Source organism: Rhopalosiphum padi, chromosome 4 (genome assembly GCF_020882245.1).
Source record: "Rhopalosiphum padi isolate XX-2018 chromosome 4, ASM2088224v1, whole genome shotgun sequence".
In the NCBI taxonomy this organism is placed as follows: domain Eukaryota; kingdom Metazoa; phylum Arthropoda; class Insecta; order Hemiptera; family Aphididae; genus Rhopalosiphum; species Rhopalosiphum padi.
The window spans coordinates 40,083,338-40,153,192 of record NC_083600.1 but is presented as its reverse complement, the minus strand read 5'-3'; the positions used below and the strand labels follow the sequence as shown (position 1 = coordinate 40,153,192).

The following is a 69,855-nucleotide window of genomic DNA, read 5'->3' as shown; positions in this document are numbered from 1 at the left end:
ATTTATGTTGTCATTCAAAAAAGTAAAAAACTTAAAAAATATATATATATAACGATTTAAAAATATAGACAATCATTTAGACGGGAAACTATGTAAAAAAATGTTCTCAAAAAAGTTAATAAATTTAGAAATAATGAATCTTCGATAAAAGGATCACCTTGTATGTAATGTTCTACACTTGTTTATCCGTGTTATGTTGACCCGATTATATTTTCCTACGCGTGATTATTTAATTGACACCAGAAAATTATTTATTTTGGAATATACTTATACACTCCAACTTACTTAGAGTAACTTACTTCCAACTAGTATAGTCTTGAATGTATTTAAACGTGAGATGGTCTTAATTCAAATAACATATATGTATATACCTAGGACTAGCTAAAATGAGAATAACAAAAATATAATTTGAAATTTATTTTTTTTCGACATTTTCGCAGTACCCAATCATTGTTTATAATATTATACTAAATTTTGAACTAAAATAATAAAAAATATTACTCTTTTAAAAATTCTTATCTAGGACACAATTTTTGACGGTATAAATAACCTAAATAAAATGAATAAGAAAAAAGTATAAACAGGTACTCACCTTTAGGTCTATGTATTTATCTCAATTCAACGGCTATATCTACATTTATAACATTTATCACAATAACAATAACTAATCGTGTTGTTTTAACAAACTATAATTATGTCCAGGCTTTTACTGCTAATAGTATAAAAATAAAATATATTTTAATACTTTTAAGGTATTATTATTTCTTTCATCAAATGTTATTATTTATTATTATTAATAATAATAACTACTGGTTTTGATATCTAATTTACATACAATTATGTTTAATGTGTATATGCAAACAAATAGGTATTATATGTACCTAATAGTTTGTAGGTACCTATAATACTCGGTTCTGTACACAACGTACAAAAATTCATTTTTTTAATAACAGTTTTAATTAAAATTTGGTTAACATTTTCGTTTAATACGTTCGGATGCACATGAGATGTTCGATGATGGTGGGAAAAGAGAGGGTCGCGAGGTTCCGTGTCAGACCGCAGTATTGTATAGTCCCAATATAATGTACCGCCAAAAGGGTAGGAAACCACGTACACTTAGATGTCACGCTATGAATTCATAATATTATTTTATATTATACAATATATTATACGTAGACCTTTGGCCGAAACGAGGTTGAACGAAAAAAGGAAAAAAAATATACATCTAAATAATACGGTTACGAAATTACAGGTATTCGGTTCGTCCGATTAGCATATATATTGGACGTACACAGTTCTCCAGAGATAAATTTTTCGCGATATCATAACCAATCCCGAACACACGGCTATTTATGCGTCGAACACGCGATCGTTGTTATTTGACCAATCATTAAATAATGTTATAGGTAGGTATAGGTACGTGTTATATTACCGTCAAGTGCGGCTCAGAAAGTTGTACTTTTATAAGAACGAATTACAAGAGCCGCGGGAAACATAATTTACGTGTGTGTTTAAGTGAATTATGGTTAATACGATATGCCTAATTATTATTGTACACACACATACACATAAATATATATATATATATATATATATATTTCTACACATAAATTAATAAGCAAAATCTAGTTTGCTTATGGACAAATTAATACAAAAATAATACGACGGAGCAAATAATGATTAAATCTATTACTTATAGTATAAATAATATATTCTATATGATATGTTATATGAGTGTGTCTTATTCTATCTGCCGTCACGAGTAATACAATACAATTATTAGAACTTGATATTTAAAAGTTGAAAAATATAATTAAATATTTATTATTTATTTACTATTAACTTCTAACTTAATAATTACGTGATGTGTATTTATCTTGATATAATTATTTTCATTAATTTGCAGCTTGCCTTTATATGAGTGTGTGTGTGCAGGAGCGTAATAAAGGAGAGATGAGAGGGATAGATCCCTAGAGCATTATTTTACTAACATTTTGCGATATTTATAATTTAATAGTAATCCAACTATAATATTATAAATAATTGTATTCTTAATAGAATTCAATTTATTTTATTTTATTTTTTTTAATATAAGTTTAAAGTTGTCTATTAAAAAAAAGGTAATCATCCTCCCTCAAGGCAAATTCCTAATTCTGCCACTGCGTGTGTGTATGTTGTCTAAGACATCATTTATTTTGTCAAATTATTTACTAGATTGTCGTTTGGGCTTCCGTTGTTGCTATGCTGAAACTAATATTTTTATGTACATAGATTGCCACCATCGCAAATCCGCATAGTATCCTTGTGCTGAACAAAGGGCAAAACAAATATAGCTTTATTAAACGATGTAAACTTACTTTCAGCTGAAAATCTTTCGAAGTTCCAGTTTCTTCGATGTCTGCAGTAGAATACACTGGGGGAGAGTGTTTAACCCCCCCCCTCTCACCGGTATTTCTCATACTATACGTAATTACCAAAAATTAATAAAAATTAATAAAATTTAAAAAATTATAATATGATATAAATTATATTTTTAAATTAGATATGATCAAAATAAATCTTTATTAAGCAACCCCCCTTCCCTATTGAAAATAGCTGTGTACGCCACTGGGTATCTGTTTATCGTAGGCACTCGATACAATAATGTCGTCGTTTCCTCTGATCGCTCGGAAAACACTGAATAAAAAGATAATCCTATCCATCGTTTTATTAAAGTGTCATTCAACCATCGGTTTATTGTTGCGTCATTACGAAAGATTACAGCCAGGATCGAAAAATAATTATTTTATTATACAGTCGCGGCGTTATTGCACTGGCTTGCGGATGATCAAAATTCTTACATACGTCATAATATTATAATTTTGTCCGCATATCGATGTGACGAATTTAGAACTGCTACTGTAACACGTAAGTCAGTTAAATCCAATTACTCGTATGATCTGGACTAATGTAATTTGCATTTGTATATTAAACCATATAATTTAATACATTTTATAAAAACTATAAGTACTTATTCGTATAAGTGTTTCATATAAAATCAATACTTTCTTTTTTGATGTATTGACTTTATATTTTCCAAATGAAATGATAGAGGATGATTGATATACCATTTAGATATTACTTATTATAATTTAATGATGCGAAAAATCAAATTAAACACCCCTTAATTGTCTTGATGGTGATTTTCCTTTAGTTAAAACATTTTTTTTTGTTTTGTGGATACCTAATTATGATTAATATTAAACTTATGTTTACAACAGAAAATCGTTGAAATCTTTTTTTTTTACTTATTTTGTCTTGTCTCATTTTTTTTTTTAATTACATATTGTAAAGAAATTTAAATCACATCAATTCTGTGATACAGTTAATTTACGATAAAATTCCATTTAATTGTGCATAATTGAAGTCTATTTACCATAATCAACATTTTCTTAACTATTTTATGAACAACAAAACAACTAATATACATTATATTCAATATTGAATATTTAAATTTATACTTAATTTTATATTTTACGTTGCAGTTATTATTTATATTATACATACTTCATGTACATAATACAATTTTAATGTTACTCCCTTTTAACGTACATAAATGATTAATATGTTTTTCTATAACCACTCCTAATTTATTTTAAAAACAATTATCAAAATGGTAAAAAAAAAAAATATTTTAAATTCAATGTCTTCAAACCTAGATAGTTGTCATTAGTGAGAAGCTTCCTTCCAAGGTTGAATAATTATACTTTGAAGTATTTTCCATTAACTTAATTCATTGTATCTAGGTATATTGTGAATAATAAAAACGTTAAAGAAATAAAAAAAATTAATTAATTTTAATTGTTACATATTAATTGATTTTAGAAATTCTACAAAATACAAAATATATATATAATTGATATCGTATTATAGTTGTTATGGTTTTATACTTAGGTACTAACATAAAATAACCGTACTTGTTGCTCCTCATTTATGTAGTATAGGCAAACAATTGTACACGAATATCCGTTATTAATGAACGGTAATAAATCATTGAAATACACAGATCAATAAAAAAATATAATATATAACATTAAATTCAAATGCACAAGAATGAGTAATTGCTTATACTATTGTATACTTGAACAAATATACCATTGTACATGTATACAAGTTTAAGAACGAAAAAAACACCAAGTTCAATATTTTTCTGTTTTCTTTTCGTTTCTATAAATGTCATTAAAAACAAAAACTAACATTATCATGTCACAGGTACTTGTAAAATCACGTTGTTTGCGTATCAAAATCGACAGTAGAATAGTAAGATATATTTTACAAATTATAATGAATGAAAACTATACTTTTTCATTCCTAAAAAGCAAGAACTTAATATAAACGCTAATATAAACATAATATTATTTTGCCATAGAAAACTCAACGTACGACGTTCCGCGAAACCGATAAACATCACTCGAGCGTACTTTTCTTAATCGAAATTATGTATGTCATTACGCTGTTACATAACTATTAATTAAACTACTATAATATTTTCTATTACCATTTTCAACAAAATGATAGCGTCGTTGGTATCCATCCATGATTTGTATTTCTTGTAATAATTGTATTATCCCGTAGACATTGTTTTGCAGATAAATGCAAAGAATATCAGCTGCATTTAATTTGGCATTCCGTGAACGTCTATTTTTGAGAGTAACCTCTTCAAATAGGCAAATCGGCTAATGTGGACAACTATTTCTCTACATCAAAACTATCTTTTTTCCTTGTGAATATGGCGGATAGTGAGCGAAAACCGAGAAATTCTTTTTGACTAGAAGAATAATGCATAAAACACTGTTTTAAAGTTTATTCCGCAGACGTACGATCCATAAAGTAATTTCTTATAACCCGATCTCGTCACTCAATAGTTTTCGAGCACAATACTAACACAATCGAGTAAGCAGTCAATGGCCTTTACGAAAGGGAATTTTCTAGAGACTAGTCATCTTTTCAAAATAGGACTTTCTGTACCAATTAATAATGATAGTAATACGAGTAACTCAACATTTTCAGAGACTGTTAAACAAATAACGTTTTAAATTATATCATGAAAAAAATAATTAAAATAACAATTTTTTACTTACAGGAGACTGGAGAAACATTTCTACAGATCGTCACTTTCATCTACGGATACAAAAAATTGAAAAGGCCTGTGATAAATTTGATCAAATTCGAACAAAATATGTACATAAATATAAGATGGATGGACGGTGTCAACGAAGTATAATTATTGATCTTTGTACATTCGACGGTAATGAACCACTCTTATAATTGTTCGAGTTATAAGTATAAATCTGTCACATCCAAACGGATTCCTGTGTTGAATTTATAAAATAAATTAAGTAATTAAAATAATTTCGAATATTATGCAATGTAACTAGAAGTTAAGTTTATAGGTCATGTACATTTACTTACCTATTTTATTCAAATTTAGGCTTTTGGACGACTGAGAAACATGAGTATAACTATTATATTTATAATTGCAGAATTAAATTATGATAGTTTAATATGGAAAAAAACTAATATTTCAAAGTTTATCATTTTGACCGATATTATTAAATATATTTTAAAAAACGTCAGTCGTATTATGCTCGTTTAATACGACGTAATTGTCGTGACAATTTTTACGAGCATATTATATATTTTATTTTATCGCCCCTTGCGCTCCACTCCTAAATGCTGATCAGACGACAACGTCGTGTAAAATTCAACCGATAACAATATTTTATAAATTATAAATATATATTTTTAATGTTTATACAAACACTGCGTGGTGCATGTCGACTGTACAGTGGAGGAGTTCAAGGACTATCTGATATAATAATACCTATGCACATATTAATATAATACATAACATAATGCCAACGTTGATTTACGGACTCGGCTGGGTTTGTCGTATTTTTTCGTTTCTTTTATGTATGCGCTCATAACAGCCGTTTTTGTTTTATTGTTATGGACGCGTCGAAGGTCCGGCAATGGGCGACTCTGTACTGTAGTCGTGGGATATGCGCGGCTATTATACGAAGCGGCTAACTGTTTTACGGCGAGCGCGATTGTTTCGGCCAACTCCGTCGTCGCGCCGCCCGCCCTTTTAATGGCTGTTTCGCGTGCACAATATAATAGGTGCGCGCAGATCGTGAATCATAAAAATTATTAATCACGAATATGTTTGTTCTACAAGACTTGAAATTTTATTATTTCACCTGTTTGTTTTTGATACCTGTATATACCGCGGCGTGGAATGACTATTGTACCTATACGCGCGAACTAAAAAATAGTACTTTGCAATTATTGTAATTCATAAATGCGAACCGACGCCTAATACGCTGTGTATATCTGTGTACCTGTAAAAACGTTGAGTGTACATTTTGTTTAAATAATCCTTTAAATATCAGGAAAAATAAGGAATGCCGACTGCCGAGATATTGCCAGTTAGATTAGATTTTATAATTTATAGCGAGGAAATATGATGTAGATTTAAACTTTGATTTTAGATAATATAATCTATGTAGAATCTACATTGTAGAAATGTAGATATAGACTTAAAAATAAGTCATAAAACCCTGTTTTTACGAAATCAGTGGAAAAACTACTTTATTGAATTTATCGGTATCAATCGTTTTTAGTAGTAATAGTAGACTAATAACATAACAGAGTTTTGAAATAAAATATGTGAATCAACAAATATTCTTGTATTTTTGTACAAATAGGAAGTACTTTTGTCTTTTTGTAATATTAAATAAAACAAGAATAATTCTGAAAGAAATTTCTCATTAGCAATTTTATCATTTAAAAATTAAACTGGTTTTAAGTAATTTAAGTGATAATTGTTATTAATACACTAATATAATAGAAATTGTCTATCTAGAATCTAGAGTTACTCATACATTATTACAGTATAGTAAGAACCCTAACCAAAAGAAAAAAAAAGTCATACATTCTTATATAAAGCATTACAAATAGTATTCTACGCCATAATATCATACAGAATATTATAATATTATAGTCACATATACGAAAAAAGTATATTATTTTACGGTGTTAATCAATAAAACATGTTTAATAATATACTTAGACTGTCTTGTTTTTGTAACGCGTATAGTTTTACATGGCTCTAAATGTTTATACTTATTTTATGTATTAAATATTAATAATGAGAAAGATAAGGCACGCGTACTAAAATGACAACTAGTATTAGTCAGGCAGACAATAGGAAACGTCACATGAATAATCTTGGTATTTACACAACACAATAATTAGTAATAAAGATTGTTTTTCTATTGCGATAACGATATACTTATTAATAATGATTAAGTTGACACATTCAAATTTAAGTTTTCCAAAATATATAAATAATGTAAATTGTAGGTATTAAATAAAAAACGATATTATGCATTTGTCTGTTGTGGCAGATTTAGCACGGTAAAACTCTTCCTCACCCATTGATATTACCCAACTAACCTACTTTATTTCATATTTAAGTAGTAATTTGCATTTTTGTAATAATTTTTTGAAAAAAGTACATTTTTCACGTTTAGTCAAAATAGTTTCATGGTTAAAGCATCCCACAGTCAAGCATTCTAGTCACGCAACGTCTTTGATAATAATCATTTAAAGTGTATACTATAATATAATATGTGAGTAGAGCAAACGAGGTGGAAATGTGTGGGTATATAAAATAATTTCACCACCGCTACGTTTCTACGAACTAAAAATATATTTTAAATCTTTCTCGCGGGTTATTTTATCATTTTCTAAATATTTAGCATACAAATATAGGGTTGGATACGCACTTTATTTGTTTATTTGGACGGACAAGATGACCAATAAAAAAGTGAATATAAAGGTCAATGTAGCGTACATTTGTATTACATTAGTTTACATTTGTGTACATTAGTATTGTGTTAAAAGAGGTTTGGATAAAAATATGTTGGTTTACACAATACACTAAGAGTAAGTTATAAAAATTATAATTTAAAATAAATCATATATTACTGTGAATTAATTTTTATTAAATTTTACACTAAAAAAAAATGTAAAAAAAAATACATGTATTATAATATGTAAAATTAGAAAAAACCCAGACATTGGGTAAATGTTATTTGTACCATATTTTATGTAATCCATTATCTATACCGGTTATTTTATTCGACGAAAACTCGTCAATGATGTTTATAATAAGCTCCTGTTTAGTACGTGTAATATATAATTAATTTCGGTGTAGAAATTTTGTTAAATGTTTCAGATCGACCTAAGACCTAACCTCAAATCGGTACACCGATATTGTCGTTAGCAGTTTGGGAGGTCACTTGTTTGTAAAACTTTTTCGACGGGAGCCGTTTGGGAATAAGTAAACAATGGACATGAGCCGTTTGGAATGCGCCGCATAATATTATGATTTTACAAGCGTGATAAATATATAATACAAAAACATTTAACATGTTGCTAGTAACATTTGTTCAGTTGGTCATAGAAAAACTCTAAAATAATTATATTATAATGTACATTGTTGTAATAAAAATATATTTTAATCTATAGTCTATAATCTATATTATACTAAGTTAATATATTGTATTTAATATATAAAAATAAAAATATACTAGGTAGGTACTTACTACAATACTACCTATATAAAGATGAATGAAAGATACATTTTTTCACATTTTTTTATGAAATAAGAAAACACAATTTTTCAAAAAGAAATATTACTTTTATATTTCAATATTTTTAAAAATTATATAAAATATTATACATTTTTCTTGAGGATATTAGATGCTGGCCGTTTTTAAGGAGTTCAATGTAGACAATTTCTATGTGTGTGCATATGGGTCATGTAAATGTGTGCGTAGTAAGTGATCATTTTTTAATTTTCAAATTCAATTAATATAATTGATATACTAAAAAATTGTTCTTTTTTACCTTGGGTTTTTTTTCTAGAATTCCAAGAAAACAAACGATGTGCAAATGACATACAGCCAACCAGTTATAAGAACACTCGTACACTTATCACCGTGTACCCAAACAAGATCCGATTTTTCAGGTAAAAAATAAAAAATGTACGCAAACAAGTTGCAGCCAGCAGAACGAGTTCCCCGATTTTTAACAAATACACTTATCTCATATTCGTGTCGACAATTATTGTAAATAGCCGTGCGTGCGATAAGTTTAGTACCTTATATTGTATAATATATTTGTATAGTCAGTACGGCTGTACATTACTAATTATTAACTACTGGCAGACGCATCGTTTCAGGAAAATTCTCGTTACTGAACACAAGCTACGAGATTTTATTAAGTAATTATTTTTTTTTTAAATTATTTAATATTGTTTTATGAATTATAAAAGCCATGCATTATGTACTCAAGGAATCGGAGCCATAATAATAGCATGTTGTTGTTACCAGCTATTTATTTTTTGTTGAGCTTCGACATTTTAAATGCTTCAAACGAAAATGATGTGCAAGTACAAAATGTCACAATTTCACTGCATTCCCACAAAAATAGTAAGTAATACGTATACAGCAATCAAATATAATAAACAATTTTAATTAAATTAAATTAAAGTTTATAACCTTTACTTATGGTTTATTAGATGTGTAGTCTATAAGTTGATTCAATTGTTTTTTTCTAATAAGATTTTAAAATGTAGAATTTATAAAACTTTAGGTTTTGATTTATATAAATATAGTTGTACGTGCTGAACTTAAACACAATACTAAATATTGTTAAATTGAGCAAAACCCGTTTAAATAAATAGTGGAAAATTACATGAACAAATTATTCAAACTTTGAAAAAAGTACCCGTGTTGTTTAATTTTTAATTAATATACATAGGTCGGATATTGACATATTGTGTATAGTTAATCTCATAAATGTTCAGCCATTATGAATAATCATTTAATAATTTTAATAAATGAACTGCATATTTTAATTTTATTCTAGGATATACTACATTTTAATCAAATAAAAAATCACAAGTCTAGTTATAATATAAATGATGACTAATGCCTTTTTAAATCACAAATAAACAAATTTTAATTCAGAAATCAAATTAAATTAGTTACTTAAAGAGAGTAGGAAACATACTCGATGAGTATATTTTATCATTATCTACTCAATTTATAAACTTTAATTATTATATAAATTTGTAATTTTTATAACTCACACTGTATGATGATACCTTCATTATATTAAGATCATTCAAATTTTTCTAACATTTATTCATTTGCTACTTACAAATTCTTAATTTACGTATAATATTCCGAAATTATTATCATACACAAAACAAAATTTGAGAATTAATAGAAAAAATAATTTTTGTCAATATTAAAACAAAAAAGTTTAAATGTAATATTTAAATAGGTAAAATAAAATAATATAACATTGAATGTACATACGACAATACCGTTGCCCGTAGAGTGCTATCAATGATTTTAGCATACAAATAAATTCGTTGTAGTCTCTCTGACAAGTCGATAATCAAAAAGATAAGACACGTAATTACCTATACTATAATGTTACTTTATCAGCAATTTTTTTAATTATGAACATTAGATACCAACAGTTGATGTGACTAGTGATTATCAAATGACAAATACAGATTTCCTTCGTCTTGGTAATATAACCTAACCGATAAAATGATATAATAATTACATTAAATTTTCTTTATGATTTTCTTTGAATGAAAATATAAAAAAAAATATTGATAATAACAAAAAATACATTAGCTTATAAAAATAAAATACATTTGTAATCAAATTAAATTGTATTATTTACTTATAAAATGCCTAAAATACAATTTCGTAATATCCACAGTGTAGATTATTACAAAGTATTAATAAAAATCGGCGTAACTGGCTGTGGTCGCTAAACGATTTTTCATCAAGGGAATAAGAGTTATAATAAGTTATACCAATATCTGCCATTAACCACTATACACATTTACACAGCGGTGCGTCCAATTTTTTATTAAAGGGCGGGGAAGAGCTTATTGATACCAAAATTCACCTTTATGTTGACGATCGAAACATTTTCCCTACTATAGAAATTATTATACCATATTGTTTATTATTTTAGACACAAAAATAAAAATAGACACATCATTGAAAAACCAATACATAATCTAATAAAAATCTTAGATACCTATGTGTAATTCATACCAAATCATTATCGGAAAATGTAGATTTCTATCTAACTTAGGAATGTGCCATTATCGAATGGTTTGTGTTGCCAATTTAAACAACAAACTATAGCATCACTTGACTGAACAATAATCGTTATTTATAACAGGAGTCGACAACAGGTCGATTGTGACACGCGTCTGAGTTAATCGCAACTTCCTTTCCCATATTCTCGACGTTTTGGATTTTTTTTTAAATTTGTACATCTCTGTTTAACCCACGAATATAAAAATTAGATTAAGAAAAAGGTAATAATAATAACTATGAAAAACGAGATTATACACAATATAAATTGATATCGAGTCGCTACGTTGCTACATAAAGGTACATTGGTTAATTAAATAAAAATAATAATAATAAGTTAAAAGTAATAATTTGTAATCAAATAATATATTAAAATACGTGTTGTGTAAAACTGTGAAATTAAACAATACTTATAAGTGTAACACGCATGTTTATTTTTTATTATTTTTTTATTTATAATCATCATAAATTAACAATATATAGGAACAAACAATACAATTTTATGATTATATAAAATATATTTTTGTTTATTAACCTTATTTTTGTCGATCGTAACAACCTGAAGGTCAGTTCACAAGTCTATTAAAGTTGGCTACCCCTGCTTTATAACATTTAATATGATTTATTTGTAAAGATGTATTATGCAATCTATATAATATGCAAATAAATATCTGTGAATCATTCCCAATTGACACTAATACCAAGGATAAATTTAAGTATTAAAAAGGTACACTATAATATAGATAAAACGTCGTACAAGTAGATGATGGTCTAATACAGCGGTTCCCAACCTTTTTTGTTGCGTGGACCACCAATTTTGTAAAAAAATCTTTGAGGCCCAATAGGCAATAATAACTAAAATTACACATATGTATATAGTATATAATATAAATATATAATAATATTATTTTAAATATATACTTTAGTAATGTACTTGTGTGAAAATTATTTAGTCCACAGCTCAGTTCGATGCTGCCCGTGACCCATGGGTTGAGAACCGCTGATCTAATACTTATTATAATATACGATTATACGATTTTTCTAGGAAAAAAATTGTTAATAAATTATAATGATAATATAAAAAATCATTATCATACCAATGCATAAAAAACATAATTTTAAAACTGTCCTTTTCGTTTCGTGATATGGAGCTACGTGTATAAACACACTAGGTAACAATTAAAATATGAAGGCTACACATCCATGAATTTATACATCTCTGTAAACTTTACAGTGATGCTGGTTTGATGTCTGCTAATGTTGCCCTTAGTTTATAGCGATGATCTTTATGTCATGACCTAGTACCATACCCCTTATATTGTATCATTATATCCATCATCATTATATAATATATATCACATGTAATTTACCATCAAACCTTGGACTGATCTGATTACCTACACAAACTTAAACATATGCATAGCCATTGTAGTCTAATCTCTACACGTTGATCTGTTTGTAATAAACTATTTAAAATAAACCTTATATAGATTTTAATTAAAAGATATATATCTAACATCTACAAATTATTTTGAAGTATATAGGAAAAAGATTTTCTATTGAAGAAAACGTTTAGATTAAATTTAAATTTATCTTTCGTAATGCCTAAAATCACTACAGTCAAATAAAATGATTACCGAAATCATTTACTTAAGTTTAGTTAGAAATTATTAAATATAAGTTTCCAACTTCTCAGATATATCTAATTTTAATACATAATAAATTATAATCGATAAAACTCATTGTAGAAAATGCAATATCCTGATTATTCAAACTTCAAAAAAGGACCAGTATTCAATTTTCAATTAATAAAATTGTGATAAAAAACTTTTTAGCCCTTTTATTATATACAAATAAAATAGTATATTCACCAAAACATAAAGAATAACAAAGAAGCACAATAGTTTTTTTTCTATTTCATAATTTGTAAATGTACATTAAGTAATATAACACCTCGAGATGCATTATGAAAATAATATTAACAAAAAATAAACAATAGTAATATGTGATATGTTCAATTACGTATTATAATTTAAAATTATATGAATTCTTTGTTTGTTATTATTTTAGATTCTTCTGAAGATTATGATATCACTACAATTTATAGATTCAGAAATATGCGTTCCTCGACTAAATGTTCAATAACAGAACAAAAAGGTAGTATATTATGTTCTCGAGGTTATCATAATTTTAAACTATATCGTTGTATTCAATATTGGCCGATGTTGTACCTATATATTCTATACATAATAACATATGTAAAATGTTCGAAATTAAGATTTTTCAGTTTATAGTACGATAAAATACCGATTTATTTGACATTATAATCAAGTCTGTACTCAAAACCCATAATAATAACAATTCCGACCAAAGGTGACTAGGAAAACATGTATTTTTAGACCCTACAATAAAAATACAATAAATCAGATATTTATACATACATAACGTCTAAATAGTAACACCTCAAAACTGATACTTGCTAGAGTGCTGGCAAATGATAGTGAAATTTCGCCTATAGTTAATGCGATGTCTACTCATATAAAATATCACAGAAGTACAGAACAAGTTGAACCTCATAAAATGTATTAAACTACGTTTATTTATAAAGTAATATATTTTATAATAATACTAATTATATTAGAATATCCTCTCTGTGTTATGATGTTTTCTTTAGGATGCGACTGAGTTCAACACTTACTTTTCTTTCACACTTAACCTGCACTGGTTCTTGTCAGGTTCTTTGAAACCATAATAAAAATTAAAACGCAGAATATTAAATAATTTATTATATTCTTATATTAGCTGAATTAGAAAATTTAATTTTGCTCATAACCAGACAATTTCTAGTGCATCTAAATTATAAAATATACTATTTTATCTAAAAAATGGAAAAATTAATGATACTGATACAAATATCCAAATTTCTTGGTAGAAATTAGTTATTGCAAGTAAAAGCACAGCAATGTTAAGTGGTGGGTGACCTATGGACTGTGGGCATGGACATAAAATTAATGTTCTATATTTTTGTTATTACTTATTTTTTATTTAGTGTTTATAGGTATTGTAGTTTAGTGGCCAGAATATTATTATTTTGATACTAATTTCAGGAGTTTTAATGACTTTAATTGGTCAAATTTTGGCAAAATTCCGTGACAATTTTTTTATCATATCGTAAATTCGTAATATAATTATTTAGAGAACGAGCATTCCTTTTGCCCTTGGCAACGACAAATGTGGAAGCAGCTTTGTATGATTGAAGTACATTCAAGGACAAATGCCATTGGAATACCGATGTCAATAAACACACAAATCAAAGATAATAATTCAACGTCGGATAATGTCTTGCAAATAAATACTGCTGGGTTGCATAAATACGGAATTATTCAAAATAATAGTCGTATGGGCGTTTATTTTGATTCAATATTCTGGGAACAATCAGCTATTGAATCTACGGGTAATAAATAAAATGTTATTAGATACAATTTATAATTGTTTCAATTAAGAACTATCATTATTAAAAGATGATGACTTTATTACCTAATCATGTATAATTTTAATATAGGGAAAAAATGCGACTTCAACTCTGTTACCCCTAGCACTCCTACATCGAATACAGGTAATATTAATTATAGTAGGTGAGTAATAATTTCATAACCAAAGTATTAATATACTATCAAAAGAAAAATAATAATAATAATAAATGTTTTTCAATAAGATATTAAAATTAAATTCCTAATCCTTAAGTAAATTAAACATAAATAAATCCAGTATTCTTATCGTCTAAGTTCCGGTTATATTTCTTTCGTATATATTAAACATATTTAATAAAAATATTCATATATCAATTTCAAACCATTGAAAAACATGATTATGTTTATTTATTTTAATTTACAGGCGAGCTTGGCCCTTCAAAACAAATATAAAAATTACACATAAAAAAAATAATTTACAACTATAAATAGTAATAATTTAAAATGCATCATTAAATTTAACAAAGTTTTAAAATATATTATTAGATTTTGAGTGGAGACACCTAACCTTAGAAAAAATATAAATGTTTCGATTTTAAACTTTAGCGAATAGTTTCTGATATAAAATTATACCTAGCTAGTTGATACTTTGGATGGTCAAAAATAAATAATTCCCAGTACTTTTCAAAACAAAATTATTTTTTGCTACATCAGAAAACTTAAAAATGTAAAACAAAGTACCTTATTAGGTTACGAGGGTTACGTTGTTATTATAACTATTTCAATATGTTAAAACTATGTTCGGATTACCACGACGTATATTACATTATTTTTACGACATCATAATTTAATCATATTTAAATCATGTTAAATTCAAGAAATAATTCATTTTTCTACAATACCAAATTATGTGTTTTATTATATAATTTCTAATTTCAGAATATAAGTTGAATAAATGTATGGAAACATTAGAATATAAATATGAACAACATCATTATCCATACTATTTTAGTGATAATGTTCATCAGACATTTCTCACGGTTCATTGGAAGCCAATTAAAAAACAAAGTTGCTTATCAATTACGTATTTTCATAATATAAATTCTGATATGAATATCATCCTGACTATATCAAATGAAAACGATATGTTAATAGCATCACCAGTATTAGAAAAACGTGTAAGTAAAATGTTGTCAAACATTATAAATGCAGAAAAAAATTAACATAAGTCTCAGCTCTATTTTTACTAACTTTTTAAAAAAAATGTTATTTATAATGAACACTGATTATATTTTATATCGATGTATGTCTTCATTTAAATAATTATGATTTATTTTTACTTCTTTGAGTATCGAATTGAAAACAAAAACAGATTTTAATAAATTAAAAAAAAAATTTTGATTTTATTGTACTCGTACTTGCAACAAAATTGTTATTCATTGGTAAAAAATAAATATTAAAACCTTTTTAAAATGTTTGGTACTATTATAACTTATAACTTATAAGCAATATAATAAATGATTTTAAATCAGAAATGTAATTATTAGTAGTATTATAAATGTACCAATTTCAATACCTATTAGGATATTTTTATTATATATGGCATGAAGTTAAAAATTTGTTTGGAACACAGGATAGCATAACAACATTAAAAGTTGAAAACATGACTCTTATTCAAGATCAAGAATACAAACTACAATTAAAAAGAAAATATGGTGATATGCGTAATTATTATGGATACAATAGCAATTTTGGAAATTGGTTCGAACTCTTACGTATTGCTCAATGTCCAAATAATGGTAATTATTTGTTGTAATGTTTTATGTGTATATATTAATTAAATAAACAACAAAAATTATTGTAGATGTTTGCTAAATATATTTAAGTGAATTTTTTTAGATACAAATTTGAAATAAAATAACAATAAATATTATGTTCTTTAAAATCAAAAATGAAGTATGTATCTTCGTTTTTTTTAAGTATTATTAATTCTGCGCATTAATATATCATAAATTAGATTATGTAAAATTAATTTTAAATTTTAAAGACTTGTAAATATTACTTTCTGTGAAAAAATAATTTTGTTATTTGTTCTTAGATGAAGAAGAAGTCAGATTTATTTCCATGGAAGATATTGGTGATAATTGGTGTAATAACACCCCAAAACCTTTCATTATACTGGAAAATGGTAAAAATATTAAAAAATTTAAACTTCAAATATTTTCAAAATATGTTTAAAACGTACACAGATGATTAGAAAATCATATGAAAATGTTTTACGTTTTCTAAATGAATTTTTAAAAAAATTTTAAAATGTAACTTTGTTATGTGGGAATACATAAATTTAAAAAAATAAGATTTCAAAATTAAAAAATACTGGAGAAAAACATCAAATAAGTTTTACTAGTAGAAATATAAATATAAAAAGAATAGTACACACTGCCCATCATTGTTAGTGACAATATTGTAAAAAACTACGAAATATACAGAACAAGATATATTTTATGCATATCTTTTATTTATTTTTTATTGACAAAACGCAGTTTAATAATATATTTTACCAATATTAAATTTAATGGACTGAATTAATTTTGGTATTTGTTCACGGACGAAGAAGAAGTTAGACCTTTTTCTATGAATATCATAAATAATTGGAATAGCTGTCCAAGCCTCATCATTGAATTGAAAAAAAAAAGTCCTAAATGACCATAAATTCAAAATAAATGAAACTATAGAGTTACACACTGAGATAGGTATCTTTTTATTTTTTTAATACCTTGGATAAATTATACAATGATTTATTTTCATACAAATCTTTTGGTATTGACAACGGTTATAAAGTTTCAGAAATTATAAATTGAAAATAACCTAATTCAATATGATTATACCCATATTAACTTGGTTATACCCCTACAAAATACATAAAAAAAAAGTTAAATCTTAAGTGGGTCTATATTTTTAAATTAATTATATACCAGTTTTAGTAACTACGTTCTGCTAAAAATCATTTCCGAAATCGACAATTTATCATTTAGTTTTTAAATTTTAATACATTAAACTCAATTATATAAATTCCCAATTGAATTTTTTCATTTTATAAATTGTATTATTATTATTTTTTATTATTGTTTTAGCTGATATATTATAATATTTAAATTACATTAACTTATACAGTTATACACTTATACCCCTATAAATGTATTATCCATATGCTTATTATACCTACTTGTATAGTTGTATGTAGTACCTAATATGCATTATATAATTAAACTTTATAAATATATTTTAACATTACATTGTTCATATTCTATTTTAACATTAGATATGGTTAAAAATACTACCTACAACAACATTTCAACATCATCAACAAAATCTTGTCTAAATGGAGGTCACTTGGAACCAATAAAATCAACATGCGTTTGCCCACCTGGATTTATAGGACAATTCTGTGAAATAGGTAACTAAACTTCTACAGAAAAGAAAATATATACATATATACATATAATAATATATTATAGATAAATATATTATAGTTTATACAGTGGCGTATACCTATAGGTTTTTAGAAGGCCATGCAGCACCAAAAAATAGACACCCGCCCACAAACCAAAGTGTGTCCTAGAGAATTTAATCTTTAGCTTCCTTAAAAATTAAAGTTGTGACTACCTATGCAGTTGCATTATTTGAGACCCTAGATAAAATACACCACTGAGTTAATATCAATTATAAAAAACTGAGTTTTATAAAAATGTACTATTACTTAAAAACGTTAACAGGTACGATAATATAAGAATATTTCAAGAAACAATAAAAAAATGTTAGGTATTTGAAAAATGTCTTACAGAAATTTTACAATTAATATACTTAATACAATATCTATCAAATATGAGAATAATATATCATATTATTATTATATATAATATATTATATTCTTTTTATTATTAATACGAAAATATAAATCAACAAATAAAATACGTTCTAGGATGTGGACCAAATCATTATGGAGCCGACTGTAAAGGTATTTGTTCGATGCATGCCGATGAAATGTGTCGCGGATTGTTGATGTGCACAGAATATTATGGCTGTACGTGTCCAGTAGGTCTAACTGGTGCATTATGTGACGAAGGTTTGAAGAATATTGTTTTTACACAATCTGTTGTATGATTGTATGAAAACAGAGCATAATATTTTTTTATAGATTGTCAACCGGGTAAATATGGCGCCAGTTGTAAACAGAAATGTTCATCAAATTGCCGTAATAATACATGTGATCAATATACCGGCATCTGCAAGCATGGATGTTCACAAGGATATTTACCACCGTATTGTTTACAAAGTAAGATACAATATACGAAAAATAAAAAATATAAATATCATAATTAAAATGTATCTATACCTAATTGTGTACATTATAAACATCTTAAGAATCTAGCAAAATATTGAAATCATAAACGTATAACACTTTATTATAATTATTTAATAAAACAATTTTGTTCATAGGTAAACTATACTCGGAAATTAAACAAAAATAACTCCAATCACTTATTATTCCTTCTATATTTCAACCGTTTAATTTAAAGCTTTCAATATACTATGAAATATTGTACAATTATTTAAATTATTTTTCAAATGTATAGTATTATAATTATTATATGATATTATAAATTATAATTTATTTAATTTTTTAGAGTATCCATACCTCATTAATCCACCAAGACTTCTTTCGGATGAATACGAGGTAATAGAGATGGAATTAAATTTCGAATCGGATAATGTAAAAGGAGGAGATAACACTATAAAGTTAAAATATTATCAAATATTTTATAAAGTAAGTAGGTATACTTTTTTTTTACGGAATTGAAACAGTATTGATAATAGTACAAACTATTTATATTATACAGATATTTATGACAGCGCTAAATAAAAAATAAGTACTGTATTTTAATGGATATTTGATTATTCTTACAATGTTATAATTATATAGCCATATGGTTACATATATTTAAAATAATTTATCATAAAATAACTAAATATGAAAACTTACGAAAATACGAACTATTTATTACTATAAATCATATAAAATCCAAACAAATTAAATTTATACATTTTATATTTGGTTCCTTTCCCACTTTCCCAGATTACCAATAATTAAGCAATTCATTATAGTGTTTTTATTACGACATAAACTGGAATAATAAATTTTTTACTATAATTAAATAACATCTTTATAATAGTTAAACTTATAATTATTATCTAGTGACTACTGACTAGTATAATATACTCACCCATAAAATACATACAAATATGTAAAAAATTTTATTCAATAATTTATTATTTAAGTCATTAGCTAAAAACTTCATATTTCTAATTAATATTTTTAATTTTTTAGTCAATAATTGAAGAGGAATTTACAAAATCTGAAATTAAAATTATAAACGAAAATAATACTAGAACCACCGATATTCTAAATAATTTAGAACCAGATACCACTTATATAATCGGTGTTTTGATTATAACAGACGATGGAAACCTCAATAAAGAAGATATAGTATATGGTCAATATAAAACATCATGTATCCGTAAGTATTTTGGATCAATTATTCAAATTATTGTCATTTATTGAAATAAAAATATTTTTAAAGAAAATTAAGAAAACATAATAATTGCTTACAATAATTATTATATTATTCATAATTGGCATTAATCAAATAAACAAATTGAAGCTTTGACAGTTTTAGGAAGTATTTATAATTACAAACTTAAAACAACAAAACAGTTTTAAATATAATATAACCATTTATGGATATAGACAATTGTCGAAAAGTTATGTATGAATCAATTTAAGAATAAACGTATTTATTTTAATTAACCATATAATCCATTTAAATTTCAACAGTGAATAGATAATACTTATCTCAATCTCAAACAATTATACTGAAATAATATATCTAACCTTAAAAAATACATTCATTGAGTAATGGTTATACTTACATCATATAGTTATAACGTTAAAAATCTCGAAATGTATTGTTTAAAATTTAGAATTATTTTTTCAAATAAGCAGTACAACAAAAAAAAACCTGGATAAGTTATTATAAATTATAAAAACATAATTATTATCTAAATAATAAAAATATATTTTGATTGCGTAATTAAAATTTTAAAATTGTTTTAAATTTATTATTATAATTCAACATTTTTAGAACCTGAAATTACTGATTATAACATTCAAGTAATCAGTGGAATAAAAAGTGTCAACGTAAGATGGGATAGAGTAAGCAGACTTCTTGTTAACTTTAATTTATTTACATATTTTTTTTTATTGAATATGTATTAGTTGGTATGTAATTATAAATCAAAACATTATTGTTTATTAGTTCAAAGTTTTATTGTAATTGACAAATGGCAAAATTATGAATTTACAGATATATCTTAAAAGATTAGAATGCAATATAATTAAATATATATTGACGTTAACGTTTAACCAATCAAAAAATCAAATGTCGGGAATTGAAGAAATAGAATCAAGTTCTAATAATGGCCACTTAATAGAAAATCTTTACCCTGGATACAATTATAGTATATCTCTGACTCCAAAGACTAATAAAGGACCAATGATGTCGTCACATATTTATTCATTTACTCCCTTAATAACAAGTAACATATTGAATTTCATTAACCTATTCAAGCATGCTTACAGGACAGTTTTTTAGTTCAAACCCACTCCTCATTTTTTTTTTTTAATACGGCAGAATAAAAAAATTAATTGAAAAAATGTTTTACCTATAAATTGTCCGGGAATTTTGTTCTGTACACGTGCTTAAAGGCTTAAGCTTATCAAATATTGAAATATCGATTAAATATTATATTGTAAACATAGAAAATGATGTCAGTATTAAAGATATTGTTGCAACTACAACTGATGATAAAATTAAAATATCCTGGAAATTAAAAAATACTTACCAACAGGACATAATAGTGAATGAACCTTTTACGTATATAGTCAAATTTAAAGTAATTGAAATAGTCTAACTTACATTCATACATTAGTTGGCGTTTTTTTTACTATAAAATTAATTTCGAATTGGTTTTAGCTGCAACGAATTCTTAGTTGTTCTTTGGACAATTTAAAAAATAATTGGACATCAGTAATAATTTCCAATCGAACGAGCTACGAAATATTCGATGTGGTTCCTAATGCGCAGTACTGTATACAAGTTAAAGTCGCTAATGATGATATTGATACTCAACAAGAAACACAAATTTTCGCATTAACACAATCATCAAGTAAAGTTTGATAAAGCCTTTTTTGTATTTATATTTTGATAAATTATTTCTGTGTTTCTGCAAAGGACCAAAAACTGAACCTGTTTTTGACCTTGAACACCCAATGTATGTGACAAACAGTTCAGTGTTTATCCAATGGAAAGTCGATCCCATAAATTGTTCAAGATTAAATGGATTCTTATCAACATTCTACATTGAATTAATGGTGCATTTTTTTTGTTAAATATATGTAATAATTTCTTTGTACAGTTAAAACATATTGTTCTTATAGGATAAGGAAAATAACATATTACAAGTAAATGAAACGAAAAAAAACTACATTTACATTAATGATCTCCATTCAAATAATTATTATGAACTGAAAGTTTTTATAAAAACACACATCGGTTATAATCCTGAATATTATATGTTTACGAATTTTACTACTAAAACAAGATGTGAGTTCATTATTATTATGAATTATTTATTATTTATTTATATACCAATAAATATTTTATTTTATTCTCACACAGATTTAGCACCAGTCAATGACTTAGTAGTTTATAAAAAAAGTCTTAAATATCGATTAGCGGGACTTCGTTGGTATTACATAGAAGATGAAAGTTTAGATGGATTTATAGTATCAATTAATGAAGACTCTTTTGAAAATAAAAACAAAGTTTCAGTTATTTCCCCGACGAAATGTCCTGCTTGGCCAGAATATTATTGCTATACTTATCATAATTTGAGCCCAAAAAACAACTTTACTTTCAAAGTACGTATTGTTAATAAGCAATATAAAATAATTTAGAGTATAAAAAAAATTGGTTATAATATTATTTATGAAATTGTATTTTATATTATAGATAAAGCCGAAGTCGATTGATTATCCTGAAGGTGGCCCAGTGTCGTCTATTTCATTTGACATAAACGATGAATGTAAGTAAGATCTAAATAGATACAATAATATAAGAAAGCATTATGTTATTTTATGATCACGGATTAATTAAATGTTCTGTTTAGTACCAGATTCCCCAAATAATTTAAAAATTACTGACATTGGAAATACTTTTATATCTCTCCAGTGGGATATTCCATGGATATTTAATGGTATACTGAAAATGTTCGTTATAAATGTAGAAGAAATATCATACGCCAATATAAATTTATATTCAGGAGTTCAGACAACAGAATATCCAATTTCTGAAGAAGTACCTTCTTTTAATTATACGGTAATTCATTAAAACTATAAATTTAAATAGTTATACTACAATAATATACAATACTATACATATTATCAAGAATTTTAGTTATAAAAATACGTATAATCTCACTTGTTAGCTGCAGTTATCATTCATATATTATACCCACCAAAGTGGCAAAATCATACTAAGATATTTTTCTATAGTTAATTAAAGAGTGAACTTTTATGGCTTGCTCGTATTGCATTATTCAATAGGCATATCCATTATTCAGTAATCCCTATTAATCACATATTCACATGTTTGTTGACTTAGCCCATAAAATAACACCATATTTTAAAAACGACCATTGTACTTTAAAGAAATGAATCCACCCAATAACAATAAACAAGTGTCCGGAAAATAAAAATAAATAAAAATGTTTAGTTAGTTCCTTCTATAACTCAGTATGGCTCCATTTTAAAACTCTTGGGTAATTAAAAACCAGTAAATTACTTATCGTGTTCAGAATTTAAAGTTATACATATTAGTATATTACATTATATTGTGTTATATTGTTTTCTAGAACTAAATATTATTATTACGATAATTGCTGTACCACAGGCTCTTACTGAGATAAGCGCAATGAAATGAGCGTCAAAATTCTAACCCTACCAAATTATCTTCTTTTTTTAAATGTCTACACTCTACAGTTCGAATCAAATTACTTTCGTCGCATTAAATCAATTTCATATTTTACAGCTCGACAATTTAAATCCTGGCTCGACTTATTCAATTGGAATAATATCCGTATCCAAGTCACTATGGTATAGTTTGCCGTCCAGAATTCTCGCTACAACGCTTTTAGATACTTAAGAGTATATTGTTAACGTAATCGATATATTATTTTTATTATTAATAACCGACATTTTATTTAATATAACAAGTGAAATCATAATATTTTACATTATTTTTCTTTGTAATTTATCTAACACAGTTGTACTAATATTTTGTTATATTATTATTATACTATAAAGTATAAAGTGCTTTTTCTATAAACATATTATTATTATTATTAATAATTAAACATTATACGTAAACGTAATACGTTTATACTGATTTATATTGTAATGCGTTAGCCATTATAGTGTTTAAATCAACGGGGAAACATAATTGTACCTTAACATTTTAAGACTTAATAATTAATCAAGATCCGTTCGTTTTTATAGGTCTGTTATTCAGTATAGAGAACTGAATGGCTTAATTTCATCGGTATAAATGTCTAATGAAGTTGTATAAATCGATTTACGCACCTTATTATTTATTGTAAATTTGAAAACAATGAAAATTCAGTTTACTAGAAAAACAACCGTTTTACAAAATAGTGTTGACTATTACAGTGGCCAAGCTTGTATTTTATTTTCAAGTACAAACAATTAAACAACAATACTTGCGAGTCTTAACGTTTGTATTTTATTTGTTCCTATTTAATTAATATAACGTCGGTACAAATTATATAATATTGTATATACTCCGTTATGTGCTATACCCAAGAGGCTTATAAGTAAATTTTAAAGTTTAAGTTTGTCTCTTACTATTGTAATGCCTGATAAATGTAAAATCTGTGTTAATCGGCTTCTTTTTGGAAAATATGAAAAATTGATCATTAACCATAATAATTAATAATTATTAGCATAGTTATTCTTAGTAGGTACATATTTTATATATTTTATAAAAATATAATGCATACCTACTACTATTTATTAACTTAAAACTATAAATGTAAAAAACTAAATTGTAAATTGTAATTTACTGTATTTGTAATAGCACTCATTGTGCTGAAACATTTTAATAATAATAAACGAAAAAAAAAACTATTTATTAGGACACAAAAAGCCAAAAGTCGAGGGATGTTTCAAGTAATGATTGTATTGTTGATTATTGATGTATATTTTTTGTAAGAATCAAACATTTTACTGATATTTTTTGCATCATTGAGTACTTTAATATTTAATATTATATTAACCGATATTTATTAATATTCAATTTAAATATTTAATAACAATTAATAACTTTCTATGAATGCGTTCACCAATGGTTTTATCAATAATATAGACAACTTGTCGTACCCTATAATAAATACTTACCTACGGTTTATAATATTTCAATATTTGTCGCTTACTTATCAACTAATCTGATTTTGAAATATCTATGAATATATCTATGCGGTAATTAAATTCATCATATTGGAATCATTGATTGTAAATACTAGTATTTATAAAATTAAAAATTATTCTCAACATCAAATAACTTTTTTTTATTTATATTATAAGCATGCATATTTGTTAATCAGCCATTAAAAATGTAACCTCGCTATAATTGACAAGTAAGGTGTTACAGCTAGTAGGCACCAGGCAGGTACCTAGGATGTGTTACATGAACAGCGATGGCACCGTGAAAAGAACTGCAGGGGCAATAGTTTGACCGTGGGGACTTTCGATAAAATTACATTTTCATCCCTGAATTGTAAACGTTATAATGCTATTTGGATGATGCGTCGAGTAAGATATTACAACAATGGGTATCATTAGGTAAACGCATTGACGGAACTAGACATTTAAAATGTCACATTTTCATTAGACTGGGCCACTCGTGAGAGTCATTTTGCACCTTTCATACCCAAAGGAAAGGGTAGAGGGAACACCAATGTTTTTTATTACAATACAAATGTATAACATTAGTAATTATTGATGTTATAAATTTATACCTAATTTATTTTATTACATTTAAAATAATATATTCTTAGCAAATATATACATTAATACGGAACCAAATAGCTACTTACCTCGTATTCGATGAACGAGTCTACAGCGCCGTCTAGACCTGTGTTTCTCAACCTTTTTAACTCGGCGACTTCCCAAATGGATGTTCAATTTTTTAATTACTGCCATACATATATTTTATATGCTCATATTTTATAGATGACCCTAAAAAATTAGTCGGAGGAGGTCGTGACCCTCACTCCTCAGGATTGACAACTCAACATTCCACACGACGTTTTCTGCTGCTCGTTTCATCGCCAGAGGCCGCTACCATTTACGATTTTTGTTTGGTTTGTATTTAATATATTTTGTAAATTACAATTACGCGATTTATGATGTTTTATAATATCGGTCAGTATTTGAACGAAAGTCGATGCGAAAATTTTCACGGTCTTCGAATATAGTTAGAATATTTTAAATCAACGAACCGAACAAAGTCAACATTTGAAATATTTAAATATATACCTACGCGCGAAGGCGTGTACACTCACGGCTTAAATAAACAGCAGTTTCAACCATTTTAAGTAGACGCGTATAGTTTTTTTTTTAAATCTCGTAATCCACATTCGGAATAGAAACATTATTATAATTTACATTAAATGATTGAAAATGTATTAAAAAAAATACATGCTACTATTATACTTAAAAATTAAAATGTATTTGAGGTTGAGGCTCAGGGCTCCAGGCAGTCAGGCATATATATTTTGTGAAGAAGTCGTGGTTAGTTAAAAAATACAATACTCACATATAAGTGGCGTAGTTTTGGATTTTTCTAGGAGCGCCGAATACCCCTAAACACATTAAATTACAATACCCGCTGTAAACACGATCACCACAAAAAAGTAACTGAAAAATGAAAATCGATGAATATCAATCAAAAGTTCTTTAGTAATTATTATAGTGATTAAGTTATACCCGCATATGTTGTCTCTGTCTTACTAATGTAGATCATAGCAAATTTTCATTCAGCAGAACACATTTTGTGATGTTAGCTTTAATATTAGTCAATTTACCTATTATCAAACTTAAAGGTAATAATGTTATCTAAGGCATCTCATAGGCTTTTATTGGTATTTTAATTTTTAAGCGAGTTACGAGCATTTTAAAGTTTTAATATTTTACATAACCATAACTCACTTAAAAGTTAAGATATCAATAAAAGCCTATAAGATGCCCTATAGATAATATTCTTACCTTTAAATTTGATAATAGGTAAATTTACTAATATTAAAGCTAACATCACAAAATGTGTTCTGCTGAACGAAAATTTGCTATGATCTACATTAGTAAGACAGTGACAATACATGTGGGTATAACGTCCTCTCAACGAAAATATAATATACTAATATAGTAATATATAATTTGCGTATAGTTAGGTAGTTTGTGAGCCTACTTTGCAGTTTGCGCAACTGCACACCTCCGAGTCACCTCGTCCGCCAAAGTTTTCGTACCCGGCCCCCGGTGTTAGGTAATTACCAAAGATGCATAATATTATATTTTACTATAATATTTATGCACTTCTAAATTCGCCTTTGCCATAGAATAAATGATATTTATTTCAGTTTATTTATTTACTCTGCGCATTTGCCGTGGTGTTTGAGAATTCGCCATCAATTTGATAACAGCAACCGAAATGAAACAGTTTCTGTCTTATCAGTTTCTGAATTTAAATGTTGACCCAATGCCAGTGTCAAAACACTCAAAACCCACAGGTAGCTGAGATAGGAAAATCGCGAGTGGTTGGGTCACAATTAGTGCCTAGTGGCTAGTGCTCTCTGCAATTACCTGTATGCCGTATGCAATCAACAGTTTAAAATATAAATAGTTTTCGTTTTCGACCAATGGCATTTTTATCCCGTCCTTTGGCATAATATTTTTATACTTCGGAGTTCAGTGTTAATTTCTAAGTTATCAAGTTCATTGAATACGTTTTAATTTTTACACCCATTTGTGATTCACAATGCGTTTGTTCAACACGTTTTTACGACCATCGACAGGTAAAGGTTATTATTTTATAATAAATAATTAACTTTAGAGATTCATTTTAAATATTCAGGCGTCCGAAACATATCCAGTTTGGTATTGCCCGAAACCCATTCAAAATTGAAAAATGTTTGTCGTGAATTTTCTGAAGCTGAATTGCGTCCAATCGCTGCAACACTAGATAAGGAACAGATGTACCCTTCTGATCAAGTAAATAAATACAGGTGGTTTCATAGAGGTATTTACCGACTTAAAATCATTAAACTGTGTAATAACCATAACGGCTGGCGATATGTGAGGTGTTCCGTTGGAATACATTAGTTGAAAAATATTTACAGTATTAATTATGTAGACTTTCTCTACATAATATATATACTTATAAATATAAATAAGCATCATAAAAATGTACAACTTTCAAGTTTATATTGGTGTTAATATCTTTGTTACAGATCAAAAAATTAGCGGATTTAGGAATTTTAGGGGTTGTAGTTGACAAAAAATATGGCGGTTCAGGAGCTGACTCTCTTGCATTATCACTAGCAGTCGAGGAAATATCCAGGTAGTATGCTGTTGCGTTATTCTTCATAAAATCCTTGATCAATATTTACTAACATAAATATAATATTATGTACATTAATTAGATGCTGTGGTGGAACTGGTTCAATTGTAAGCATTCATAATGCTTTATATGCAGGAATATTAAACAAAGTCGGCACTCCTGAACAAAAATTGCAATTTCTACCAGATTTCATTAGTAGAGGTATTGTGGGATGTTTTGCTCTTAGCGAACCAGGTAATTATTTTAAAACATATCAATCATATTTTAAATAAACCATTTTTTTTTTATTAATGTAAGGTTAGGAAGTGGCAGTGATGCTGCTAATATGCACACAATAGCAAAACGTGAAGGAAATCAATGGGTATTGAATGGTACAAAGGCTTGGGTGACTAATGGTATTGAAGGAGGTGCGATTATTGTGATGGCTCGATCCGATGTTTTTAAAGGTCATAAAGGTGTATCAGCATTTATTGTACCAACAAATTCACCAGGTATTTTTATAATTATATTATCATAAGCATTGAGTTTACAATTTTAAATGAGCACATTATTTATTTTATTATTATATTTTTAATCTATAACTTTTAAGTTTAAAACTTAAATAACTCGTTTACCTTTTTTAAGGAATCGAATACTTGTACAGTTATCTGTTGTATCATGTACATTGTAAAAATATTATTTACTGCTTATTCACACTAGTTTTAATTCATAAATAAAATTAAAAATGTATATTTTAGAAACCCCTTATTTCAACTTTTTTAAAGTGGTATAACAACTTAAAAAATAGCCATACAAATTGTTATATATAGTTTTTAATATGTATATTAATAATCTATTACAAAATAAGTTCATAACAAAAAAAAAATTTATTCAGCAGATAGTCATACTAAAAAATAATAATTTAACACAGAAATTGTTTATCCTATAAAGATTTCAGTATCTATGAAGATGTTTTTTTTTTTTTTTTAATTGTGTTAACTGTTAAGTTTTTATAATTAGTAGTCCGTCTCAAGTCCCGTCTTTGTTTTGTGATTCCTAATTGGTGTTTTTATTTGAAAATTAAACATTTAAAAAGCAAAGTAAATTAAAGTCAATACTTAATGCAATATGTAGGTAAAGCCTATTTATTAAACAAATGCTCCATTTTTTAATTTTATTAATAGCTTTACTTCTATGAAATTTAATTGATTAAATATTATTTTCATTTGATTTTATAGTTGTCTATTATGTATCATATTCAATAGTCTACCTATACTGGCTATACTCTATAGTGTATTAAATCTATGTTTTTCATAAATAATCTTTTTATATTTAAGTAAATTGTTTTTAATGTATGATAATTATTTTGTCTTGTGTTCTAGGTTTAACAAGAGGTAAAAGAGATGATAAATTAGGTATTAGAGCAGCGTCTTCTTGTAATATTATTCTGGATAATGTTGTTGTACCAGCTGAAAATATGTTAGGAAATGAAGGTGATGGTTTCAAAATAGCCATGTCAGGAATTGGTTAGTAAATTCTATTACTAGATACATGCAATTATTAACTAATTTATAACTAATAAATAAATGTAAGTTTGAACTATTTTTTTTTTTTTTTTTGTATAGATTTGGCTAGAATAGGTATTGCATCTCAAGCATTAGGAATATCACAAGCAGCAATGGACTGTGCAATGGACTATGCTGGAAATAGAACCGCTTTTGGTAACGCTATTATTAAACTTTCAGCTGTGCAGGTATGAATAATGTTCTCACTTCTCACATATACTATAGTATCTATTGTAAATATATTCATTATAATATTAGCACTTGGATTTATATTTATTTATATGTAAATACATATTTTCACGGTGACTTGAAAATTAAATTATGCAAGCAATAAATTTGTTTCATGCAATTATTAATTGTTATTACTTATATCTTATAGCTGAATAGTTAACGTGTGTTAAGCCATAGTGCATATTTTTGTTGATTTTTTGAGGAATATTTTATTTATTTTTAATAATTGTACTAATGATGCTAAAAGTACAATTGTCTAAGACTGGAAAAGCTGCAAAATATGTTTCCAAATGACCATTTATTAAGTGGTGGTTAAATTTGTTTTATTTGTGAACAATTTATAACAATTAAGAAATATATTCAGATAATACAACATTTACAAAATAATAAGCACAAAAAGAACAAATTTAGAAAATAAAAATTCAAATCAATATTCTTAGTTTCTAATACACATAACAATTTGTGCGAGCTTTTTTTGACTTACAAGACATCAATATTTTAAGCTTTAAAATCATTTTTAGAAAAATATATATAGTAATTCAATTATATATAGCTGACTTTTAAAATAAAGTTTTATTTCCATTAGAAATTAAATTGGTAATGAGAATGACTTATGTGGGTATCAATTATATAGAGGGTAGATTTATCACAAATTTTATTATTGGAAGTATATTACATAGTTTAATAATACAAAATATAAATACATATAAATTCAAGCTCCAGTAATAGCAATGAATTTATTAATGTTTTATTTTAGCAAAGGCTTGCTAAAATGGCAACACGGTTAGAGGCTTCTCGACTCTTAACATGGAAAGCCGCTTGGTTGAGGGACAATGATCTACCTTTCACTAAGGTACCTTTGATTATAGAATGGACTATTTTATAACTAATGTTTATACTAAATAATTATATTTTAGATACCTATATTAATTTAATTATTAATTTATTTTTTAAGGCAGCATCCATGGCCAAGTTAGATGCGTCGCAAACAGCGACATATATTACACACAATTGTATACAGATTCTTGGTGGGATGGGATATATTTCCGATATGCCAGCCGAACGGCATTACAGAGATGCAAGGATAACAGAAATATATGCAGGTCCAACAGATATTCAATATTTGGTTATAGCTGAAAAACTAGCAAAAGAATATGGGTATAAAACTAGATAAGACTTCAATATTATATTTCCGTTATTGACTTGGTTATGGACATTTTGTTTTTATTTATTATTATTTATGTTACATGTTATATTATTATGTGATTATAATATAACTATGAGGTATTTTTTTGTCAATTATATACATATTTTTTAAATGCTAATGAATAATTAGCATATTTTATTCTTTGAACAAATACAAATTAGCAGTATACCAAAATCATTTTAAATAATTGTACAAATAAATACACACATCAGATATCTGATAATATTTTCACGTCTTCTTTCTGAATTTTCTACTATATTATGCAATTTACCAATTGGCTATTGAATTTTTAATTAAAGTAATGTGTATTACTGGTATCAGCGTGTATAAAAAGGAAGACAGGATTTAAAAATAAAAATTTACTCTATATTAGTTATGATTAAAAATAAAAAGTAAATACCCAAACTTACAATTTTATTGTACTATTAATTTATATTAAAAATTGCTTACAATCTTAAAATTGATCTGGCTTATAAGAAGCCATAAATTTTTTTCTTCGTTCTAGAGCTTCGATTTTGGCTTGTTTTTTAGCTTGAGCTTTAGCAATCAAATCTTTTATAACAAATTCAGGTAATCGTTTTCCTCTCCATCTGTTTGGCAATATTGTCATATTAACAATATTCAATTTTTCTTGCACATAATTGGCAGCACTAAACTTTTCAGCTTCTTTTACCTGTAAAATTGTGAATAATAGTTACTATTAAACATTATGAGTATATATTTCTATTTTGAAATAAATCACAAATAAATTGTTTAAAGCTATCATGGGTACAAATATTTATCCTTTTTTTAGACATTTATTGGAATCTTTAGTTTTTTACAACCCCTAAAGATATAACCAGTAATGTGTCCTTATTATTATCAACATAAAACTAAAGATTAAATATAACTAAAAAAAAACAACAAATAATTATTAACAGAGTAATTAATTTTTTTGTGTAATTAACATTTTACTTATACTAATACTAAGTAATGAGTAATAATATTTTGTACAATTTAAAATTAAGATCAATGTTTTTTAAATGAACACTATTTTTCTTACTATATGAAATGTTAAAATTGTTAAATAATCAGCAATGTATTCTATAACATAGACTTCTAAGAATTTATGAGTTGTACTCAACAAAATAATCCAATATCTTGAAGTAAATAATATTCTACTTTTATAACATGAAATTATTAAGATGTGCATTTTAAAATTAACTATCAAAAGCTATTTGATTATGTGAATAGCTTTACTGTTATAATGTAAAATCAATACATTTTACATTTGTTTTAAAATTATTAATTTTATGTATTTTATAGAGTATGTAAAATATAAATAACTATTATCAAACTATATTGTTTGTTAACACATTTTACTCATTTAAAACAATATTAACTAGGATAATCTAATAAAATCATCGAATTATAAATGAACATAGATTACCTGTCCCATTAGTTCAGCTTGAAAAGCCTTCTCTTTTCTCATTTCTCTCTTTTGTCGAACTTTGGCCCATACATACTTCATGCGCTTTCTTAACTTTCTCAATTTATGTTTTTTCATTTTCTTACGGCGAATTACTATCAGCCGAGCTGCTTGAATTTCGTTATCATTATTAACCAAAGGATCAGCCAATGGAATGGATATTGTTGGTCGAGGGATTCTTGAAGGAACACAAGGATTTGGCTTATCTATAATTTTTTTTGTTGGTATAGTTGGCAGTTTAATAGAAATAGGTAACGTTGGTGAACCCAAAGGAGACTGATTTAAAGAACAAATAGAACGTATAGTTGGATGTAAATGTCTTTCAGCAGCAATAGTAACTAAAAATAAATAAATTATAATAAAATTAATAAGCTATTGGTTTTAACATTTTAATCTGTACACGTTCCTGCAGTGCATTTGTGTGTACCTATCCAAAGAATTTAAATAGCTCACACATTATGAATCATGATTATTATGTTAAATCTAAAGATTCATACCAAATATTCTCAGAAATGTACAATTTTAACTGTTACTTAAAAACCTTAACCTAAAAACTATTAAGGAATTTAAAAGACCATAAGACACTACAAATTTAAAAATTCTTATATTTGACAATAAATGAGGGCTATTGAAATGTACACCGTACACAAATCATAAATTAATTTAAATTATTAACCAGAATATCAAAATACAAAATCTGCAGTAGACTGGCACACCATTCAAAAAGAAATTTATGTACGCATTAAGTACAAATGAATTATTTGTGGAAACAATTAAATTAAATTATAAATAAAAGGTTTTTTTTTATAAATTAATCAAAATTGTCGGACTAAAATATTTCTCAAAACTTTTAATATAAAAAAACAAATACCAAAAGAAAGTGTTATCATAAATCGAGTAAAATTATTTTATTCTTACTATTTGCAAAGCTCCGGACGACGGATCTCAGATTTCCCAACATTGTAGCGGCAATACTCACGTCTGAAAATCTGTACACGCCATTCAGTTAACTCTGTGGTTACTTACACGTCCGACGTGAAACCGCAGAATAAAATTTGAATGAAATCTAAGTATTTTGCAATCAAACGATTTAAGATTTTGCCTAAAAACAGATTATGTTCATACAATCACATTTATTCACACAGCCGGGGTCTACCGGAGATTCTTATCAAAAAATTGAGAGAAGGTCGTGTTACTAGCGTCATCTAGGTTTGTACTCTGTTCAATTATTATTTAAGTTTATTGGCGCTTTATGTCAACAGAAACCTCGATGATTTATTTTTCGTTATTAAAACGTCATAGGTACTCGTAATGTAATCTGTATTATTGTTTTAAGAATCTCACATAATAATATGTAGACTATGTAGTTGTAATATTTCATAATTGTTCTAGTAATTTCGGGGCAGGATATTTTTTTTGATTCATCTTAAATTACAATTTTAGATCAAAACATATAATATCTTATATTTAATTATTTCATATACGAATAAAATGAATTATTCTGTAAATGATAATCTGTTGTTTTTTAAATTATATATTAAATCTTTAGTTTTATGTTGATATTATGATTACTATGGATCCATTATTGGTATTATATTTAAAGATAGCCTGGGTAGCAATGAACACTAAAAAATAAAGATCCCATTAAATATTAAATAGGTATCCAAAAATGTTATAAATAATATTTGTATCCAACAAAAACTTTTAAGATTCATTTTTATAGGGTTATAGTCTTAGATTATAAAACATTAAACAATTTTGAATTTAAATATTTTTTAAATGTTGCATTAATTATAGTAAAATATTTAAATATTATCATACTCTATGGACTATAATATATGGTGGTCGGCTGGCAGAAGCTATTGAAGGTTATTTTGGTAATGGTGAACTAGGATTATTGATGCATAGGCATCATACCAGGACTAGATACCCTAGTTTAAAAAAATTATATTTAAACAAAGATCAGCAACAGTATTAAAAACAACGTCGAATGATTGAAAAATTGAACTAGTAAATTGAATTGAAAGTATTTTTAAACAGTAAATAATAAACAACTGAATTACCTGTCACTGCCAGGTTTCAGTAAAAACAAAAATAAGATTGTTGAATAATTATAATATACGTACAGTATCGGTATGTCCCAAAAGTCCCGTATCATACTTAATATCTCCTTAGAAAATCACTATACTTAAATGCAGTTTTTTTTCAGTAATAAGTATGAAAATAATTCTGATTGAATGGCATAAAACTCAATTTTTTTTTCAAAAATTCAAAAATTATCACAAAATTAATATATTTTACAATATATTATACAACGGCTACCTACCACGTTAAAGATACGTAGACACCTGTTGATTTACTTGATTTTAAATGCATTTAAAAAAATATTGTATTTCATACTCGAATGCGAAAAATAAAAGAATAAAATGATTAAATAAAAACTAATTAATTTAGTTGAAAGTCTAATAGTCCAAGAATGTATACCTGACGGCTGACATGTACGTATCTGCCGTGCTATGAATTAATACCTTCATCGGCTTTCAGAGCCTTTGCAAGTTCACGATTTCCAATATAGTACTTCAATATGCAAAAATCTTTATTATAGTATAAAAATAATTAAATAAACAAACATAATAATAGTAAAAATAAAAATTCATTTTAAACGCTTAGTAGTAACGCATACACAAAAAACCAGAAAATCGTAAATTTCAGAAAACTGAAATTTGATTAAAACTTAAAAATTAATAATTTCCACGGTCTTTTGAAGCGTGACAACCAAATTGAATTTGTTCCTAAATCACCAACTGGCTATACATTTTAGTAAAAATATGAATTTATTTTCAAGACAAAAGAACAACAGCTTTGTTTTCGATAACTGTGGACAAGGATGCGATGTTCAACAAATTGCAATGACTTATTTGAAATCAAATTATATATCAATAGACGTTGAAGAGATGGTAGAACTCGAAGAAGCATAGACAAATTATTGAAAAAATATATACTTATATTATTGTATTTGTTCAATATATATTGTTATAAATTATAACTATAACTTTATTTTCTTAACGTTGAATAATCTTAATGAGACAACTATGACTCACAAGTTAATTTTCAAACTTCCCCAATTTTGATTTTATTGTGAGCACATTTAACATAAACAACATGACGTATAAAAATAACTCATTAACAAGATACAACCTAACCCGTTCAAACGATTAAGAACAATTAAATTTAATATATTTATACCATGGTACCAATTCATAGTTTGTCTCATCGTGTTATGCTTACTGTATAGACGCAAATAGTGGTAAGAGTATTTTTTTTAAGGGGGGGGGGGTACTTAAATTTGGTGTTTCTGGTTTAGTGTATCGATACGTATAAAAGAAAAATAATATAAATTTAAGTATTAAGTTTTTTACTGTTAAATCGAGTAATTTTTTTCCAATATTATTATTTAAACATTATATAATATTTATATAATATATACCGAGTCTTAGATATCCAACACTGCATAAACATACAATTTTAAGATACACGCCAATGCCATTCAGAAATCTATGATGCATACTGTATAGTATACTCAGTCATATAGATTCATGATAGGTCCAAGCACAAAATAAGAAAAATCAGGAATAAGATCCTAGTGGAATTATTGAACTTTTGATATTACACTCCTGAATTCTCATTCAATGCAACCCAACACACGAGGTTTTTTATCAATATTATACTGAGATATCAGTGGCGGCCGGTGAGCGGTGAGCACAAGTCGTACGAAAAACCGTCACTCACCTTTGAAACTTGAAAAGCTAGAACTTCGTACACGTCTAAATTAAAGTGTTGACTGTCGACTGTGGTCTTTGTAACCGTTTTTCGAGTCACGATCTGATTGGTGAGTATTTTAAAGCGCTTATACTAAAGTTTTATAATTTACTTTTTATATATAATATAGTTGCTTTCTGGTCAACTTGTTAGGCACCACTTTTATAGTTTTATTCATCTAGGTATTTGTGTGTAAAATCATAATATTCAAATTAATTTTATATTAACTACCTCTGTCTGTGATCTTCTACAATATATAATATAAAAATATAAAATAACTAAAGAATAGGTTACTATAAATTTAAAAAACATCTACTTAATTAACAATTCACAGTAAAATAGTTGGTTACCGATTAGAATAAAAATAAGTTTGTATTGTCAGTTTCCATACAACACTTATTGAATTACATAAAAATCAAAATGTTTGAAAACATGGTCTCTAAGTACCTAGATATGTTTACAATTTGCAGAAATGCATGATTAAAATAAGGTCGAGAATGACTGGTGAATCATCCTGTATGAGTATTTATTATGTTTTCCACTGTCAAACATTAAATTATCAATATATTTAATTCTATTTTAATTTTTAATGCTGTTATAGGAAAAATAAATCAAATGGAATCAAACAACGACATTAAAACATATCCAGGATTTTGTTCTAAATGTGGTTCAATACTACCGTCATTGAGTATGGAAGAATTTATTAAGTGTTATTCTTGTAAAACAGTTTTTGGGCCAGAAAGTAAGTAAAATGCAAACAGTTATCATTTTATTTGTAATAATCATAAATTAATTATATTTGTGTCTCATGCATTTAATGTTCTTATTTAAACTTACTGTCATTAAACATGATATATCAATTTAATAAAAACATAATTTTAAGTGTATATAAGTAATTAAATAAAAACTTAATTATTGAGTTAAAAACCACCGTACAAGTGAGAAATCAAAGACTAAAGGTATATTTTGTTTTTAATAAAACTAGGTACTGTAAACCTATGAAAATAAGTTTTCTAATTAATACAACTACCTTTCTCTCAACCTAGCTGTTAGCTACACTCGCCTTGCATAAAAGTGGTATTGCATGGAATGGACCAATCTGTTAATACAGATAATCTTTAATCTATCAAATAATTAATAAACAAATTTATTATTAATGATTATCAAGCATTTACATTAATTTTTATTCATTGTTACAGTTTATGGGAATTCTATTGCTGAATACAGTATTATTTTGAACTCTGTAGAAGATATGGATAATGTAGTAAAAACTGAACATAACAAAAACGATGCGGACGACGGTCCAATTGCCGAGAGAAGATGTAGCCAATGTGGTCACAACCAGATGTCCTATGCTGCTGTGCAATTGAGATCAGCTGATGAAGGACAGACTGTGTTTTACACTTGTCTTAACTGCAAGTAAGAGCTATGATCGCCTCTGTCTTATAAATATTTGTTTTGTGTATATTTATTGGTTTGTAATCTAATATAATGTTGTTTTTTTTGTTTGCAGATTCACTGAATCAGAAAACTCTTAAGACAATCCCAAAGACCTGGAATCCATTTTTGTACATAACAATCAAGTTGAATAAAGTTATTCTTATTTTTAAACATTATTGCCTTATTTAATTTAGTCCAAAATTAAATATAGGTATTGATATAAAAGTTATAGGTACTTAAACATTTCTGGTTAAAAGCATGAGCGGTGTGCGCCTATTAATTTTATTTAAGAATAAAAACAACTTATACTTACTAAATTCATAAAAGTACTGATTTGAAATCGTAAACTAATTTCACAAAGGTAATCAATAAATATTTTTATAATTATTTACAAAAATAAAAGTTAATCATTCTGTGTAACTATAATTTTCATATATTTTAACTGTATTTTGTTTAAAATTAACTTTATTATATGATAAACTTTTTGGATTGGTATTCATTATCTGAAATGATTTTGTATTCTTGGATTTATTTTAAACTATCATTTTGTACTCCGATTTATTGACCTTTTTTATTATTTGATTCATTTCAGTTCAACTAAAAAATACTGATTAGTGGTATCAGGCATTTTAGTACCTGTTAATCTACTATTTACTGATGAAAAAAAAAATTAAGTATTAACCATTAATAGTTAAATGTTAGAATTTTTTATTCTCCCATAAAGTCATAAGTATAAATCAAATATTTTATTTTACAACTATTCTATCTGTAAATTTGACAAATCTATAAAAATATTAGATAGACATACATTTATTCTAAATGTTAACCATAATGTGGTTAATATTGAATTAATTTAAAAAAAGATAATCTAGTATTTTTATACTAACTATTGAACAATTAATATTTATAAATTGTATTGGTATAAATACACATTTTTGTTTAGATATAAATTTTTGTAAGTTATTATTGGAATAATCTTAAATTTACTCTAATAAAATCCTAACTTTATTAATCAGTATGAATCACTGTCATCACAGAATGTAGAAAATACAGCCAACAAAACACCTAATTATACACACACAACAAATAAATAAACTCATAAACAAGTTAGAAACTGAGAACTAAGATTACAAAAATAATCCAAATAATGTAAACATCAATATATTCTAATGACTAAGATGTCACCAGTCTTCACAGCTTAAATTATAATATAAATGTCAGTTTATTAATATTCTAAAACGTAACTAAATATTATTCTTAATAATGACTGAAAATATTTGTATGGTTTTAAGCATACAATGTGTAACACTTGCAATATTTCGTATTTAAACATTTTTCTTGAGTTAGTTGGGAAACGGTATGTAGTCCTTGGACAATGAAACATTTTCCTACCAACTGATTTAATAGTAATTCTCATCTAATAATGTTTTTTTTACCATATTATGAAATCTACATCACTTTTAAAATTCTCAAAGACAATTGCACAACAATTTGTATATCAGTATGGTGTTATTAACAATCAGCATCAATGATAATTATTAAAAGAATAAAAAAATGTAAAACCAATTGATATATTAAAATAATAGCTCATAATAATTGTTTGATAGTTTATACAGCATTGTTAAATCATAATTTAAATTGTTATTTATCCGTACAACTACTGGGCAGAAAAAATAAACATTCTGTATACATCATTTTTTTACTCACATTTGAAGATTTTGTCACTTTTTAATATTTTATAATGTTAAACAAATCATCAACTGCGGTTAAGGGTTTAAATCATTACTTAATAATAATTATATTCACTTTATTGAATATGACCTTTATGAAATACAAGAAGTTGAATTATCTGTATTATATAATCCATAGATCAAAGGTATAGAAATAACACTAAATTATTAAGTTTACCTATCGGTTGTCAGATTTAATTGTTATCCAACCATTTATATTGTGACTATTGAGTTTCAACTACTTTGTAATTACTATTGGCCATTGAATAAATGTAAATCTATTAGAATACTTGTAATAAATGAGACACAAACTTTCAAGAGCTCTTGAGTTGTAAGCATGCATTTATTTTACAGATATTATTTGTGTATAAAATTATCAAATTAAATCTTACTAATTTCATTAATTTGTTCTAAGACTAAATGACCAGGTTTTCAATTTAAAGAAGACCACATAATACATAGTTCATAAAATCAGTTATAGTAGTATGTCTAAGTATGAACTACCATCCAAACACATTTTGCATGTAACAGACCACAAGAAATTGGATACTTTTTTAAATAAATACCAAATTTGTTTCATTTCACAAGTTGCATAATATTTATTTAAAATATCTGTACAGAATGGATGTTTTAACATTCAAGAAGTCTACTCACAATACAGAATAATAAAATGTGGATAATTAGGTAACGCTTAAAAAATTAACATTTGATCAGTTTATGTACAAAAATTATTCCATGTATATTTATTATCTGTAAAACTTGTAAAACACCTTATACAACTAGAATATTATTCCAAGCAAACTTATACATGTGTACATGAAAATTAATTAAATAAATCCAACAGATTTAAATAAATTGCATGTAGTAATAAATTTTGGAACAAATTTGAAATAAAAAGAAAGAAAAAAAAAAAGAATGGACAAATCAGTCTCAAAATAATATATAACAATAAAAAATATAGGAAATGTTCTTTCAAAATAAATTCACTTTGTAATAAATTAATCAACTTCTTCCATACGAGAAGAATCTTCGGCATCAGCTTCGACAATTGGCTCGGCTTCAACTTCAGCAGATTTCTCTTCAGCTACTGGCAGATCCTCGTCAATTCCCAAACCCAATTTGATCATTCTGTGGATTCTGGAAGCGTGAACTTGTGGGTCTTCAAGTCCAAAACCAGATGACAGCAAGCTAGTCTCGAACAAAAGCATGACCAAGTCACGTACAGCCTTGTCGTTAGAGTCAGCTTCGGCTTTTTGTCTGAGTGTCTCGATGATTGGGTGATCAGGGTTGATTTCCAAGTGTTTCTTAGCAGACATATAACCCATGGTAGATGAGTCTCGGAGAGCCTGTGCCTTCATGATACGTTCCATGTTGGCAGTCCAACCGTATTGAGATGTGACGATGCAACAAGGTGACTCGACAAGTCTGTTACTGATGACAACTTTTTCGACTTTCTTGTCCAAAATGTCCTTGACAACTTTGCACAATTTCTCGAATCGGGATTGATCTTCCTCACGCTTCTTCTTTTCTTCATCAGTTTCGGGCAAGTCTAAACCTTCTTTGGTGACAGATACCAAGTTCTTGCCGTCATATTCTTTCATCTGTTGTACGACGTATTCATCAATGGGTTCAGTCATGTAGATAACTTCGAAACCACGCTTCTTGACACGTTCAACGAATGAAGAGTTGGATACTTGTTCACGGCTTTCACCAGTGATGTAGTAGATGTGAGTCTGGTTTTGCTTCATGCGGGCAACGTATTCCTTCAAGGAGCATGGTTCGTCACCACTGGCTGAAGAGTGGAATCTCAACAAGTCTGAGAGTTTCTTCCTGTTCTGGCTGTCTTCGTGGATTCCAAGTTTCAAGTTTTTGCTGAACTGTTCGTACAATTTCTTGTAGTTGTCCTTGTCTTCAGCCAATTCTTCGAACAATTCCAAACATTTCTTGACCAAGTTCTTCCTGATGACCTTCAAGATCTTGTTTTGTTGGAGCATTTCACGAGAGATGTTCAATGGCAAATCTTCACTGTCAACAACTCCCTTGATGAAGTTCAAGTATTCTGGCATGAGATCTTCACAGTTGTCCATGATGAAGACACGACGCACGTACAATTTAATGTTGTTCTTCTTCTTCTTGTTTTCAAACATATCATAAGGCGCGCGCTTGGGAATGAACAAAAGTGCTCTGAATTCGAGTTGTCCTTCCACCGAGAAGTGTTTGACGGCTAAATGATCTTCCCAATCGTTGGTCAACGATTTGTAGAATTCACCGTATTCATCTTGGCTGATATCATCAGGGTTGCGTGTCCAGATTGGTTTTGTCTTGTTCAACACTTCTTCATCCAAGTACTTCTCTTTGATGGTCTTCTTCTTTTTCTTGTCTTTTTCTTCGTCTTTCTTGTCTTCATCTTCATCTTCACCAACATCCTCAATCTTGGGTTTCTTGTCTTCTTCTGTTTCACCTTCAGTTTCATCTTTCTTCTCATCTTCGGCTTCATCGTCACTGACTTCCTTGGTACGTTCGTTTTCAACGATTAATTTGATTGGGTAGCCAATGAATTGAGAGTGTTTCTTGATGATGCCGGTGATCTTTTCTTGTTGAAGGAATTCAGCTTGGTCTTCCTTGATTTGAAGGACGATCTTGGTACCACGGCCCAATGGCTCACCAGGGTCGGAACGGATGGTGAATGAACCTCCCGCAGCAGATTCCCACAAGTATTGTTCATCATCGTTGTGCTTGGAAACAACAGTGACTTTGTCGGCTACCAAATAGGCGGAGTAGAAACCCACACCAAATTGACCAATCATAGAAATGTCAGCACCAGCTTGTAAAGCTTCCATGAAAGCCTTGGTACCAGATTTGGCGATTGTTCCCAAGTTGTTGACTAAATCAGCTTTGGTCATACCGATACCACTATAAGAAAAAAACGTTACAGTTAAGAAAGTGTCGTTTCAACGCGAAAAACTATCTATATGTAGACAAATAATAAAAATACTTACGTGTCAATAATGGTCAAAGTCTTTTCTTCGGCATTGGGGATGATCTTAATGTGTAAATCTTTGCCAGATTCCAATTTGGATGGATCGGTCAACGATTCGTAACGGATTTTGTCCAAGGCATCAGAAGAGTTGGATACCAATTCTCGCAAAAAGATTTCTTTGTTGGAGTAAAAGGTGTTGATGATAAGAGACATGAGCTGGGCAATCTCAGCTTGGAAAGCGAAGGTCTCAACATCTTCGGATGCAGTCATGGTTACGTCTTCAGGCATCTAAATTAATAAAAATATAAAATTATTAATCACTTAGAATATTAGAAAACAGAAATTATAAAAAAAAACGCGATATTAAATGATGAATTCATCACGAAGTTTTGTTTTATAAATAAAAAAATACTAAATTAAAAAAAAAAATAATATTATAAATTACGATCGAGTAATGAAATGCCTACGCTAAATATTTAGAACCCCAGTTTTAATTGAATAAATAAATTAATAAAAATTAAATTAATTAATCAAAAATGAAGATCGAACGATTTAAATATTGGTATAGATCGTAGGTTAAAAACACGTTATTAATTTAAATGCAAAAATAAATCGAATAAAAATTAATGTAAATTGTATTACTAATACGAAGTTATTAATGGATCTTCGATAATAATTAATAATCATTGACAGCAAACGATCGGTACTTACGATTTATTGTGTATTGATGATTGTTGTTAATTGAATGATAATAAAACACTGCAAGCAGCAAAACTCCGCAAATAGTGTTGATCACTTGATCGCAAGTAGTGGCGCAGGCTTTAAGGCGTGCGTGTGGAAGGTTCGACAACGAGCTCCAAAATGACGACCGGACGACGGCGGCACCCGGTATTTATAATCTCCGCCGGCCGCCGGGTCGAAGATTCGCGAACGTTCTACCGGCAATACGGTATCGCGTTGGTCAAAGCCGGCGTGACGGACGGTGCGGTAGAGCACGTGGTTAGGCGAACGACGAACGGTGCCGGGTCGTATACGGTGCCCCGGCCGGCTGGTGCGCAGCGACCAAACGATGCGCAGCGGATCGGGACGCGCGAACGGCGGTGTGGTGGTCGCCCGGACGCGGGCGCTTCGACCAACGTCATGTCAACTTGCGTTTTCCGTCGGCCGGGTGAACGTCGAGAATCTTCTAGAACATTCTATGAGTTGCCTGCCGTATACAGGATGTTGCAGTGACGATCGTTTTTCCTTGCCGGCAGACGATATTTTCGTATTAAATTTTTGAAACTTTTCCCTTTCCTCTCCCATTTCCGATGAATTTTTCAGAAAAAATTTCACCGACTATTAGTGAACGATCGTGACAAACAACTATAGAACCTGTGAACTAACATACTCGTTATTTATCATCGTATGCGATTTTCCTGTTCACGCGAACTTAACCAAATCATCTGCACATGTCGTCTTTTCCGAATGAAATTTTTCCGCGCATTTTTTTTCATAATTTAACAAAACTTTCAAGTTTAATGACTGACTGCACAACGATTTCGCGCGTTCCCGGCTTGCTGATAAATTTCAAACAACAAATTGTCGTTATATTACGCCGGGACGCCGAGACGCTCACATGGCGTATCGCGCGAAATGTTTACTATTTCGAATCAAATTAATGTACATAGATTGTTTTTTATGATCAATTTTAAAAATTCAAAGTCAACATGTCGATTTTCGACGTTATAAACGTACGAAGGATACGGATTTCGTATACACAACGTCCGCCACCGCGGTTTTCCCGGACATCCTATTCATTTAGCTAGGATTTAATAATTTATTAAAATTCGGCACCCGTTAGTAGGTATTATATGCATTTTCTCTCGATATTTGATGGGATCGTCAAAATTTTATCAGAAATTAAAAAAGATTTTTCCGTCTCATACATTTATGTCAATTATATTATTTCGATAAAAACATACGATTTTAGATTTGAAACTTTAGAAGAACCGTATAAATGTATTACCATAAATAGTATATTATATTATTATTATATCAGTTTATAATTTTATGGCTTATTCGTAGGAAATTTGTTTTCGCCGTGTGCCGTGTCTTATCTTAAACGTTGATTTTAAAATAATATAATATCAAACGATATCTATAAATATTAGGCGACAACGTTTTATAATATTACCAATACTGTTGGAATGTGTACCTCTGTACAACAAACAACAAACACTATACGGTATTACAAATTACAATATTAATTTTTTTTTCAATTCGGAATTTACCAGTTTCAAGTTTGTAGTTAATAGTTACAGAACAAACACAATACACAACATTGACTCCCTATGATTTACGAGTAGAAATAGTTTAATGACAAACTAATATTGAATTCTAACGTTGGCTTTTGTAGTATAAAATAGGTATATTTTACTTATTTTGCTTAAAGCTTTAATATTATATAGTACAAAAAATCGTGATTGCGATTTTCCTCACCGAACTCATTCGGTTATTAATATTATAGTACTGTTTTTCTAGAATATTCGCGACTTGACGAAACGTTCGCGTTTGTCCGCGTATTTTGTTCAAATCGGAATGAATAATCGAAATTACTCGGCAGAGCCTGCACACACATTAGTATTCATTCTCAAATTTCTGAAAAATTTGATTTATTCCTCATTAGTCATTACAAACTATTTAGTTGCGAACGGGTTTTATTAATAATATTAAATATTAATATATGTATTTCGGCACTGACGAATGATTACATAATTTTGTATTTGAAACATGACATGACTAAACGAGCAACAATTTCGAAAAGAATACGATATTTTGACAATAGTATTCCATTATTTCATTAGCATTCAACATTCCGTTCATTATTCGTTATTAGAATCCGTGTATTAAAAAAGATACGCCCTGTTATTTCTACGCGAAGGATGTGGTTTTGTCGTGCAATATCGATGTTTTAATTTTTAACTAACAATTTAAAATTTTTATAAATAAACCATTATCTGTTCAACAATATTAACCTGATAAAAAATTACACCACACGATAATGTGTAGATATTAATATATTATTATAGGTGTTACGTTATACGATTATTCCTTACTACCATAGGTCATACTACACTCGCACGTCATGTACATCACATAATACATTACAATATAATATGAATATATTATATCTACTTGCGTCATGTTGTATTTTTCATCGTATACCTATATCATTGGTTTTATTCTTATGTCTATACACTATACAGTAGTATAGTTTTCTTTTGATTATCTAGAAAACTGAAAAAGGCACGAATTTATAATATTTATAGCATAATAGCACACGTGCACATAATATTGTAGTGAATAAGCGCAGACCGTAATACGTGTTTTTCGTTCACTCTGTATACTGCATGGTAGTTCATTGTTCGAAACACGTGGAAATGAAATATCACCAACATTATTATTTTTATTTTTATTACGGTACCTAATACCTATTAATATTATTTAAGGAACTGGGCGACGATAATCGTCGATTGTAATAATAATTATTATTGGTTGTTTATCAATGGACAAATCAAATATTGTAAATTTGCTTGATTTGTTCTAATTCCTAAATAGTCAAAACCCAAAATACTTAATTTAAAATTTAAATGAAATACGATTTTGATAGTCGTCTTTTAATTGGCGTACCATAATATCTCGGGTTTTTGCACTGAGATAACCGACATCCGACAATTTACTATAACCACAGAACAAATATTTTAATTTTTGAAGTATGTTTTATACAATACCCAAAACCCTATGCATAATATTTTAACTTGTAAGCACATCACAAAGATTAAACTATAAGTACTAAAGTTTAAAGGATATCAATCTGTTCAGCATAATATTCAACAGTTTGTTATATAGATATTGTATCAAATCTAATTATTATATTATATGAAATGAATAATACAAATTATATTCATTTATGGCCGGAATTCTGGTTTTTGGTACACAAATTCATCTTTATAATCGGAGTAGTAATTATCTCGAATTCTCGAATATCTCAGGTTCTTAAACCACCAATCCTTTGTTAGTCCATTTTTCCAATCTTAATTTTTTAATTATAAATAACCATTTTATTAAACATACTCCAAATGTAAATTGTAATTTGTAACTAATATTTGGTTATTATTTTTTGTTATTTATAACTTATTACTTATTAGATTATACATTTAAATATGAAATAATAATTAAAATTGTCGGAAAAATAATAATTATAGATTTCTTTTCTACTTTTGTAGGTTTTATTTATAAATTATTTTTATACGTAATATAATCGGAACTAATTTTATTTATTTTAGCGTTTGCGTACTTTTTAAGTTATTGATTTTTCTATACACGCAATATTATAACAATATAATAGTAATTGTTAAAAATAGAAATTAATATTAGTTATTACATTTGGACTAACGGATTATTAAGGCAGATAGGCAGATACCTATATAAAGTTATAGACATAATATATAATATTATTATTTATTATTATATTCACCTTGATTATATTATAGATAATAAAATATTTTAGGTGTACATTTACGACATACATTCAACATTATTTATTGAAATATATTTTTTGCACATTTCATAAAAAAAATAAATACCTATATACATTCTACAGCCATTTAGGCAAGAAATAATTTTTTCAAAAAATAAATTTCAATATTATACCATTGTAAAGAAGTATACATAGGTATATATATAATATATTAAACATTGGAACAGATGATATTGTATTTTCTAATACAGCATCACAATTCACAATACATTTCATTTTATTAGAAATATTATTTAGAACAATATGTCAATATTGCAATTTATTTTCTTCAGTTATAAGAATAATACCATTAGTATCGGATATTCGGATCCCTAATACATCCATAATTAATGATTGAACTTACATCTTTAAATCTTTAATCATAAGCATGACATACTTTTTTACTGTAGAATGTAGATGTTAACTAATAATTACTAATGTTAATAATAAATACCACAATTTGAAAAAAATAATATTTATATTATTTATTATAATGTAATAAATTAACTTAATGTTTATGTTATTGATATCAATATTTTTGCACATTGACAATTAAGTATTCAGAATTTTTTGCCTATTTAACTGACTTGGATCATTGAAATTGAGACAATATATTTCCATTTTCCATAAATAATATAAATATTGTAATATGTTATAATAAAGTGTATATAATTTATAATATACTGAGAAAATGGCATAGTTTGTAGTCTGAATTATAACAAAATTCTGATCATCATTTAAATAATAAGTTCAAATCACTTAAAATATATATGTTTAATCAGCATCAGATTGATACTTAACTATGCTAATAATACTATTGTCTATTGTAATTAGAATATTTAGGTAAGTAATTTCAAAATCAGTGTTATGACAATTTGACGTTATATATATTCTAATCTATTAAATAGTTTATAATTCAATGATATAACTATAAACGGTTGAAAATTTAAAAATAATTTATAAACTAAAATGTTTATAAATTATATGCATGTATTGTAAAATTGACTAAGACATAAAAAAATATACATAGTTTTATAAGTTCAAACACACCCCGAGGACTACTGACAAAATCCATATGTTGTCCATGTCTTTCAAACATATAATATGGTAAATTTGTGTTCAACAGAACCAATTTTGCAGTGTTAGCTGACCTATTATCAAACCTTGAAGAAACAACATTTTTGATATACATTGAATATTCACAATATTTGAATTTTTAAGCAAGTTATGAATATGTAAAAATTACTATTGATAAATGATCAGATCTCAAGAAACAGTTCAAACGTTGTAAGAAAATAACAGCTTACAAACATAGATATATTCCCTTTAAGTTTTGAGAAAAGGTTTATTCATATATTATTGGTTAGCAACACAAAATTGATTTTTGAGCAAAATAATAACATACATTTGCTGTTTTGTACCTGTACAAGAAGACAACACACGCATATAAAATTATTAAAAAAATCAAGTAAATTTAACATGTCAACTATTATAGCTACTAACTTACAGTTACTCGTAAATCACAATGGATTTAATTTGTTATAATTTTAGACATTTTAGTTAAAATATTTTGAATTTATATATTATGTTTTATGTATTTCTATAGGATTAAAATATAAAACATAATAATGTCATATAAAATATTTATTTCAATACAAACAATAATTTAGTAACAATACATTTTTGTTAACAAGGAAATTTATAATTATTATGATGTTTTGTTTGATTTAAATTTTTTTCCCTCTTTATTTTTATTTGTTTTAACTGTAGATTTATTTTTACGACTTTTATCATTTTTATGGTCATTGTGGGTTCCTCCAAGTTTTCTACTAAACATCTTTTTGCCTACATCTCGTTTATGTCTCTTATCTTTGTTTTTCAAAAAATCTCTTAATATATCCCTTTTTTTAATAAATCTTGGATCTTGACTTCCTGTATAATTGTTTTTATTAAATTGAGGATCATAAAATTCTTCAGCATCTAAAATAATAAAATAATAAAATTAATTTATCAACCATATAATATTAAGTTAATTTGCTACCTTTGAATCTAGAATCATCTACTTTGAAAAAGAAGACTTCTCGCCAAACACCTCTAGATCCTAAAAATTTCCCTGAAGGCACTTCATCAGTCTCAGCATCAAAATGTTCTTTTTTATCTTCTAAATTATTTTCATCACTCTCTGAGTCACTAGAGTCGTCAATAAATGGATTTCGACCAAATTTTTTTTGAGGTTTAGTTATTTTTTCTGATTGATATTCATTTTTGTCTACATCATAGTCAGCTATAAAACAAAAAGGAAATAATACGTAAATAATTTGTTAAAATATAAATTATATTAAAACATTTTATGTGTTTATATTGTAGCAATTTTGTGAAATTAATGTTTTAATGAAAAGTTGTTTAATACATGAAATGTAAATGGCTATTTCACAAAATGGTAACTTTTCATTTTGAGAAATTGCTGCACGCAGTTATTAATATTATAGTTTATTTAAGGCATACAACATTTATTTATTATATTATATTTTTGACATATGATGTAAAATTGTATATATATTATATATTTAAGTATTAACAATTAAGTCATAATATTAAAATATTTATACACAAAAAATATAAATGAATATTAATAAAAATTTGTAAAATAAATTTTATATAAATATATGGTAATTTGTTTATTGTATTTTACATCTTTAAAATAAGCACATCATCAAATTTTACAAGCACTTTTACGTTTTACACAAATAACTAAATAACTTAGGTGGAGACCTCTGACTTTCTGACACAACTTGGACAGTTTCACATAAATAATTCAATAATATCCATACAGTAATATAGCCACCTGGATATTTGAAATGTGTAAACTGATGTTTATATTAAATTCTATTCAACATTCACACATTTCAATCTTGGAAGTACATAGTGTTGCAGCATGATACTACAAATTTTATTTTAAATGGAAATCTTGATTAAAAAAAATAATCAACATTATATGACTTTTAAGTTGTATAGTGGGTTAGACTGTTAGAGACTACTAAGTTATTGGTATAAAAGTGCATGTCAATCAAAACCACTACTTAAATGCAGAGCATGATATTTTGTAATTTGCTGACATCATCCTACTTAAAATATCTTAAAATAAATAAATAATAAAAATAAATTATTGAACCATTATATAAACTTATTTTGTAGAATAAGATGACTTAAATAATTATGAATATTTAATATTATTATAAATAACTTAAGGTATCTTTAAATAAATAATATTAATAATTGTGTGCAGTGAATATTTTATTTTACAAGGTAAAAGTGATCATTTTATAAAATAGCAATTCATAAAATTAAAAACTTTTAGTAAAAAAAATTGATTTAATAAAGTGGCTAGGATATATACAGAGAAAAAATAATTTTATGTTACACCTTTATAGAAAGAATTTAATTTAATTTTATAAACGTTGTAAATATAAAAAAAATTGACAATTGGTGGTATACATATTTTTAAGTAACTGTATTGTTGAAACTAGCATATCAATTAGAATTTATTTTAAAATTTTTTTTTTGAAAATTTATATGTTTTAAGTTGTAGAAGTTTTATTAAATTAAATCTTAATTGATTGTATATGAAATATTGAAACCAGTGGAGTATCAAGGGGGGCATAGGGGCCATGGCCCACCTTCATTGGTTGTATTTACTTTAAAAACATTAAGTAGTTGGTTGATTTTTCTTTTTAGTAGTAATTTTGGTAAAATTTTAGTCAGTGTGGGGCCCTTCTAAAAACAATTTTGGATATGCCACTTTATGAAACAAAAATCTAAAATTTAATGGCATTAATCAAATTTTAACAATTTTGAAATAAAATCATAATTTTTTTTTATTTAACTCACTTTTATCAGAAGATTGAAATAAGCTAGTAAAACTAAATTGATTTTGAGTACTAAACACATCTTTTAGTTTATCACCAACTTTGTAATATTTATCTGTATCAACAATTGCTTCAGCTACAACTTTGTTCTGTTCTACTTTTTGTTTTTTAGGTCGTTTTTGTTTTGGTAATTCTGGTTTATCTTTTACATATTTTTTATGTTCTTCTTGTGTTGGATCATATCTCACCATGTTAAATCTAAATCATAAAAAATTAATTGTTTAACATATACTATACATCTTTAATAAATTAATTTATAGAATTCTCATTTACTTGAATACTAACATCTTAATATATGGTTGATATTTCAAATCTAATAAATTAAATTTAAAAAAAAATATCCTTCTACCTTATGTTTTTTTTTGTTAAAGCAACATTATTATTTAGTCAAATCTGTTTTATCTTATTTGAATGCCAAATTATCGAGATTTTTTATAATAATCTAAGTCAATTTCATTAAAAAAAATGTTGATTTTGTGAAAAAGAGTCTTATAAGCTTAGTTTAGTAAATATAATTGTAATGTTAACAATGTAGAGTTTAAATGCTAAAGCTAATTATTAAGTTTTGACAATTTAAATTTAATAATAGTTTTTATTATATAAAATATGGTACCTAATATTTTTAATTTACATTTTGTTTTATATGTTATTTAATAAAAACATTAAAATACTCAGGAAATGAAGATACAAATTCTAGGGTATCTAAAATAAATTTGTTTCAAAAAATCTTACATTTCGTCTCCTTTAGCCTTATTAGGTTTAGTAATTGATCGGCCAATCACATCTTCTAAAATATTCATTTGTTTTTCTATCTCATCATCGCTCAATTTTTCAGTAGTTTCTTGTTCTTCAAAAAATCGTTTATCCATAACAAATCGATCATCTCCAGTAGCTTTTGATGTTTGCATATGGAACAACTAATATAATACATAAATAATTACAATTCAATTAAAATAAAATATTAGTAATATAGTTAATTTTTAAAAATTGTATATTGTTACTCAAAAATAAAAAAATATATACATATACACAATGTATACATGATAAAGTAACAATTTCTACAAAAATGTGTCACCTTTTTCCCTTTTTCACCTTCAAATCGTAATTTTAGCTTGTAATCTGATACTAACTCTCCTTTATTTTCATGATCACTAGCATCATCATCATCATCAAACAATGAAATCTTTTGTTTAGATAATTGCAAATCATTTTTTTGATGATCACCATCTTCATCAAATTTTATTCTCCTGTTCAATGATTCTCCCTAGAAATACAATTATAATTAACCTTTTATTATTTATTTTCAGTTTCAGTTAAGATAGTTTATAGCGATGTTTTGCTATAACTAAGACCAATAAGCTACATTAAATCAAATTAAACTATTAACAATAAAAATTATAAACTTATGATAAAAAATAAAGTAATTTATCTTAATAAATTTTTAATTTTCTCAATAAAATTAAACATTGTGATATACATAGTAAAATTAACCTAAAAAGACTACTGTCACTTATTAGTAAATTAAGTTATAAGGCCTAAAATTTAAAATTCGATATTAAATTAGTTTCATGTACTGATAGAACCAACAGTATATTTTTTTTAAAAGCATTGAAAAATAAAAATTTTTTTAAAAATATTTAATAATTAAAATTACTAATTTATATATTTTTTAAAACAATTTATATGTTTCAAATTAATTGACTAAGTCAAATGCAGTGAAAATAAAACATGAAATATGTTTAGGTACCTATGAGAAAATATATAAAATATAAATTGTACAATAGTCTATGACAAATTCTCTATTAATAATGAATAATATATTTTAAATAAAGTAGGTTTATTAAAAAATTTATAAATACAAAAATACCAAACTTTAAATTGTTGGATTAATTAATACTATCTTTAAACAATTACCTAACAGTTAAATTGTAAAATAATTAACATTATAACTTTTTATTCAGCAAATTAATGAATAAATAAAATTTTAAATTGAAACAATTAAAATATCATAGGTTACACACATTTTGAAAAACAATATTTGATAGATAAGGTACCTTTAGTGCATTTGCAATTGCACACTTTTGTTCTTGTAACGTTTTCCATTTTTCGGCCAATGCATTCTGACGTTTGGCTTCGGCTTCTTGGGTTTTAACGGCACTTTTTACATCTACACAGATAAAAAAAAAAAAATCAATGAAAAATAACACCTAATGAAAGCTGAATGATACAAAGCTGTAAATTTTTTTATACTACCTTTTCCTTTAGATTTTTTCACTGATCCGATTCCTTGAAAAGCCGGTAGATTCCTTCTGCGTGTTGATTCTGCTTCGTCACCTTTCACGTTCATCTTAAAGGGTTTCGCCAAAAAGCTTTTGTAGGCGGACAAAAAGTTACAATCAATTACTGTTGCATAGTTTTACCCGTATTTTAAGTTGGAAAAAAACAATGCGGTTTTGTTTATATTTTACACGCATGAGTGATAACGTTTATCAAAAGAGTAATAATTATGCTCATAAGTTGAAGTTACAAACGCCCCAACCCTGGTTATGTGTTAATACCAGTAATAAAGAATATAACCACAAAATGAAGTTAAAAACCGGCCACCGAAGCATGATTGACGATTGTTCCATTGTGAAGTCTGGACATTTTGAACTTTGACACTTTTTGTTGGTCTCTCGTCCGATAAACATCTTTGAAAGGACCGCCTTTTCGGTTCTCACCAGTACAAATTTTTCTCGAAGCTACGCCCACCAAACAACGGTCAGTACAACAGCATACTATTCTGCAACCGTTTTCTTTTCCTTTTCTTTTCTCACGAAATCTGATCTCAATTGTATTCCTTCGCTGTCCATCACCTTGCGGCCGCTACACAATATCAAACACCCCTGCGGTCTCCTCACTTGTTTTACATGTTCATTTGCTCGATACTAACAGCCTTTCAAATCCTCATCAGACTAGCCATGGGCGACCCAAATGCCGAACGTACTTTCATCATGATCAAGCCCGATGGTGTTCAGCGTGGACTTGTTAACAAGATCATCAAACGTTTCGAGACCAAGGGATTCAAACTGGTCGCTATGAAATTCGTCTGGGTGAGTTAGAAAAATGGTCATAAGCCATAATAATGCCAAAATACATGGTAAATTTGGATCTAAATATTGATTGTGATCCATCATATTTTAACTGGTAATCGTAATCGGAGAAGCGACTACAAATTTTAACACTAATCCAAACCATTATTAGATTATACGTTTCTTTTATAACGGTTATATCAATTTATATTGAAATTTGGAAGTATTACGAAATATTATTTATGACTATTTACAATTTATATCTAGGCATAAAATTGTTGCAACAATGTGTTTTCCCATCACTTAGGTACCAGAAGTAATATCAGTGTATTACATATTTTTAGGTTATGGTAATGTTTACTAATAGATTTAATTTGATTTTCCAGATTTAGATATAATTATCTTTGATTTTGTTACAAATTAAAATATATTTTAAGTAAGATTTGTTATGTTTATTTTTTTTATCTATTAAACCATAAATACTTTTTATTGTAAAGATACTTAATTAAATTATTTTAACAAATTCAAGTTAGGTTATTAAAAATTACTAAATGCTAATAATTAATTTCAATGCAAACAAAAATTAATTTTATTAAATTTGTTAAAAGAAAAAAAATTTGGATAACTTTCATTTCTTGTATGTCTTAACTATACTTCATTGATATTACTTGGTCTTAAAATGTAGCTATTTCTGTAGTAAGATACAGATATAATTGAAAAAAAATAACTTCGGTTGTTATTGTTAATATATATAACCGTTTTCATTTTATATTTTGAGACTTAATATCATCCTGTTAAAATTAAAAATATATGTTTATATTTTGGGACTGATCCAATTGAAATTTTTTTGTCCAAAAATAAATTTGATTGTTCCTGGGCTCGAATAAACTTGTTTTTAAAATGTAGTGTTGGTAAGGTTAGGTTATCAATTATTTTTATACATATAAATTTACATTTGTTTAAAGTCTTTTAGACAATAGTATAAATAAACTTCTTGAAAGTTATGTATGAGCATGTTTTTTTAAATTTTATTGTTAATACAGTAAATAATTGTTGAAAATCTTAATTTTTATATGTGTAGCCTTCTGAAGAATTGTTGAAGAAGCACTATGCTGATCTTTCCAGCAAAGCATTCTTCCCCGGTCTTATTAAGTACATGTCATCTGGACCTGTCGTCCCCATGGTATGTTGTATTATACTCATTTACACATGATATATTTTATTAATTAACTAATACCATATAAAAAAAAAATAGGTATGGGAAGGATTAGATGCTGTGAAAACTGGACGTGTCATTCTTGGTGCTACTGACCCAAAAAACTCAAACCCTGGAACAATTAGAGGAGATTTATGTATCCAAGTTGGCCGGTAAATATATAATATAATAATTGTTTTAATTTATTTTTATAGTTTTTCATTTTACTATTTTATGTTTTAATATTTTTAGTAATATTATTCATGGATCGGATGCTGTAGAATCTGCCAACAAAGAAATTGCATTGTGGTTCACTGAAAAAGAAGTGGTCCCATGGACAAAGGCTATTGACTCTTGGGTCTATGAATAAATATAATAAACACGGTATTAATATTTAAGTAACATGCGAGCTTAAATAAAACCTAATTTAGGGTTTGTACTTGTAATTCATCATTTTAATAAATACATTGATATAAAATAATGTTGTCCTATATCTTGTAATTTGTAAGTATTCCAATTATAAATCTACTCGTGTTATCCTCTCAATAAGATTTCTGATCTAGAGATACAGATTCTCACTACTGTTATTATTAAACAATTTTGATACAGGATTTATCTTGATTTTAATCAAATATCTTAAAATGATTGTCTAAATCATGAAGTGGTGATTTGTCTAAAAATATTACTAATATATTTTTAAGATATTATCTTAACATTTATTTGTGTTTCATCCAGCCGTTTGTTACTTGGCGGCCTATATTTCATTTGTGTTGTTGAATGGCTTTCATTGTTAGGGTCCTATATCTACCATGTTTCAGCTGAAGTAGAATCATCAAACGTGACAAACCGGTCCGTCATACATAGGGCTGCCTTCCCCTCTTAGTACTGACTATAGATATTGAGTTGACGTCAGTGAATCAACCTAGATATTTTCAGCTCTTCTACTATTTTAACTCAGCTAGTAGTAGACTTGGGGTTGAAAAAAATAGTTTTTTCTACTCTAAATAGTAAATACTCTGTTAATTTAAACATTTTATAATTATAAGCTATAAAGTAACATTCTTAAATTATCTATAATCTACACCATGGTTGTATATGACTGTATTGCTGTTAACAAATTGTGTATTTCTTAAAAATTTATGATAAAATGTTATGTTTATTTTTAAACGTTACGTTTAAAAAGGTTCAAACAAAATTATTTGCTTAAAACATGTTCCAACATTTGGTAGTCTTGACATTGATGGATAAGGAAAATTATAAAAACCATGGTTGATGCACTGATGCCTATGTTATACGAATAGTGGTATAGTTTCATAGGTTATGTACATTTATCAATAATATTAATTATAGTTAGGTACAGCCTAAAATCGTAAATTCATAAATTTAAATGCCATCATTTAATATTTGAAAATAAAATTATGTTATAAAAATAATTTATGTTCTTTGTTTAAATCTCTAAAATTTTGTCAAATAGTAGGTACCTACATTAACAAGTAATGAGTAACAACACAAATATACATTTGATTTTGTATGATCTATTACTTTCTAAATGTATTTTTACAATATTCTTCTTTGGTAAGATTTGTTATTTCATATTTACTACATATTTTTTTAGCTTGATAGAGACTGGTGTGCTATAAGAACAAATAAATCATAGTTATATATTATTTTAATAAGTATCTGAAAAGGTTTTTACAAAACAATTTGTTCAGGATTGAATTTAAATTGGAGAATCTTAACGCTCTATTATAATTTATAATATGATAATATTATAATAGTACCTATACAAATCTAGTGTTTCTTTTATAATCATAGTCCGTAGGGCGAAGATTAAATATTATATTTATATGTCAAATACTAAATCATAAGGAAGCCATAATAAAATACTGAAGTTTATTCTTATTCTTAAGACAATAATAAAGCATTGTGACATACTGACGTGGTATTCGGAGAAAAAAAGCGCCATAGGTATCAATTAAATACATTATTTGTTATTTTATTATGATTTACATAATTAAATATAATCATTACATTCATCTATGTAACACTTCTTTAACATATCTAAATGTATAGCTGCAGTCTGCATTTAACATTGTCAAAAACTGCCATTTGTCATTTGTACTTACATAATTAAAAAAATAAAATAATTGTCATTTGTATATAATTTAAATTATTTATTTTTAATAATAATAATAGTTTATAATTATAAATAAATAATAATGATAAATCACAAATATTTTAAATTTTTATCCTCAAAATTTTTTTAAATTATGTAGGTGCTAGGTAGGTGTAAATGACAATTATCGACAATGTTAAATGCAGATTGCAGCTATATATACTTATAGATATGCTAAAGAAGTGTTTCATAGATAAATGTAATGATTATATATTTAAATATTTAATAATGTAAATACTAAATCATAATAAAATAACGAAATTAATCTGGTACGGGGCTATTTTTTTCCTAGATTCACTGACGTCTGACATCAATAATAATATATGATAATTATTATCCTTATTTGTAACGCGTAACGAAATTATGACATCCAGTAAGGCGTAAGGCACTGTATATTGAAGGTCAGGTGTGTATTTTTATAGCCAATGTTTTGCCCCTTAAAAACGATTTACTTGGCAAAACTACTTTTTCGTAGTCGAACCAGAATCAACTACACGGTGTTATAACTTATAATCGAGTTAACTATTTAGTTTCGTAATTACTTTGTTTTGTTTGATAGGTGTTAAACTTGTTATGATAAATTTATATTATACGATTGTATTAATAAGTAAGAGAGTAAGACTAAGAAATAAGAATACACGTCTTCTTAAATATGGTAAGGTATGAAAGTCATCGATTCTTGTAAAAACACACGGGTGTTGACTGTTGGTTCAAGGTTAAATTTTTTGCTTTTTAGCTCGCGAGGTTTTGCTTTGTACTTCGTAGCCATCAATATATTTTAAGCAAACGCTATTATTTATTATATTTTATTGTCGCTACAAAATATTTGACATTTTGAGCATTTGCCCATTTTACTCCCCTCTCCCCCTCATTAAATTTTACCATAGAATAATTAACTTATTGCTTATCAAATAAACATGCAATATTATTTATCATTAAGATTTTAAAGTTAATTTTGGTTTGACAAACATCTTTTTGGCAAAACACAAATAATTATTTTCAAACTATTAATAGGTTGTTTTTTTCAGTGATATTTCACCGAAAAACTACCTATTCTGAGTGTTATTATTACTGATAGGAGAATCAAAAAGGCCACAGACTATTTTATAAAAAGTAAGTATAGACAGTATAATAAACGACAACGTAGTGCTCCATTAGTGCTCTAGATAATAAAATAATAAATTAAATTATATGAAATAAAACTTGTTACTCACTTGATTTTGGCATTGACCTGATAGGCCCAAAACACAAGTTTTACGTAGCTTGTATATATCACCGTCGTCATTGTAAATATCATCCGTATCGCAACTATCAGCCCCGTTCGCTACCATCGACTTAGTCGTTTTATGTCCGGTTTTTTCCTGGTTCCGCTCATCGACACGGTTACGTCTAGTTTCGACATTGTTCTGTCCGGTTTCGGCATTACCTTCTCCGGTTTTGGCATTGTACGCCACGATTTTAGGCTTATCTGCTCTGTTTTCGACCTGATCCCGTTTACTTTCTACCAGATCTCCGTTGGTTTTTACCGGAACTTGTTCATCAAAATCAAGATCTTTTCTGGTGCCCGGGTTTAATGCGGTTTTGCCACCGCCGTCGTCTCGTTCGTCTACAGGTGCACGGAGGCCGCTGATGGTCTCTACTGCCGTCCTCTTCGTTTCGATCGGTTCGTTTATCCCGTCGAGGGCGGCCGTTATCGAAGCATCTTCATGGTAATCGATCAGTGTTTCCGACGGTGGCGTTATTAAGTTATTCATCTTCCCGCCCCTCCCAGGTTTGCCGACGTCATTTCCAGTCCGTGTGTTTTTTGGTTTTTCCACGACAGCGTAATCGGTTTTCATTCTCGAAGTTTTCGATTTTTCCTCAGTAGCTCCACCGTTTTTCGTCCCGGTGATTTTTGGCTTTTTTACTACAGCGTCAACATTTCTTATTCCCGAGTTTTTCGATTTTTCCACAACAGCGTCACCGTTTTTTGTCTTCGAGGTTTTCGATTTATCTAAAGTAGTTCCGCCGTTTTTCGTCCCGGTGATTTTTTGTTTTTTTACTACAGTGTCACCATTTCTTATTCCTGAGTTTTTCGATTTTTCTACATCAGCGTCATCGTTTTTCGTCCTCAACGTTTTCGATTTTTCCTCAGTAGTTCCGCCGTTTTTCGTCCCGGTGATTTTTTGTTTTTTTACTACAGTGTCACCATTTCTTATTCCTGAGTTTTTCGATTTTTCTACATCAGCGTCATCGTTTTTCGTCCTCAACGTTTTCGATTTTTCCTCAGTAGCTCCACCGTTTTTCGTCCCGGTGATTTTTGGTTTTTTTACTACAGCGTCAACATTTCTTATTCCCGAGTTTTTCGATTTTTCCACAACAGCGTCACCGTTTTTTGTCTTCGAGGTTTTCGATTTATCTAAAGTAGTTCCGCCGTTTTTCGTCCCGGTGATTTTTGGTTTTTCTACTACAGCGTCACCATTTCTTATTCCCGAGTTTTTCGATTTTTCCACAACAGTGTCACCGTTTTTCGTCCTCAAGGTTTTCGATTTATCCAAAGTAGTTCCGCCGTTTTTCGTCCTGGTGATTTTTGGTTTTTTTACTATAGCGTCACTATTTCTTATTCCCGAGTTTTTCGATTTTTCCACATCAGCGTCACCGTTTTTCGTCCCGGTGATTTTTGGTTTTTCTTCTATAGCGTCACCATTTTTCGTCCTTGAGGTTTTCAATTTTTCCACAGTAGCTCCACCGTTTTTCGTTCTTGAGGCTTTCGATTTTTCCATAGCAGCGTCCCTGTTTTTTGTCCTCGAGATTTTAGATTTTTCCCGTGAATTTGATTTGCCGCTGTCGCAATAGTCGTAGTTGAGTTTACCGGTAACCAACAATCGCGCCGCCAAAGCCCCACGACGTCGTCGCTCAGCTTCGGCTTTGGCACTCAACGCGGTCGTCTTTACGGCGTGCTCTACTCCTGGCAAACCACCTGTCGCTTTAGCTGCAGACAACATTTCAGCCACGGCGTTCGCCATGCCCAACGACCGTGATCGCCGTGAGTGTGGTGTTCCGATGTACCTCTGTCGGCGGCCCCGAATCGGCTCGAAATCTCTTCCAATAGCCGTTTGGCTAGGCCGCTGTCGTCGTCGGCTTTTGGTGAGTCTTCGCGGCCGCTACACACTGCGTTCAAAATATGAACTGAAACGATTTCGGAGACTAGCCGGACGAACTCGACGATGTTCACGTACTCCTTGTCTGCGAACCTGACTTGTTTCGGTCGACGGTGTTCTGCTTGCGCTGATTCCAAATCGTTGATTATTCTGTAGGTCGTAGATAGTGATTCAATTTCCTGTACATTTGCATACATAAATTGTATATTAAACTAATGAAATTCACAATTTTAGCACATTTTTTGATTGACAATTTTTTTTCTTACCTATATCAAAATAATTCTTTATCTTATTGTAGTTATAGTAGTGAATAAAAATGTTGATTACTTTAATCTTCTCCTCTCCCAAGTTTTTTCTGGCTAAAACCTTGCCTAGCATTATATAGTTAGGTACCTATAATATACTCTAGGTACACGTAAATATAGGGTCTAAGAATTCATGTATTGCGTTTAATATAGGTTTTTTTAGTGAAATTTTATAAATTAAAATATTTCAACTACTAACAACCTCGTCGCAGTACTCAAAATCTTATAAATGATACAATGTATGAATACACACACATGGGGATAAAAAATCGAAAATACAATATTTTATTTTATTTTAAATGGCACTTGTTGTTTTGATAGAGCTATATATGTTTCTTTGTAATTTTGAATCATTGAATTTTGATTCTAAAATATGAGAACAGGTTGATATTTTTAATTTTGATATAAATTTTTAAATTTTAATTGATCCAAATGACAAAAATTAACAGCTGTATATAACTCGAAATTTATCATAAGTTCATTACCTTTATAAAATAACTATTGCATTCCAAAAATGTGTTTATATGGCAATATTCTTTGAACTTTATTGAAAAACTTGTGTTTGGGATAAATCCAATATAGCTAAGGCTTTTGATTAAGATATCGTCGATACGCGATCGCGGTATCGCATTGTAAGTTCAGTTCATCGTTTTCTGCCAATCATTAACGTGCAGTAAAACAAGCTGACACTCGCCGCCAAATAATATTGTAAAGTTATACAATAAACACAATTATTTAATTTTTAATTTACACTCAGCGTAAAAATTTATTATACAGTCCACAAACAATCAAACATTAAATGGTCCTAACGAACCGGATGTAAAATAATAATTAAAGTAAAATTGTGTTAACGCGGGTGAAGTGCATTCAGTAAAGAAGAGGAGATCAAATTCAAGGACTGCAGCAGGAAAGCAGTAAAGTATAAGGTAAGTGGACATCACCTATACATAAGGTAGTGCGCATAAGGGGAAGCTTGGTCATTTTTATAAGATTTTATAATATAGTCAATAACGTGGAAATACTATATAAAACTATAAAAGTAATATTCTAAATACACGAGTTATAAAATATTTATAAAATAACAATTTTAAATTAAAACCGGCGATTGTAAAACCAATGATGGGTAATCTGCCCAAACACAGAGTAGAACAACCTAGTAGGTGTTTTGAGACATTTGGGGTAAAATGCGGGTCCGGTATATATAAAACCTAGCCACAGAAGAAATGCAGCAATGCAGTAAAGCATATATATGTATTTTTATTTGTTTTAGAATTTAGCACTAAGGCTATACATATAGAATTAGTATATGATTTAACTACTGATGGTTTCATTGCTGCGGCATTAAAGTGATTTATTTTACGCCGAGAAATATGCCAACACATTTATTCCAACAATGCTACAAATTTCGTAGGAGCAAATAAACGACTCGAAGAGTTAAAAAATGTATGGGATTCCCAGGAACATAAGGAAAAGGTTCAATCATTTCTGAACGGAAATTCTATAACGTGGCATTTTATTCCACCACGGGCACCGTATTTCGGGGGCTTGTGGGAGGCTGCAGTGAAGTCAGTAAAACAGCATTTAAATAGGACAGTTGCAAATATTAATTTAACATAATATGACGAAATGTATACCGTACTGGTACAAATTGAAGTGTGTATAAACTCACGTCCCCTCATACCTTTATCGAATGATCCAATTGACTTAAGGGCGTAACCACCATTCATGCATTTTCAAAATTATACATTTTGCATTAACAGTATTTTACAGGGCAGTCACAACCGAGCACGTTCCCAAAATATCTATATCTATATCTATATCTATATGCCTATATAACTTAAACCGATTAAAAGCTTAAAAAAGATTTCATAGTTTATACGGACACATACACATAATCATATTTATTTAGGTACATACTTGTTTTTGGTGCCTAAAGACTTTAGATTATTCTTTAATTGCTTCAAGTGTCTTGCGTCTAAAAATTTAGTAGTTTGTGTATGATGATTGAACATTATCTTAGGTTTTACAGGATCATTCATTACTGTTATATATTAAAATACTATAATATTTCATCTACTTCACTATAATACTATAATGTAGGTCATAGGCGTGCGCAGACCTGAATTTCGGGGGTGCCTACAATTTTTTCGGGCCCTCTCTTAACAAGACATGTAAATATTTTAATAAATTATAATGCCTGAATAAACATTACTTAAATTATATCACATATTAATCAGTAGTATTACTAGTACCAAGTTATATAATATTTCAATAGATAGTTGGATCTAAAATCTATTTTTAAGATAATTGCAATATATTTTATTTATTATTTTTACTTTTGTAGTCAATAACATCTAGCTGTTATAATCATAATAAGTTTTACCACGCAAATTTAAAATATTTTTGTTGTATTATTTTTTTTATCCTAAAACATAATTTTTTACAACATATTTTAGAAAAAATATCATTTTTATTCTAGTAACATTAGTTAAAATACGGACCCATATAAATGCTATAGGACTTAAATTTAAGGGCCCCAATTACATGTCGGGGGGTGCCCAGACACACCCGGAACCCTGGCCCCGTGCGCACGCCTATGATGTAGATTCTAAAATTAATTTAATCAACACATACATTGCGTAGTCCACGGAGTATCCCTCGTAGTCGTGATCAATTTACGTATATGAACAATTGAAATTTGAAATTTTAGAATAGAATTTTGGAAATTACGACGTTTCTTTTTTCAATAGGGAATTTGTTTACGGATATAAATTTAAACACGGAATTTAATATCGCGTTGCTGTGGTAGACAATCTCACAATCTCACACATGTTTTTTTTTATAGATATTTGTAGAAATACCTTTAGTTTCTTTCTTTTAGAAAAAATATATGATCATTAATAAATAATAAGTCTTATAGAAGATTTATGATATTTATGCTATACTATCTAATTTGAAAATGTTAGAACTGACTATTAAAGTTGTCAACTAAACAGTTAAAATTTTATTTAATAATTATTAACATATTTTAAATCTTTTGTTATTAGTTGAAATAAAATGAAACAATTGTTTTATTATTAAAAAAGGTATAATATTATTATATTTTATGTTATGAAAATTAAAAACCAGTATTTATTTTATTATAACGTATTAAATTTATTTTATTTATATCTGTGAATGAAGTTAAATACTTTACAGTTTAAATACATTTTTTTCTTTAATTTATTTAACCCTTCAAAAGCAATACCTATTATACCGAGGGATATAACATATTATCATAAATACAGATGAAAATAAATGTCATCTGCTTATACGCAGTGATATCAAGTAAGATTTATGACCGAGAATCATTAAGAAAATATGTTTTAAAAAAATAAAATGCTCTGGCCTAAATGGTCAACATGCTGAAATAGCCTTGATGGCAGCAAACGGTGTGTTAAAGGGATTGGATATACTAATCGTTTTTTCAACGTAGGTATTTATACACGCACAATTGTGATGGCTGTATACGAGTGCGACTCATCGTGGATGAACGAGTGAATTACGTGTACCTATCGTATAATATAATAATGTATATTTATAAATGTATATAGCAAACATATTATAAACGGTCTGATCATACTCAAGATTAAAGTCTAATTGTTGTGCAGAATGTATATTAGTATACACACATATGACATGGTTGTAATTAAAAACGAAAATGTTTAAGACTGTAAAATTTACAATTTATTAGTCATCGTGTATATTATATTATTATAATTAAGTATAAGGTATACAGGAGAAAACAAAATACGTAACTAAAAATAAAAGAGAGATGGGTGAAATGAAAGATTTTATAGACAAAAAATATAATTAAACGTAGGACGAAAACGCGTGACGCCTGCTTACAAGGTACAAAATTAGCTAAAATCAACAAAATTAACAATACATTAAAATCTGCGTAGTGTACCGGTGTTGAAGTATAAGAACGAACCGTTCGATAAACGCGCGTATATTTACACAGAACACATACAAACGGAATAGTTTGAAACAAAAATATACAATACAAATACATTATAATATTATGCATAATATTTATAATAATATGTTATACAATACAAATACAATATCATCATGTGGGCAATATAAATCGATATTTTTATTAGTTTTTAATGTTTTTATCCATCAACATACCTATGCATAATATAAATGATTTTTGTTTGACTTTACTGTAAATATCGCGTCACCGGAATGAATTTTTAGTAGGTAATAGACAATAGTGTACACATACAGGTATCGTTTTAATATTACTATATTATATAATAATTGTAATCGCGTTTTAATTTTAAAGCGGTAATTAAATACAAAAATGTAAAAACAAAAAATAGGAATCGGGTCTAATTGCCTCACAGCGTCAACAGTTTGCGCTCAAAAAATTTTTTATGTACAAAGTATAATGAATAAAAGGAACATACAAAAAAATTACTTGGACTACCCAACAAGAAAATTAAACGCTATATACATATAGGTATATATCATTTTACAATAATTATCATGTTAAAGTTTGAGACTTAAACATATATATATATATAGAAACAAATTCACACATGTATTTTTATGTTACATTATATATTATATTATATATACATAGTAAAGCCGACAAGCTGCGCAGGTATAGTAGTCATTGTAATAATACAACTCGATTTTTCTTGTAACCTCCGGCCATAAATTAAATATATCATTTTATCATGACGTATATGGTCAGCTAGCGAGTGAGGTACGACACGAGTACGTTTCGCAAGAGAGAGAGTCCCGTTCACTATGCGCTGTCGTGGGCGGGTGGGCGAGTGAGATGAAAGAATTCGTGACGTTTACCACATGTTAACTACCTACTACATACAATCGTATTGTACGTACCGATGTTGTACACAATTTATAATACCTATACAAACACACATAAACTCCGCATACTTGACCGGAAGACCTATCAAAACGATAACGGTTGTTTTTTGTTTATTTTTTTTTTTGTTTCTTTCACTCGATCACACCCCGCCGCCGCACACTCCGCCAAGGGACGACGATCACTGGCGACTGGCATTGAACTTGTATTATTTCTGAAAACCGACTACCGACAACAATAATCGTACCCGCAACAGTATACATAATAATAATATCATTCCTATGATATTACACACGTATACATAGGTGTGCACGTCGTGTCATGGTATTATTATTATATTACATTGTGTGTTTCGTACATTGTATAGTAGGTACCTATAAGTGCATTATAAGTCGCATCCCTTAAGCCGTACGCAGAGCAAATAATTTCAACCATACAATTCGGAATGTGGCATTGTGGCACTTTTGAGTTATCGTCATCGCATCATATAATATATATATATAAGTGTAGGTATACAATACTATATTATATATAATATATATAAGCGTATATAATACTATATTATTGTCACCGCGATCCGGTGCGTTATTATGGTATAATAATAAATAGATCTTAAAATATTATTTTATAATATAGTTCTGATCAAACGAAAACGTCCCTCTCGACGAATGACCGCGCGGCCGCCACGCAACGTTCAAATAAAAAAAATAATACCATGTGCCATGTGTTATAACTTATGAGTTATAATATTCACGACGCAGAACACGAGTCATTTTTATGAACCGATATGTTGTAAACGATATTACGATAATAATTGTATGGCGGGTGTGTTGCAGTGCGGAAAAACGACCGTAATTTTGTTCACTAGTCTGTTTTTTTCATCTTGTATTGCTGTTCACGTCCGATTTTCAAAAAATCGATTTGTATAATATTATTGGTTTGTGTACGTATAATATTTTATTTATGAATCGTTACTATATTATATCAGTATTGGTATATGGCTATAATATTATGTGCGCTCGTTTCCAGGACGAATCTGCAGCGCCTTCAGGACTTCAGACTGACGTCTGTCAACGATAATAATTTACATATGTTTAATCGACATGATGCTGCGCCGGTAATCGGTGTGTGTACGCATTTATAGGAACCTACGACGATGACGCACTTCGTCGTACAACGAACTTAACTGCACCGGCACGAGACTTGAGAAAATCAATTTTTTTTAAACCTGCGAACGTATCGATATCAATGCGGGACACGTTCAGTGTACCGCAACTTGCAGGCAAACCTGGTGGGTTGTGGGCAGGTGGAAATTTTCGTCCGGATAGAAGAAAACTGCGAAAAATCGTCGGAGCAAGTTGGATCACCCGGAGGGAGCGAGAGATCAGTACCACGTGTAGAACGGCGGGTGCGTCTGCCGGGGCTGGTAGTAAGCAGCCGATGTGGGACTCATCTGACCGCCCATGCAAGCAGTCGGTATGAGCGCGGGCTGCGGGCTTATCCGGGTCGGGTTCATGGGCGGCATCTGATGGTGGCCGCCGACGCCGCCTCCGCCGCCGATGCCGATTCCGTGGTGGTTGGCCAGCGACGACCAGCTGGACGGGCTCTGCATGGACACTAGTTCGGACGACGACACCGTGATCAGGCTTTCGCCACCGTTCGCTCCTGTTTGCAAAAATCCAACTTTCAGTATACAGGTATATGAAGATATTATAGACGTAGTCGGATATGATATAACCACACGACGTAAATATTACACTAACCCACAGATAAATAATGCACACATCGAATTGTTATTCCTTTTACCAGCCTTTTCAACTGTACGATAAAGATGAAAAGTAAATATATCCCGAAGAATACGTGTGATATGCAATAATAGTGAATATAAGAGGTATAAATGTGATGTATTGGCCAAAATAATTTCTTGTATGAGAACATTCGTGAAAAGCGAAAACTATTCTTCACAAAAATTATGTGTTTTAAGATTTTAGTAAATTCTAAACCTCACACTTGTAAACTTTGAAGCACCTATACAGAATTGATATCCGATTTTTAAACTTAAGTATATAATATGCACAATATACTGCACACAAATTGTTTTACTATTATGTATAGGCATAAAAACCTATCTGATAAAGTGCCAGCAGGAAAAAAACCACACACTTATAAAAAGTAAAACTCGCGAATAGATTGTTTATGAATTTTATGATCATTAAATAATACTCCACGGGCTCCTACTCGCGTTTTATACATGGAATAAAATAGTACTGTGACGACTACTACTGGTACAGTCTGGTACGCCCGACGCCCCGCCCTCATATATTATATGATTATTCAGTTATTAAACTTGATGCATGCGTCCACAAATGTCGTACTTACCAAAAATAATTTATTTTATTTAATTATAAAAATAATTGGATACTTCTAATAAAATATTTTAAAACGTATTATAATAATAATAATAATAATATGTGAATGTTAATATACAACCAAAAATCGCGTGGTAAATATCAATTTCCAAATTGTTTCATATTGCGCGCGATGTGGCAGTTGTACCCAAACCAGTAATTATAATATTTTATACCCCGTTGTCGTAGGTATGTGTTTACGGCTATTGAAATTTAGTTTAATTTATAAGATAAATAATTAAGTATAAATATATTTAAGTTTAAATTATATAATTTAACGTAAGTACATATTATTTCGATTAACGAATAAAAGGTAGGTATTATAAAAATAATAAAATCAAATGGTGCGTCTAAAGAAGAAAGGTACAAAATATACGCGAGCGCAGTCAACTGCATCGGACTTGTTGAAAAGTAGAAAAGTCCATATTATATATATTATTATACCCACAGGAGTACTCTATTTAAGTCCAACAGCCGGTTATAAGGGTGAATCCATCCCCGAGTATACGACATATTATATACCCTATATAGCTCCCCATCACACGTATACACTTCAACCGAATAAGGGTCGCAGTTAGGACTTTAGGAGTGATGGATGTATACTGATATTTTGACTTACCGTTCGATTGTCCCATGAGTGTGATGTTGGCCGACACCGGAGACAGCTGATGGTGCGTGATCATTGTGGGAGCCGAGTTGGCAGCCGCCGAACCGATCTGATAGGACTGCGACGCGGCCGATAGCAAGTTCGGCGACGAGGCTTGGTGATGGCCGCCGCCCGGACCGATGTGCAATTGCGAGAGCTGACCGCTTCCGTTCAACTGTCCCATCTGCAAGGCGAAACGATTAAATATAATTACAAAAACTTTATATTTACTATAATAATTGTTAACCGAATAGAATATATTGTATATTTGTATATAGGTCACACTGCTGGGGTTTCAAATTTTAATACTTGACACTTGTGTCCGGAAAAATGTATAATACTTATTTTAAAAATTAAGTTTGTAACATTTTTTAATACCACGGTGGAAGGGGACGAGAGCTTTTACAAAAATAAAAAGGAACATGGAGCGGAAAAAAGGTTCTAGTTCTGTACGCTGTTTTAGATCAGAGGTTCATCGATGAAATACGTTTTTGCAAAAGTGGTCGACTATATTTTATTTTCCAATTACAATACTCACACAAATATGTTATTTTCGACGATTGCTCTGGCCGGAAATTTGGCCCGGAATTTCGGATACATCGGTTATT

The 69,855-nt window shown here is 28.1% G+C and overlaps 8 protein-coding genes across 11 annotated transcripts in view; 4 read left to right on the top strand and 4 right to left on the bottom strand.

Annotated features, from left to right (window-relative positions):
• The first annotated feature begins 9,180 nt into the window (after positions 1 to 9,180).
• LOC132929506 (uncharacterized) lies at positions 9,181 to 24,620 on the top strand. Of its 2 annotated transcripts, XM_060994894.1 has the most exons (23): positions 9,181 to 9,331; positions 9,403 to 9,539; positions 13,311 to 13,397; positions 14,437 to 14,694; positions 14,803 to 14,856; positions 15,650 to 15,888; positions 16,344 to 16,509; positions 16,809 to 16,898; positions 18,033 to 18,167; positions 18,693 to 18,836; positions 18,909 to 19,046; positions 19,399 to 19,538; positions 20,100 to 20,289; positions 20,914 to 20,984; positions 21,136 to 21,367; positions 21,591 to 21,724; positions 21,805 to 21,997; positions 22,063 to 22,202; positions 22,269 to 22,434; positions 22,510 to 22,751; positions 22,843 to 22,915; positions 23,000 to 23,208; positions 23,920 to 24,620. In XM_060994894.1, exons 2-23 carry the CDS (start codon positions 9,425 to 9,427, stop codon positions 24,031 to 24,033), a joined length of 3,330 nt encoding a protein of 1,109 aa, XP_060850877.1. In that variant the 5' UTR covers positions 9,181 to 9,331; positions 9,403 to 9,424; the 3' UTR covers positions 24,034 to 24,620. The 2 variants fall into 2 exon arrangements, with proteins under 2 accessions (XP_060850877.1, XP_060850876.1); XM_060994893.1 differs by lacking the exon at positions 9,181 to 9,331 and having other exon boundaries at positions 9,392 to 9,539.
• Positions 24,621 to 27,625: 3,005 nt separating this feature from the next.
• On the top strand, positions 27,626 to 31,728 carry LOC132929753 (short-chain specific acyl-CoA dehydrogenase, mitochondrial-like). Its single transcript, XM_060995308.1, has 9 exons — positions 27,626 to 27,976; positions 28,036 to 28,172; positions 28,412 to 28,521; positions 28,604 to 28,755; positions 28,824 to 29,012; positions 29,883 to 30,026; positions 30,126 to 30,253; positions 31,054 to 31,149; positions 31,252 to 31,728. Exons 1-9 carry the CDS (start codon positions 27,940 to 27,942, stop codon positions 31,468 to 31,470), a joined length of 1,212 nt encoding a protein of 403 aa, XP_060851291.1. The 5' UTR covers positions 27,626 to 27,939; the 3' UTR covers positions 31,471 to 31,728.
• Positions 31,729 to 31,900: 172 nt separating this feature from the next.
• Positions 31,901 to 34,093, bottom strand: LOC132929754 (uncharacterized). The gene is made up of 3 exons (XM_060995310.1): positions 33,890 to 34,093; positions 32,933 to 33,309; positions 31,901 to 32,176 (listed from the first exon to the last, which is right to left on the bottom strand). The coding sequence occupies exons 1-3, from the start codon at positions 33,930 to 33,932 to the stop codon at positions 31,958 to 31,960; spliced, it is 639 nt and encodes a 212-aa protein (XP_060851293.1). The 5' UTR covers positions 33,933 to 34,093; the 3' UTR covers positions 31,901 to 31,957.
• Positions 34,094 to 36,700: 2,607 nt separating this feature from the next.
• LOC132929284 (DNA-directed RNA polymerase I subunit RPA12) lies at positions 36,701 to 38,403 on the top strand. Its single transcript, XM_060994535.1, has 4 exons — positions 36,701 to 36,860; positions 37,392 to 37,532; positions 37,990 to 38,209; positions 38,304 to 38,403. Exons 2-4 carry the CDS (start codon positions 37,406 to 37,408, stop codon positions 38,326 to 38,328), a joined length of 372 nt encoding a protein of 123 aa, XP_060850518.1. The 5' UTR covers positions 36,701 to 36,860; positions 37,392 to 37,405; the 3' UTR covers positions 38,329 to 38,403.
• A 2,271-nt stretch (positions 38,404 to 40,674) lies between these two features.
• On the bottom strand, positions 40,675 to 43,823 carry LOC132928180 (heat shock protein 83). The gene is made up of 3 exons (XM_060992657.1): positions 43,652 to 43,823; positions 42,960 to 43,228; positions 40,675 to 42,873 (listed from the first exon to the last, which is right to left on the bottom strand). Exons 2-3 carry the CDS (start codon positions 43,226 to 43,228, stop codon positions 40,959 to 40,961), a joined length of 2,184 nt encoding a protein of 727 aa, XP_060848640.1. The 5' UTR covers positions 43,652 to 43,823; the 3' UTR covers positions 40,675 to 40,958.
• A 5,304-nt stretch (positions 43,824 to 49,127) lies between these two features.
• LOC132929504 (nucleolar protein 8-like) lies at positions 49,128 to 53,903 on the bottom strand. The gene is made up of 7 exons (XM_060994889.1): positions 53,681 to 53,903; positions 53,482 to 53,594; positions 52,503 to 52,691; positions 52,160 to 52,344; positions 51,390 to 51,625; positions 49,543 to 49,785; positions 49,128 to 49,481 (listed from the first exon to the last, which is right to left on the bottom strand). Exons 1-7 carry the CDS (start codon positions 53,772 to 53,774, stop codon positions 49,210 to 49,212), a joined length of 1,332 nt encoding a protein of 443 aa, XP_060850872.1. The 5' UTR covers positions 53,775 to 53,903; the 3' UTR covers positions 49,128 to 49,209.
• Positions 53,904 to 54,024: 121 nt separating this feature from the next.
• On the top strand, positions 54,025 to 56,174 carry LOC132929505 (nucleoside diphosphate kinase-like). 2 transcript variants are annotated; one of them, XM_060994891.1, is made up of 5 exons: positions 54,025 to 54,187; positions 54,381 to 54,519; positions 55,580 to 55,681; positions 55,754 to 55,866; positions 55,946 to 56,174. In XM_060994891.1, the coding sequence occupies exons 2-5, from the start codon at positions 54,388 to 54,390 to the stop codon at positions 56,061 to 56,063; spliced, it is 465 nt and encodes a 154-aa protein (XP_060850874.1). In that variant the 5' UTR covers positions 54,025 to 54,187; positions 54,381 to 54,387; the 3' UTR covers positions 56,064 to 56,174. The 2 variants fall into 2 exon arrangements, with proteins under 2 accessions (XP_060850874.1, XP_060850873.1); XM_060994890.1 differs by lacking the exon at positions 54,025 to 54,187 and having other exon boundaries at positions 54,194 to 54,519.
• An 8,843-nt stretch (positions 56,175 to 65,017) lies between these two features.
• The window catches only part of LOC132929454 (protein gooseberry-like), a 17,998-nt gene continuing 13,160 nt past the window's right edge, over positions 65,018 to 69,855 (bottom strand). For both annotated transcript variants that reach the window (XM_060994812.1, XM_060994811.1), the window contains 2 exons: positions 69,221 to 69,431; positions 65,018 to 67,858 (listed from right to left, as the gene is read on the bottom strand). In XM_060994812.1, the coding sequence (XP_060850795.1) occupies positions 67,578 to 67,858; positions 69,221 to 69,431 (492 nt within the window). In that variant the 3' untranslated portion in view covers positions 65,018 to 67,577. The remainder of the gene's footprint in view (positions 67,859 to 69,220; positions 69,432 to 69,855) is intronic.

What these genes read in the sequence shown, in the direction of transcription:
- LOC132929506 (XM_060994893.1), top strand. Translation starts at nt 9,392, where the DNA reads ATGTACTCAAGGAATCGGAGCCATAATAATAGCATGTTGTTGTTACCA. An exon ending in ACTGCATTCCCACAAAAATA is followed by an intron (nt 9,540 to 13,310) that starts GTAAGTAATACG and finishes TTATTATTTTAG; the next exon opens with ATTCTTCTGAAGATTATGAT. An exon ending in ATTTACTCCCTTAATAACAA is followed by an intron (nt 21,368 to 21,590) that starts GTAACATATTGA and finishes TTGTAAACATAG; the next exon opens with AAAATGATGTCAGTATTAAA.
- LOC132929753 (XM_060995308.1), top strand. Translation starts at nt 27,940, where the DNA reads ATGCGTTTGTTCAACACGTTTTTACGACCATCGACAG. An exon ending in GTTTTTACGACCATCGACAG is followed by an intron (nt 27,977 to 28,035) that starts GTAAAGGTTATT and finishes TTAAATATTCAG; the next exon opens with GCGTCCGAAACATATCCAGT. An exon ending in GCAGTCGAGGAAATATCCAG is followed by an intron (nt 28,522 to 28,603) that starts GTAGTATGCTGT and finishes TACATTAATTAG; the next exon opens with ATGCTGTGGTGGAACTGGTT.
- LOC132929754 (XM_060995310.1), bottom strand. Translation starts at nt 33,932, where the DNA reads ATGTTGGGAAATCTGAGATCCGTCGTCCGGAGCTTTGCAAATA. An exon ending in CGTCCGGAGCTTTGCAAATA is followed by an intron (nt 33,310 to 33,889) that starts GTAAGAATAAAA and finishes ATTTATTTTTAG; the next exon opens with TTACTATTGCTGCTGAAAGA. An exon ending in AAGCTGAACTAATGGGACAG is followed by an intron (nt 32,177 to 32,932) that starts GTAATCTATGTT and finishes ACAATTTTACAG; the next exon opens with GTAAAAGAAGCTGAAAAGTT.
- LOC132929284 (XM_060994535.1), top strand. Translation starts at nt 37,406, where the DNA reads ATGGAATCAAACAACGACATTAAAACATATCCAGGATTTTGTTCTAAA. An exon ending in AACAGTTTTTGGGCCAGAAA is followed by an intron (nt 37,533 to 37,989) that starts GTAAGTAAAATG and finishes TCATTGTTACAG; the next exon opens with TTTATGGGAATTCTATTGCT. An exon ending in TACACTTGTCTTAACTGCAA is followed by an intron (nt 38,210 to 38,303) that starts GTAAGAGCTATG and finishes TTTTGTTTGCAG; the next exon opens with ATTCACTGAATCAGAAAACT.
- LOC132928180 (XM_060992657.1), bottom strand. Translation starts at nt 43,228, where the DNA reads ATGCCTGAAGACGTAACCATGACTGCATCCGAAGATGTTGAGACCTTC. An exon ending in ACTTTGACCATTATTGACAC is followed by an intron (nt 42,874 to 42,959) that starts GTAAGTATTTTT and finishes TTTTTCTTATAG; the next exon opens with TGGTATCGGTATGACCAAAG.
- LOC132929504 (XM_060994889.1), bottom strand. Translation starts at nt 53,774, where the DNA reads ATGAACGTGAAAGGTGACGAAGCAGAATCAACACGCAGAAGGAATCTA. An exon ending in AAGGCTAAAGGAGACGAAAT is followed by an intron (nt 51,626 to 52,159) that starts GTAAGATTTTTT and finishes TTTATGATTTAG; the next exon opens with ATTTAACATGGTGAGATATG. An exon ending in ATTTCAATCTTCTGATAAAA is followed by an intron (nt 49,786 to 51,389) that starts GTGAGTTAAATA and finishes TTTGTTTTATAG; the next exon opens with CTGACTATGATGTAGACAAA.
- LOC132929505 (XM_060994890.1), top strand. Translation starts at nt 54,337, where the DNA reads ATGTTCATTTGCTCGATACTAACAGCCTTTCAAATCCTCATCAGACTA. An exon ending in CTGGACCTGTCGTCCCCATG is followed by an intron (nt 55,682 to 55,753) that starts GTATGTTGTATT and finishes AAAAAAAAATAG; the next exon opens with GTATGGGAAGGATTAGATGC. An exon ending in TTATGTATCCAAGTTGGCCG is followed by an intron (nt 55,867 to 55,945) that starts GTAAATATATAA and finishes TAATATTTTTAG; the next exon opens with TAATATTATTCATGGATCGG.